At 40.3% G+C, this 72,089-nt stretch overlaps 1 protein-coding gene across 2 annotated transcripts; it reads left to right on the top strand.

The window, feature by feature from the left end:
- The first annotated feature begins 33,622 nt into the window (after positions 1-33,622).
- LOC134806156 (uncharacterized) lies at positions 33,623-65,229 on the top strand. 2 transcript variants are annotated; one of them, XM_063779442.1, is made up of 10 exons: positions 33,623-33,779; positions 34,192-35,557; positions 35,816-36,008; positions 39,849-40,007; positions 46,707-46,784; positions 48,241-48,337; positions 57,142-57,240; positions 58,586-58,734; positions 58,822-58,995; positions 64,409-65,229. In XM_063779442.1, exons 1-10 carry the CDS (start codon positions 33,777-33,779, stop codon positions 64,560-64,562), a joined length of 2,472 nt encoding a protein of 823 aa, XP_063635512.1. In that variant the 5' UTR covers positions 33,623-33,776; the 3' UTR covers positions 64,563-65,229. The 2 variants fall into 2 exon arrangements, with proteins under 2 accessions (XP_063635512.1, XP_063635513.1); XM_063779443.1 differs by lacking the exon at positions 46,707-46,784.
- The last annotated feature ends 6,860 nt before the right edge of the window (positions 65,230-72,089 follow it).

Here is a 72,089-nt window from a genome sequence, read left to right as displayed (position 1 = left end):
AGCTCTCTAGGGGTAAGACAGACAAGGCCACGTGCATAGTCTGATTCCGCTCCGCCCGCAACTCTGCTGATTTTTCAAATCAAACGTAATCCACCTTATTATATCAGATTACCATTCATTTAATATACATACGTTTCGATTAAACTGCTTAGAGACAGTTTTTTCTGCTGACCAATTTTCATATCTTGCTGATCAAATAATAATTTTGCAGCTCAAGTATTTATTAAGCTAATAAATTAGAACAGAAGCAGACTGAATATCGGTTATAATGTTGACCGTTTGTGAATTATTTGCTGAACGTGAGTAGTATCTCGATTTTTATTTATTGCCAACAAAATATTTGTAAGCTGTCCAAACGATTTAAATGCAATTTTTTTTGGCGATGTATTTTAAAAAGGGCTGATCATTTAATTACTTCCGTTTTAAAATTACAAAAAAATGTTTGCCTTTCTCAAAATTAGCTCTTTTATTTGATATGTATATGTAACACGATATAGTTTGAAAAAAGTGGTCTATGGGTCACGAATTTACATATGTGTACCAAAGGACTATGCGTCAAATTGGCCCCAAAACCAACAGAGTTGAGAGTTAGGTCATTAGATAGGTATTTCTCTGTACTTCATTTCGTTCTATGGGCACCAAGCGGAATTCCATTGCAGAACTGAGATATTGGTATTTTAGTCAAAATGTCGTCACCCTTATTACCAAGGCAATAGAGTCCACAGCCGGGCGAGCGCGGCAAATCATTCAGTGTGCTCGCCCGGCGGTGCGCGAACATCTACCCTGCAGCAATTAATTTACTTACTGGGACTCTATTGCCTAGGTCTAGGTAATAAGGGACATAAGGGTGACGACATTTTGGCTAAAATACCAATTTCTCAGTTCTGCAATGGAATTCCGCTTGGTGCCCATAGAAAAAAATGAAGTACATAGAAATACCTATCTAATGACCTTACTCTCATTTCTGTTGGCGTTGGGTCCAGGCTCCATACAAAGTTGCCCATGGTCCTTTCAACTTAATTGGTCCAGTACTTTTGAAGAAAATGGGCTGTGACAGACGGACAGACAGACAAACAGACGCACGAGTGATCCTATAAGGGTTCCGTTCCGTCCTTTCGAGGTACGGAACCCTAAAAACTAAAAAAAAGTGACATGTGAATTGATTGTAATGAATTTTCTTCCTTTAATATCGTTTCAAATATTGATCCTAGAGAAAAGTGTTCAATATGTTTTTCGTAGAAAATTTTATGTCGATTATTTATTTACAAGAATATTAAGAACCTATTTTGCTATGGCCCATCGTTTACGAGTCATTTACGAAAAACTAAAAATGGGACCTGCGGGCTCAGCACGGTTCCATTTTTATCGACTATCACTATGCGCGTCCCTTTCGCACTTACATACTTATTAGAACGTGACAGGCATGGTGACAAGGGATAAAAACGCGACCGTGCTAAGCCGCCTGGAAATTGATTACATATAATTAACTTACCCCCTTTAATACCTCATTAAATATTGATCGCAGCGAAAAAGTGTACAGAACCTTTTTTGTGGACAATTTTATGTTCAATATTTATGTATCATATTTTTTTGCAACGGGCCACCGTTTACGAGTTATTTAAGAAAAACTAAAAAAAGTGACCTGTAAACTGATTGTAATTAACTTTCTTCCTTTAATATCGTTTTAAATATTGATTCTAGAGAAAAGCGTTCAAGATGTTTTTGGAGAAAATTTTATGTAGATTATTTATTCATAAAAACCTATTTTGCTATGGGACACCGTTTACGAGTTATTTACAAAAAACTAAAAAGACTTTAAAATTGATTATAATGAACTTACCCTATGCTTTGTCTTTTTAAATATTGATCCTAGCTAAAAGTGTTCCACATGTTTCTTGTAGGAAATTTTATGTTTATGATTTATGTATACGATTTTTTTTGCTATGAGTCATACTTTTCAAATTATTAACGAAAAAATAAAAACAAGGAACCTTAGAATTTATTATAATTAACTTTCCCTCTTTATTATCTTTTTAAATATTGATCCCTGCGAAAAGTGTACTGAATCTTTTTTGTAGATTATTAACGTTTAACATTTTTTTTTATATTGGCCACCGTTTACGAGTTATTTACGAAAAACTAAAACAAGGGACCTTAGAAGTGATTATAATTAACATTCCCGCATTAATATATTTTTGAATATTGATCCTGGCGAAAAATTTTACGGAAGCTTTCTCGTGTAAGAACAAGAACTATGTATAAGAACATTTTTTACTATGCGCCACCGTTTAAGAGTTATTTACGAAAAACTAAAAAAAAAGGGACCTTTAATATCAAATATCTCACTTCCGGTCAAGAATTCGATCAAGCAACCAGCAAATTCGGATTTAGCGGGATCTAATTAGGTTAAACAACCCGGTTGCCAAAAAGTAATATGATTTGCCAGTCGAAATCGATTTTTACAAAAATATGACCCGTCTAAGTACCTTCCATAGTTAAAATGGAATCAAATGAATAATGACCATTTAACATTTGACGTTTTAGACGCCTACTGTGAAACATGCGACCAAAGAGAATATAATATGCTGCAGACAGGGAGGTCGCTTCGTGGCATATCTAACTAATCTGACCAGCCGAAAGGGCTACCCACTCTACCCAGTCCCCCGGCCCTGGTGAGGAGTATGTTCATGTATTGTCTACTGTAACTGCTAACACTCGTGGGTAATGGGTATCTCGTTGTGATATTGCCGCCCGCCGCCGCCGTGCGCCGAGGGCGGGTATTTTACTACACGTAAATAAATACTTTGACATATTTTAATGTATTTTATTGTTTCATTTCTATACATTCCATTAAAATAACCCTTTGATATAAACCGCTTGGCACTCGGCGAATCCCGCATGGCTGGACGCACCCTTTATACCTTATCGTAAGTGATTGTAAGTATTATAAGCGCAACCAGTTTACCACCACCCCTGACGTCACCACCAGTCAGTACCTATCTACCTAGCTATAGGGTAGGTGAGCACGCGGTGCGCACAGCCATCGTCCGGCATTGACATCGTGGCGCTTGCGGCGGACGGACGTCTCCAGAATTACTCGTAATCGAGGGTCGCGTGAGCCATATATTTTTGATTGTGATTTTTAAGTAAGGAATAAGCAATCGTTATTGTTGTAGATGTTAAGTAGCCATCGAGTACTTGTGTCTAGTGATTACTATAAAAATAACTATTAAGAATGTTAAATTAAATGGTTTTCTTTAAAAAGTTATTTTTATTCATTCAAATATCATCTAGATCCTTATATCAGTATTGGGATAAAGAACTAGTTTGCCCACATGAGTGTGTTTATGTGCTAAAATTTTAAACTAAGAAAACCGTTACACACTAGTGTCTTGTGTTTTATATACCAGCGATTGCTTTTTCCTTTATTGTTGCTTACTGTGTTTTATTCTTTCTTGTGAATTCATTCTGTGAGTGAATTTTATTATGACGGGTAGTGCATCACGATCGCGTAGCCGAGAACGACCAGGCACTCGAGGTAGGTCGCGCGTTCGCAAACGGCGTCATGTCCGAAATAGGCGGGTTTCGCGTAGTAGATCCGGTGCGTATAGCAGCGAAGACTCGCGACGTAGCTCGAGTGATGGACGGCGCCGGCGTGATCCGCGGAATGGCTCGCGCGTTCTGGACCGGAGTAATTCGCGGAGCACCGATGAACGCCCTCCACGAAGTAGGGTTAGGCGACGCTCGCGTAGTAGTAGGAATAGGCGTCGGTCGCGTAGTAGAACCCAACTTAGGTCAAATAGTAGGGCTAGGCGTAGCCATTCGCATAACGTCTCACGTATCCCACGGCGCGACCGTTCGCGAAGTAGTTTACGTGGCGAGTCGCGACGGGTTTTGCGTAATATCTCGCGCGCTAAGGAGATGCCAGCGCGTACGGAACGTGTACCTACACCTAAAACGCCTCCATTATCAGATTTTCCCGGCATGCCACCTAGACGGCGCTCTTTGGATTCTCGTGAACCGGGTTCTGAGGCGTCTACTCTTGCACAAGCTTTAATGCAGGCTATCCAATCTGTGCAGCCAATCAGGTCACAGCATTATTACGTATCAAATTTTGACCCTGCTTTACATAACATTGAAGCATGGTGCGAAGAAGTGGATCGCGCTAGAACTGCCAACAATTGGAACGATCACGAATGTTTATCGCGCGTAGCTTCATGTTTAAAGGGTGACGCTAAAGTTTGGCTAAGCGAATGGGTGACGAACGATAGGACGTGGTCCAATTTTAAACGGGAGTTTAAATCATTATGCCCTAATAAGTTAGATTACGCTAACATTCTTTTTGATTCAATGAACGCTACGTCAGATAAATACTCTAGCTTCGCGGAGTATGCGCGGCGTACGTTACTCCGTTTAAAAATTGTCGAAGGTTTGAGTGATGAGCTGAGGACCTTAATTGTCATTCGCGGCTTAGACAATCCCCAAGTGCGCGCTGCGGCAGCTAACGCGAACCTTGTTCCTGAAAACATAGTTTCTTTTTTGTCGATTTATACAAAACCAAAGCGTGACAATGTAGGTTACAATAAAAATCGTCCTCAAACTAAAAATAACGCTAGTATGGGTAAAAAATGTTTTAATTGTAACCAAAGGGGTCACCTTAGTCGAGACTGTAAGAGACAAAAACCTCCTACTGGTACAACTGACGCGCAGCCCGGGACGGGTTCAGGCTCCGGCTCAGGCCCTAGCAATTCTTGTACATTCTGCAAGAAACAAGGACACACCGAGGACAAATGCTTTGCGAAGTCACGGTCAGAACAACGCAATCAGCGTAATATAAATCTTTGTTCTCAGCGGTCAGGTACCTCTGAAAACAAAGATATAACTACTGCAGTAATATGCGGAGTACCCGTTGACGTACTCATTGATAGCGGTGCCATTGATGCGTCCTTGATTTCTTCAGATCTTCTTAAATACATACCTTGCCAGCCTAAGCTAAGACATAGTGTGTTGAAAGGCGGGTTAAGTGAAAAAGAAGTTATTAGCACGTCTTATGTAACACTAACGGTTGAATTCAGTAATATATCTCTTGAGGTCGATTTATTAGTTGTGCCGTCGCGATATATGAACGTACCCGTTATAATAGGCACCGACGTACTGAATCGGGACGGAGTAACCTACGTACGACGCAAACACGAGCAGTATCTTACGCACACGGATGCTCCTCGTATTAGCGTCAATAACGTTGAGTTAGCTGATCAGAGTGATCAGCCTAAAGTAAACACGCCTCTTCTGGGCGAGGACTTGGCCAGCCTTATGACCGTTATTAGCAAATTTTCACAATTTTTGATATCTGGTACTGCAACCACTACCGTTCGTACGGGCGAGATGGAAATAAAGCTTACCAAGTCCACACCGGTGGTATATCGACCGTACAAGCTCTCATATCAAGAAAAACTCAAGGTTCGTGAAATTACCAATGACTTGTTAGCCAAAGGGGTCATTAGGCATTCTAAATCAGAATACGCAAGCCCAATAATACTTGTAAAGAAGCGTGATGGCTCAGATAGGCTTTGCGTGGACTATCGGGCGCTTAATCGCATTACAGTAAAAGATCGTTATCCTCTTCCGCTTATAGACGACCACATTGATAGATTAGGCGGCTACACCTTCTTCTCGAGTCTTGACATGGCAACTGGTTTCCACCAGATCCCTCTCAAGGAGGAATGTATCTATCTTACTGGCTTTGTTACACCGGAAGATCATTTTGAATATGTTAAGATGCCGTATGGTTTGGCCAATTCACCTATCGTTTACCAACGTATAATTAACGATACCTTGCGTGATCATATTAATGAAGGGAACGTCCTAGTTTACGTTGACGACGTACTACTTTTGAGTAATACCGTAAGCGAGGGAATCCAGTTATTAGATAAGGTTCTAGAGACTCTTACGACGGCCGGCTTTTCGATCAACCTACGTAAATGTTCGTTCCTTGTAACTGAGGTTGAATACTTGGGTAAGGTTATATCTCAGGGTCAGGTTAAACCGAGCCCAAGAAAAGTTGAAGCCTTAGCTAACACCACGCCACCAGAAAGCGTTAAACAGGTACGGCAGTTACTAGGTTTAGCGGGGTACTTCAGACGCTACATTAAAGATTATGCATCTAAAACCGCCCCTATTGCTCACCTCACCCGTAAAAATGTCAAATTTAATTGGACCACTGAGTGCGAAGTTATCCGTCAAGATCTTATCAAACAGTTAACTAGCGAGCCAGTTCTGGCAATTTTTAATCGGGAACTTCCCACCCAAGTTCATACAGATGCGAGTAGCATAGGATATGGGGCCGTACTTTTACAAATTCACCCAGACTCAACAAAGCACGTCGTAGCTTACTTCAGTAGATGTACCCAGGGTGCTGAAAGCAAATATCATTCCTACGAGCTGGAAACTCTGGCCGTTGTTAAAGCTCTGCAAAACTTTAGACATTACCTTGTAGGCTTGAAATTTGTCGTTGTTACCGATTGTAACGCCTTAAAGTCCACCGAACGTAAAAAAGATTTACTGCCTCGCGTTGCCCGTTGGTGGGTCTACCTTCAAGACTTTGATTTCTCAATTGAATACCGAAAGGGGGTTATGATGTCCCACGCAGACTATCTTAGTCGAAATCCCATTGTCCGTGTGAATCACATTGAAAAACCCCGAAACTGGGCTCAAATAGCTCAGTCAGCTGACAACGAAACTCGGGATCTTATACAAAAACTTCACGATGGCAGACTTGATGCTAATCGTTATTCTGTCCAAAATGATATCCTGTATATATCCCTGTAGGGGGGCAACCTCGATTGCTGTGCTATATTCCTAAAGGTCATCGGCTCAGTCTTTTAAGGATTTTTCATGACGAGCACGAGCATATTGGTGCAGATAAAACCTTAGATCTCATTTTGAGACACTTCTGGTTCCCAGGCCTCAAGCAATTTGTCAGTAAATATGTGGCACATTGTCTTGTATGCATTTCCCAAAAAAGAGTTCCCCGCGCTCCATTACAGAGCATCACTTCTTGGGAGAAACCTGACACACCATTTCACACCGTCCACGCTGATGCTTTAGGTCCCTTACCTGTATCAGAAGGATACAAATTCATCCTTCTTATTGTAGACTCCTTTACTAAGTTCACCCTTCTGTACCCCATTTACAAACAAGACGCAGCCGAACTCAAACGTGTCGTTACTGAAGCGATTTCGATCTTTGGCGTACCTAAGCTCATGATTACGGATAAAGGACGCATGTTTGAATCTAGCGATTTTGTAACGTGGATAAAAGAACTCGGGTGCGATCTCCATTATATTACGCCCGAAATGCATCACGCGAATGGCCAGGCCGAGCGCTACATGCGCACCGTCCTTAATATGTTGCGTATACAAACAAATTACCGAAACGCATCCTGGTCAGACACGCTGTGGAAAATACAATTGGTGCTAAATATAACGAAGCAAAAAACGACCCAAACTTCGCCGTTGAATCTTCTCATAGGGACCGAAGCAACAACACCTGCCATTCGCGCTTTAGTGCGAGATGTGGCTATTGAAGGTTCCTCTCCGAACCGAGAGGCTCTGCGCGAGATCACAAGGAGCCGGGCCCAACACTTGTTGAAAAGGAATCAGACCCAGCAAGACGAGCGACTCAACCAACGACGACATCCGCCGCGTCAATATAAACTTCATGACTTAGTGTTCGTTATAAAGTTTTCTCAGTCGACAGGAAAGCTCGATTCCGGTATGCGCGGCCCTTACCAGGTGGTAGAAATACTACCAAGTGGACGCTACGCGCTTCGGTTGCTTAGCGGTGGCTACGGCAAGACAACGCAGGCTGCGGCTCAACACATGGTGCCGTGGCGAGGCGAATGGTGTCCAGATACGTGTGCTGCATTTTTTGAAAGTAAGTGATGTCTTGTCTTTGTGACATATCTCTCTCTGGGCACGTCACGTGGTTCCATGGTGACTGTTCGAGCTTAGGTCCGATTGACGGACTGCACGCACGTACGATAACGGTCTGCGTGTGGTGCTGTTTAGTGTTCACACGTATGAATACGGTCTGCGTGTTGAACGATCTACACATGATTACGGTCTGTGTGCTCTGTGGTTTACACGTATGATAGTGGTCTACGTGTAGACTGGGCTTGCACGTATGAATACGGTCTGCGTGTCAAGCAACGTGACGTACGATTATGGTCTGCGTCAAGTATGTTTCAGGTGAAGGCTGAGCTTTCGTTCGCCAGAGACCAGAGACTATGGCAGTTTCTACTGGCAACGAATGGCGACGAATTAATCGACATCTAGGTTCGATTTATTAAAAGAGACGTCTCTGTTTACCTTGAGAATGAAGAATGTGTGCAGGCTCTGCTTTGATTGATGAGTGAATTAATTGAATGATGAATGAGCGCGAGTTTTGAAAGTCTGTGTGAAGAAGCATACGATTGTTGAGCGTGTTTCTAACTTAGTATTGTTTACAGGTGAAAACTTAGGAGATGGTGAAACATCGTCCCCTACTGCAACTGCTGGTCCATCTGTGTCGCAAGACTCGCAAGTGGACTCGCACCCCGAACTGCCTACGGTGGACACCGCTGGTCAGAGCGACGCTACGCGAGCACGTGTCGAGGGCGACACGCTGTCAGGAGAGGCCGTATAAGCGCAACCAGTTTACCACCACCCCTGACGTCACCACCAGTCAGTACCTATCTACCTAGCTATAGGGTAGGTGAGCACGCGGTGCGCACAGCCATCGTCCGGCATTGACATCGTGGCGCTTGCGGCGGACGGACGTCTCCAGAATTACTCGTAATCGAGGGTCGCGTGAGCCATATATTTTTGATTGTGATTTTTAAGTAAGGAATAAGCAATCGTTATTGTTGTAGATGTTAAGTAGCCATCGAGTACTTGTGTCTAGTGATTACTATAAAAATAACTATTAAGAATGTTAAATTAAATGGTTTTCTTTAAAAAGTTATTTTTATTCATTCAAATATCATCTAGATCCTTATAGTATTATAATTATAATAGGGTGTCATTTAATCGATCTGCAGAATTTTCCTATTTTGATGAACAAAAATGTATATTTGGTCAGCCGTAATTGATACTTGGTCAGCAAGTTATGGTAAGCAAGTATTTCTAAACCAGTTCGAAATTATTGTCATACTGAGCTGCTTAAAATTGATTTACTTAGAAAATTAATTATTTGAGCGGCAGTAAGCGATCCACATACCATTAATGGCGTGCTTTTCCCGTAGGAGCTAACCGAATCAGTTTTTTAAATCCTTCGGATATACAGGGTGAAATTTAAATCACTGGCCATATTCATTCCCGGCACTAGGTTACACTTAAGGAATCTATTTAGCGAAAAAAAAGAGTTCATTTTTTTTTAATTTTCATTTTTCAATTTTTAAATATTTTCCACGAGTCGTGGTCACCCTATTACCACAAATGTAAACAAACCTAATAGTAGGTTTTAACAACAACATCAGCAAAGCCCTTATCTGACCTTCACTAAACCTTATAATCGTTGCAATAGGGTCCACCCAGTTAGTGTTGGCGATGGTAGGCAGGTTTATCAATTTCGAGGGTAGTCTAAACTAAACCATTCCGCGCTAGCGGTAAACATAACGGTAAGCATAAATGATTAGTCACTCGTCACTCGCCAACCTTAAAATAATAATCGCGCGCGTACTAAGGTTAAAAAAAATGTTTTCGAACCGGGAATATTACGAAGTGGTACGGTGTTATTTATTAAGTGGTGAGTGTTTACGTGGTGCACAAAGATTATACGAAATGGAATCCGTTCCACGCCTTCGCAGACAAGGATTGAATCCAAGAGTACCATCTCGTGGGACTTTCGTTAATTGCGTCGATTTTTAATCAAATGTACGTAAGATGATTCAATTTTTTAAATACGCCTGAATGCAAAGATTCCTGACCTAGTTTTTACTCATTGTTTTTAAGCCACGGACGTTTTGTTAATAATCATTAGTCAGAAATAACATTTTAGATTAAAAATGGGTTGCCTTTGCATTTTGACGGTTCTAAACCCGTTAAAGTATGAAAGGAAAAATTTGCAACTTATGTAGGTAATCTCGCTGCAATAGGGTTCATAATTGGTGACGCGATTGCAAACAGCGGGAGGGGCGGGGTGTCAATGACCTTAACTGATAAGAGAGAAGCGGGTGTAGCGGGTAGTTGACGGTTCACCATAACGTACGAGGTTTTTAGGACAACTTGATGATGAGTTATTTCGAAAAAAATGTACTGAGCGGTATTAAAAGAAAAAACACGTGTTTAATATTTTTTCGAGTTCTTTCGGTTGTTTCAATTTGGCCAGTGAATTAAATTTCACCCTGTATAAGAAACAATGTTTTAAAATTGTGAAAAAAATATATCTCATACTTATAAGGATCTGGCAGATATGTGATCGATCTCAAAAACATAATTAGATAAACTTTGCTCGATAGAAAAAAAATCCAAAGTTACGCCTTTTTTCAACAATAAATCAATCTCAGGGCTACAATACAAACTTTTTTGACTTGTTTTTTTACATAAATGTATAGGTAATAAGATAATCTAGATGATTTCGATCACTTTGTCTCGGTAACATCATTAAAATAATTTCTATGTTTCAATACCTACTAAATCCGCAAGCGCCATCACTCGCGAATGCACTTAAGCCCTCTTCAGTCGCGCGGCAGCGCTTGTAGAGGACGGACCTGTGTCAGCGTGTTCCGCGCGGTCACGTGATATACCATTTACAAACAATGGGAAACAAAGCATTGAAACGTAAGAAAACGTCACTGAGTGCTATAAAAAAACGCACTTTCTGATAAGAGAAGCATCTAATACTTTACGAGGTGCTTGAAAGTGCCAAGTTTTCCTACATCAACAGTTAAAATATTTCAGTATTTTCACTAGGTCAGCAACCAATTTCGATGTAGGTCAATTTTAATATTATATTCCTAGAAAATATAATTGTGAGTATGTAAGTATGATATTTTTACAGTAAGTGTTTCATCTTTACTGATATACCTACGTCTGATCTGCAAAATGATTATATTCCTTCGTTCTCTTTGACTCCTTTGAAAATCAGAAATTATTTATTTGCATTGATACAGTATGGGGATGTTACAATATATAGTGTTACAGGTAATCATAAATTTAAATAAATATAAAAGGTCAATTTAAAATAATTGAAAAAAAAAACCGGCCAAGTGCGAGTCGGACTCGCGTTTCTAGGGTTCCGTACATAAGTCCGACTCACGCTTGACTGCACATTTCTATTAGGTTCTCCTGGCATCTATAGCATAGATAAAGAGAATAGATAGTATAGAGGGGTGCTGTCATAGTAAATTTTGTAGTTACAGTAAATTTACTGTCATCTATCGACACACGACTAAAACTAAAAATGAAAACGTATAAAATTATCAAAAAAATGTATATAAGTATATGGATAAATGATTTTATTATTTTTATATCATTTTGACCCATGTTCATTCACTGATATCTATGTGTTAAAATTGTTAAATATGAAACGGTGTCGTCACGCCATCTAGCCGAGCATAGGCCAAAGGTGTGTGCGCCATCTATCCAAGAATGACTTTTTCTTGATTTCCGAGGCAAGTTTCTTCCTTAGACTTTATTCATCTTATACGAAGTTACATATGTCTTTGTCTATAGGTAAAGAACTATTTTGTGTATTTTTTTCAAAATTTTGGACCCAGTAGTTTCGGAGATAAAGGGGGGGGGGGGGGATAGTAATTTTTTGGCTATTTTCTTAAACAACTTCGAACCTATGTATTTTAAAATTATAAAAAAAAACATGTCCATCTTTGGGTCACTAATTTACATATATGTACCAATTTTCAACTTAATTGGTCCAGTAGTTTCGGAGAAAATAGGCTGTGACAGACGGACAGACAGACAGACGCACGAGTCATCCTATAAATAAGGGTTCCGTTTTTTCCTTTTGAGGTACGGAACCCTAATAACATAATACGCATATCGCAATACAATTAATAACTAAATAGCACTAATTTGAATATTTGACCACAGTTGACATGAATTGAATATAATTGAGAGTTCAAGGTAGGCACAGGCAGTTCATCTTGCGCTTGGTTGTATTTTATACTATATTGTTGTATTTCATCACCATTTCATCATCATGGCAATAGTCTGCTGATTAAAAAATTAAAATAATAATTTGGGCTAAAATAAATTATTTAATATGGAAGAAATTTTTTTTTATCTTTTACAATTATTCGTTCATGAACAAAAATGTTATTGATTTTTAGAGTGATTGTTAAATAACTGATTGTAAAATGTAAAAAACTGTGATTGTAAAAAAATAGACTTCTCCACTTTTTGTTTTCTTTTGTAGGTTTCTGTACCCGTGGGTGCCAAACGGAACCATATTACTAAGTCTATAGAGTTAGACCAAGATAAGTCTGCAAATTGCAATTGCGTTAAAATTTTCTTAAAATATGCACCGTTATTGGCCAAGTAGTTAAATAGGAAAAAGAAAAAATACGGTTTATTTTCTGTAGCCCTAACCTATGGGTCATACCCTTCGCAAATGCGGGTTAAGTTTCATAATTCATAATTCATAATATTTTATTTGCAAAAAAAGGAGTTACAATAGTTGGTACATTATATTTATAAGAAAGTCCGTCCTCTTAGCCGTCCATGCACAGCATGCAAACCTTACAAGCTAGCCTAAATCTATATTATTTTATTAAATAACAATTTTATATACAAATTATAGCTAAAACAACATAATCAATTAATTCATTATTTACAATACCTTCCGACCAGAACCAATAAGTAAAATAAAATAAAGAATAAAATCGAAATATAATGTCAAAATATAAATAATAATTAATTAATTAATGACCAGAAACAATAAGTTTAAATGTTGTCTAAAAGAAACGTCCCTATATTATAATACTGTTTTTTCCGCAACAAGTCTGCTACACTTTTTCGAAAGCTGTTAAAAGGTAGTCGTTGAATTTCCGGCGGCAACTTGTTAAACAATTTTATACACATTATATAGCACTGCTTTGAGAAAAATGCAGTCCTTGGAATGTAATCATGTGCCAGCCTTTCAGGATTTCTAGTGTTTCGAGGGTATACTTCTTTAGCCGTTTTCAAAAGATCCATATGTTTTTTAACAAAGACGCAAACCTCTAAAATATATAGACAAGGCAGGGGCAATATATTTAGTTTTACAAAAATGGGTTTACACGATTCATCTGGGGCCACACCACATATTGCCCTTATACATTTCTTTTGGGCTATGAAGGCCCTTTCAAAGTTTGTACAGTTACCCCACAGAATTAGTCCGTATCTTAGTTGAGAGCTAACATAACCATGGTAAGCAGCCAAGGTCGCTTCCAGAGTAGCAGTGCGTCTTAACCTACTTAGTACATACACAAATCTATTGACTTTGCTACAAACACTTTCAATTTGAGAATCCCAATTTAAGGAAGCATCAAGTTTTAAACCTAAAAATGTCACATCATTCACTTCATTAATTATTTCTTGATCATAATTCAAATATAACTCATTACTAATTTCTTTCTTTATGTAAAATTGTACAGCATTAGTTTTACTTATGTTAATTTCTAAATTTTGTTGTTTTAACCAATTAATTAATAATTCCAGAATTCTATTTATTTTATTATTATATTCATCATTAATTTCATTTTTTTCCGCGGTAATGATTAGTGAGATGTCATCTGCGAATAGAACTGATTTGCATGGAACCACTTCAGGCAATTCATTTATATAGATGTTGAATAGCAGGGGGCCTAGCACACTTCCTTGAGGAACGCCATATTCGTTGTGTATAAATTCTGATCGATGTACAGTTTCCTCGTTTTGTTTATTGAGACTAGTTATTTCAACACATTGGGTTCTGTTTTCTAGATATGTCTTTAACCAATCTAGAGCAGGTCCTCTAATTCCATACAGTTCTAATTTTTGCAGTAGGAGTGAATGACTAACGAAATCAAAGGTTTTAGTCATATCTATAAAGACTGCCGTTGTGCGGTTCGACTCATCTAAGCTTTTAGAAATATAATGGACCAAATTAAACCCTGCTAATGTCGTCGATTTGTTCTTTTGGAATCCGTTTTGTTCAAGTTTAATCACGTTAAACTTGTTAAAGTATTCCGTCAACCGAGTATGCATACACTTTTCAAATATTTTAGAAAAGATGGGCACTAGTGTTATAGGTCGATAGTTTTCCATATGCATTCTGTTATTTTTTTTATAAAGTGGTTTTATTATAGATGATTTCAAGACTTCTGGCCCCAATTTCACCACGGTGACAGGCGCGACAATTGTAAAATCACTGTTGCTGACGTCACAGGCATCCATGGGCTACGGTTACCACTTACCATCGGGCGGGCCGTATTCCTGTTTGCCACCATCATTGTATTATTTAAAAAAACTTTATTATATCGGAATAAAACAGATATTTCTTTTGCGTAGTTTCTGACAATTGTCAAGATTTAGAAGAATTGTAGGTAATTCTTGACAGGTAATGAGTAATATGTCGGAATTTCGTGACAATTGTAGTGTTTCTTGTGACAATTGTCATAAACTTAGCAAGAGAAATATCTGTTTTTTTCCGATATAATAAAGTTTTTTTAAATAAAACAATGATGGTGGCAAACAGGAATACGGCCCGCCCGATGGTAAGTGGTAATCGTAGCCCATGGATGCCTGTGACGTCAGCAACAGTGATTTTACAATTCGTCGCACCTGTCACCGTGGTGAAATTGGGGCCTGGGAACTGTCCGCATTCTAACGACCAGTTAGTTAGAAAAGTCAGAACAGGAATAAGGTGCCATCTGCATTTTTTTATTACAGTTGTGCTGATTTCATCATATCCGACGGCCTTTGTGTCGTTTAATGACGAAATTATTTTATTCATTTCGCTTTCAGAAACCGGATTTAGGAAAATACTATTTTGATATGTATTTATCTGTAAGCAGCTGCGATTTATATTGGGAGCGCGTCTAGTATGTGTGATATCAATGTAGTGTCTATTAAACTTTAATGCAATTTCAGCTGGGTTGGATATAACTTTGTCATTGACAATTATTTTATCAATATATTGGGGTAATCTGAAGTCTTCCGTTTCTCTTTTTATTATTTGCCATGATGCATTTTATTATTTGTCATGTAGATAGAGTCCGTGCGGAAAGAGAAGAGTCGTGGAATGTAAGGGAGCCCATATATTCAACGACTCTTCTCTTTCTGGACAGACGCTATATTGGATTTTACATATTTTTGTGCGATCAAGATCATAAAAAACCATTTAGTAAACTTTACAACATTAGATTATTTGTGAAGGGTGCGGAATACGGGGTGCGATTACAGGGAGTTCAAAATAGGGGGGGGTACAAACATTTTTTTTTAAATATTTAGTGTTATTCAGTCAGTTACAACTTAATTTAAAAAAATGAATATAATGTACTTAATAAAATGTGGGTACACAACCCTCGGTGCGCGAGTTTGACTAGCACTTAATTGAATTCTTGAAAACATTGTTTCGTTAAAATTGTGTGATAATTAAAGTAGATATAATGTCGATAGGTATATTGTAAACAATAATTTATTAAGTTAGGCAACAAAAGTATTGGAAATTGTGATAATGAGACCCACCAAAAACATTGTCATGTAAAATGTTGCCAAGACGAAACCATAAGGCTTGCACTGACAAAAAGTTATCAGATCTCTTGTAGAGCCAAGCTTCTAACTCTACAAGCCCTAAATTCACAGACTCTACACCTTAGTCAAAATATGTGGCTTGACCGTTTCGTCACATGGGCGTAAGGTGAAAAATGTTTTCACTATTCATTATTTTTTATTATAAAAATATAGTTCTTGTAGTAACGAAACGGAACGAAACTTTTTGTCAGTGCAAGCCTTATGGTTTCGTCTTGGCAACATTTTACATGAAAATGTTTTTGGTGGGATTTCACATCTTTTTGTAAGTTGCTTATGACAATCTTTCATCTCCTAATTTAAAGGGTTGCGGGTGATATACTATTCCTGAAATACGTACCTAGGGGCATCTTTTATACAATCTGCTTTTTACTGATTCCCCATGCAAACTTCAACCCCTTTTTTCCCCTAACGCCTTTTCCACCCCTTTTCATCCTTACGGGGTGATTTTAGGGTTGAAAACTTTTATATCCTTCCCCATTACAAAAACTATCTATGTACATACCAAATTTCAACTAAATCGGTTCAGCGGTTATTGATTTCTCATACAAAATTCCACCCCCCTTTTCACCCCCTTAGGGGCTAAAAATTTCAAGTTTTTGAATTTTTTTGTTGTTTGTGAACTAATACTATCTTACATAACAAATTTCAGCTTCCTAGGACTTCAGGAAGTACCCTAGGGGTTTTTTAGACATGAATAAAATCTAAAGTATAAGAGCTATGCAATTAAATTTTTTTATGCTTAATAAGTTTACTATTGACATCATATCCCGAGAGTTTTGTTTATCTGGTATAATCCAAACCCAAGTTATGGGGTTCAAAAAAACGACGAAGCGCTTCGAGAAAAGGTAGGTAGTGCCCTTGCGCTTCGCTTTGCTCGTCTTGGCGGGGGCACTACCGTGCCCCCAGATCAATTCCTTTTTTTAATTTACTTTGAATCTGTTCTTTTTTGTTTTTAGAGCTTATAAATAAGTACTAGTGATCGGTAACAACGTTTTAATTTCATGGCAGCGTTATTGAGTTAAAGGAATCTGTTAAGTAAAATTCAGCTAAAATTATTAATTAAGGTTAATAACCTGTTAGAGTACTTGCTAACTCTAACATTTACTTGATGAATATCTTGATAGTAATTTGGAACACGAAAGACGATTTCTTGAGATAAACTTGATTTATTATAACTTGATAGGTGTGACACTTATAGAACAGACACTTATAGAATAGCGAACGTGAATATGTTTTGAATGAATAGGTACTTATTGACTAATTACGAAACTTTTATATAAAACTAAATGCTGATGGGGCAAATGAACAATATGATGCATGTGCAATTTACTTGTACATATTCCGGGGGGCGGTTGAGATGAGAGAAAGATGCTGTGTGAAAACTTGATCATACATTAAATCTAATTAAAAGTAACTACTTTAAACGAAGGGGATGTCGCTTTATCTGCGCGCGAAAGATTTGTCGTCTCGCTGTGATCTTCGTCGCTGTGTTGGCGAGTCTCGCTGACTACGGCGGAGCGCGGAGACGCCCGGGGCGGGGTCGGCGTGACGGCGGGTGGCTCCTCGACGCTGGCTCGGGACGGCGTTGACGGCACTCTCCATTGAACTCGTCGTATTATGATAATCAATGCCGTAGTTCCGATTAATCCGAGGATCACGTATATCATAGCGTAGTGATGAATATCGTGATATGATATGCTCTCGGAGTTAACTTCGGTGTTCTTCAACTGCTTGATCTTTTCTCCGAGATTGTTAGCTTCTCTTTGTAGATCTTCAGATTCGTTCTTGCGCTGTAGGTGAGGTATGGTGATGTTGATGACGTGATTTATCGGTGCCATAACTGGGTTGTATAAATCTGGTTTCATTTTGATTTCGGACCAGTGTGGTTTATGCGGGAATACCGAGAAATTATCGGTCTTAATAATGCAGCCATGACCTACATTTATAAGCCCGGCATTCGTCAGCTGGTGCGCGGTTACTTGATCCGCGCACAGTGTTCGAACTTGACACTGCTCACAACAAAAGTAGATATAGGTATTTAGTGCATTGCTATCCAGTCATTTACGCATGTTGTTGTGACAATCTTACATCCCGATTTGTCTGATTCACAAAAACTGTTGTCGCCTTTCAGTTGATAGACTGGTTTCTTGATGTAGCAAAAATAATAGTCTGATGATATTGTACATGCTCTAATATCATTTTCTGAGATAGGAATATACATATCTTTTTTCATGTTTATGGAGACATAATCTGATACAGGTATTACAGCGGTTGTCCTGTTTCCAGCTTTTTTGGGTATCGGAATGACCTTTAGAAGTTCATAAACATCTCTGCTGACGAGAGGCAGCCTTATTTCGAAAATAAGGACGTCTTCCATCATCCTTGTCTTTACTTTCAGTAAGTTGTATATCTTGCGGAGATCGGTGTGTAAGTTGTCGATTGGCAGGGAAACATCTCTTGGTAGGGTGCTTGCTATGGTGCTTAACTCATTAATAAGTTGTTCTGGAGTCAGCATGTGTGAGTTAAAACGTCCTTGATAAATATCGGTGATGGTGTCTAATAACATGTCTTGCATTCCTTTTAGGTTGTGGAGCATATTACTTGCTATAGTGGCTCCTAAGTTGAAGTCGTTTATAATGTTGTTAGTTTCTGCTTTTTGTTGCAACTTCTTGAAAGCTTCATCCAAATAGTTCATATGTTGATGTATCATTTTATGTTGCTGATTCATAGTGTCTTCGGTACGTTTCAATAAATTATATTCCGCTTCAACTATGGATGTTTGATTTTTCCAAAGGGAGGCCATATGTTTTGCGTTGTCTCGTATAAGTGTAAAATCTCTTTTGTATTGTTCGGCGAACCTTTCGTCCAATACGCCGAATAGACTATTAGCGACGTAACCGACACCGTCGACAAGGCCGCGTCGGGTTCGTAGTACTCGTAGTGAGGTTTGTCGCGTGCTCGAATGCTGACTGAGTAATATCTGATTATAGTACTCGAGTTCGGAGAATCCATGACGTAGTTGTAACGATATTATGTCACAATGGACTTGTGTCTTGATAGTTTCGCAGGTATCTTTTAAGAATCGGGTGTATTTTTGTAATGCGTTCGTTGCGTCCCAATAAGGCTCCATGTTATAATATACGACTAGCTTCCATTCATCTCGAATTAGCATCATGTCTGCTAATTTATCGAAGTATAGCCCTTGTGTTTCGCGGAATGGTATTATGTTGACATCGCACTGACCGGTTGAGAGGCATGATAAAAATAATAACAGTGCTGCGAACATTGATGACAGTGAAAACCTGGCCTTGTTTGCCTTTGGTTTTTGAGGACTCCTTGTTGAGTTTTGCTTATCGAGTTCTTGATGCATCTTAGGTAGTTCTTCTTCGGGGTGTTCCAATAAAATAGAGAGCTTGAGGACTGGACGCTTTAATGTGCCGTTTTTCGTTTTAAGGGTCACAACCCTTACATCCGTCTTGTCCCGGATGTAGCTCTATAACTCTGCCCATTGCCCATTTTCCCGGCGGCAGGTTATCATCATGAATGAGCACGACGTCATTAAGGCTGATGTTGGCTAGAGGCTTTTTCCATTTACTTCTAGAGTTTAATAGTGCTAGGTACTCAGAACGCCATCTTTTCCATAAGTCTTGAAATATTTTCTGAGTGAGTTGCCATCTTGTACGCAAGTCTCTTTCTGTCTCTATCAATGTTAGAGTTGGTCCGCTGCTTAGAAAGTGAGAAGGAGTCAAATAGTTGATGTCATCAGGATCTTCTGATATAGCGCACAGTGGTCTCGAGTTCATACAGCCTTCGATCTGTGCTAATAAACTGCTGAATTCTTCATAAGTAAGTTTTTGATCTCCGATGACCCGTTTTAGATGGTATTTGAACGCTTTGACGCAGCTTTCCCACAAGCCTCCGGCTGTTGGCCATGCCGGTGCATTGAAGTGCCAGGAGATTCCCATGTCGGATATCGCACCTAGACACTCTGGATTCACGATGTTCTGGATTTCGAGGTATTCTTCCTGGAGTGTCTTGCTTGCTTTAAGGAAGTTTCTTCCATTATCGCTGTAAATATGTAAGGGAGTACCTCTTCGAGCCGCCATTCTGCGCAACGCCGCTAAGAAAGCTGATGCTGTCATGTCCGATACCAGTTCGAGATGCACGGCTTTAGTGGCCATGCAGACAAACACGCAAACGTATCCTTTAGTAGTCTTGATACCACGGCCCTTGTTGGCCTTGAGGAATACGTGGCCTGTGAAGTCTACGCCAGTGTGTTCAAAAGGACGAGATGGATTGCTTCTTGATGCAGGTAAGTCGCCCATGATTTGATTTTTCATATTTTCTTTTTGTTTTTTGCAGGTCACGCAGCGCCGAATAAATTGCTTAGTGACGCTGTTGCCTCCGACGATCCAATATTTGTTTCTTATGAAATTTAGGGTTAGTCGCGTACCGCCATGAAGAGCCATTTTATGTGCGTTATCAATGATAAGGCTAGTCAAGCTATGCTTGTGTGGTAAAATGATTGGGTGTTTCATGTCATACGCAATGTACGCGTTTCTCAATCTCCCCTTGACTCGTAGGATGCCCTCTTCATCTACGAATGGGCACAAATCTAATATGTTGCTTTTAGTCGAAATAGGTCGACCCTTCTTCAAATCTTGATATTCTTCTTGAAATTCTGTTTTTTGGACCCGCTTGATAATTAAGGCCTTCGATTCTCTTATTTCCGATAAATGAAGATAATTGTCAGTTTTTCTGTCTTGTTTCTTCGTGATGAATCTTCGGACCCAGGCTAGCACGTGCACTAATTTTGATAACGAACTATATTTGCCGATTAACTGGTCGATGATGTTGTCTTCTGGTTCAGGATTTACGGCGACGTTAGCTTGTATATTTTTTTGGTCTTCGTTCGTAGTGTAATGAATGGTTTTATCTTCACTTTCCGCTTGAAACGTCGGTAGCCAGGTGGGGCCTTGCCACCATAAAGTATGTTGTTTCAATTGTGACGCGGTAAGTCCTCTGCTTGCGCAATCTGATGGATTCTCTGCCGATTTAACGTAGCGCCAGCACTCGGGAGGGATGACTTCTGTGATTTGTCGCACCCTGTTGGCGACGAATGTATTCCAGCGGATAGGATCACCTTGCAGCCACCCTAAGACGGCTGTCGAATCCACCCAACCATAGATCTTGATATTATGGTTGTTTAAACATTGTTTTACCTTGATCGTCAGTTTTGCAAGAAGATGGGCTCCACACAATTCTGCTCTTGGTAGCGAGATAGTTTTACTATTCGGCACCAATCTTGATTTTCCGGCTAGTAATACGATTTTCGGTTGGCCTTCTATATTTATTTTGCAATAGATAACGCACGCGTAAGCTCGCGGCGTCGCGTCGCTGAATGCATGTAACTCGATATCGCTGACAACGCCGGTGCCGATCCATCGTTGTATTTTAAATGTGTCTATATTATTGTTTATATCTTGTTTCATAATTGACCATTCCTTATGCGTATCAGCTGGTATCTTGTCATCCCATTTCAGAGGGGTTTTCCACAAAAGTTGAAAAAGCAGCTTCAAGTTAGTGGATATGGGGGTGAGCCAACCCAAGGGGTCGAACAATTTGGAGATTTCGGACAATAGTTGACGTTTGGTAGTGTGTTGCGGGACGTCCGAAACTATTTCCATTTTTGATTCAAAATGAAATATATCTTGAGAAGGGTCCCATTGGAGTCCCAATGTTTTTCTTGATTCCATTTCTTTAAAGTTGTAGTTATTTTCATCAGAAGTATCTTGATTGTCAGTTCTGGCCAGTTCTTGTTGATTTGACATCCATTTTCTTAAATAAAAGCCTCCGGACTGTAGTAGCTTTTGCAATTCTTGCTGTAATTGCTTGGCTGCTGAAACGGAGTGGGAACCGTGGAGAAGGTCATCCATGTAGAAACATTCTTCGAGTGCTTGAGCTGCTTCAGGGTAGTTTGACCTTTCGTCATGGGCTAACTGCTTTAAGGTCATCATTGCGAGGAATGGTGCAGCTTTTTGACCGTAGGAAACTGTTGTTAGTTGGTATTCTTGTAACCTTTCCTGTGGCGAATCTCTCCAGATAATCTTCTGCAGACTTTGATCTTCTTGATGTACCCATATCTGCCGAAACATTTTCTCGACGTCGGCGATGTAAGCTACACAGTGCTGTCTCCACTTCAAGATTAGCGATAAAAGGTCCTTTTGGAGGTTAGGCTCTTTGTGCATGATATCATTGAGGCTGACTCCTGTAGATGTCTTCGCTGATCCATTGAATACGACACGAAGAGCTGAAGTGCTTGATTCTCTTAAAACGCAATGATGTGGTAAGAAGGACTCACTCGTCTCACGTGCCTCACGTGCGTTATTCCATTGTTTAGTCGGCGATATTGTCATATGACCCATAGATAGGTATTCGTGTATAAATGACTTGTACTGTTGCGCAATATGTTTATTGTTGTTGAATTTATATTCCAATTGCCGGAATTGCGCCACAGCTTTACTTTTTGAGTGGCCTAGTTTTTGTAGACCATCTTTTTTCAGAGGAATCCGTACTTGATATCTTCCGTCTGCCAACCTTGTCGTTGTTTCCTTGTAGTATTTGACACACTCATCTTCTTCGTCGGTGTCGAGTGTTTGTGTTGGTATATCTTCGATTTCCCAGAATTTCTGGATGTCTTCGATGTTATTTAACACCAAATTGCATTGGAATCTTTGCGGTACTCTCCCGCAAACAATCCATCCTAAGTGAGTCTCTTGTACGACAAGGGATGAATTTTCATGCTTGTACATTCCATGCTTTAAAATAGTTGCGTAAATTTCAGCACCCAATAATATATCGATTGTGTTGTTGATATTATAATTGGAGTCCGCCAGAGGTAACGTATCCAAAATATCCCATCTTGGCTTGGGAAAGGTGAAATTGGGTAATTTTCTTGTTACATCCTTCATAATAAAGGCCTCAGTGTTGAAGGAATATTTTTCATCTGATGATAAACAGGTCACATACAGCATGCCTTTACATGTGCTATCCGTAAGGCCCACTCCTGTGATCACACCCTTTCCTTGCTGTCGTGGCAACCCTAGTTGTTGAGCGGTGTTTTCAGAAATCAAACACATCTGGGCCCCCGGATCTATTAAGGCGCGCATCGTACGGGGTACTCCATCATTTCCCAGGATCTTGATCATAGCTGTGGCTAAAAGGATATTTGGGTCTTCATAGTCATCTTCACGTTGTTGTGCCACGTGAGTCCCAAATCCTTGTTGTCGACTTTGATTTCCGACCGTATTTAGCGACGCTGCATTTTGATTGTGAAATGTCTCGTGCAAAAGTGTATTATGATACCCGTTGCATTCTTGACACCGTTTAGTAGAGTGGCACGGTTTGCCGTTATGATTGTATAAACAATTACTACATAGATTAAGTTTTGTAATTGTTTTTCGTTTAAGTCCTGGAGCCATGTTTTTAAACTCAGTACAAAAATATATTCCATGATCTTGCTGGCAAACTGGGCACTTGCGGCGGTTCAGGCGGAGTATGTCACTTTCTTAGGACGTCACATTCTGAGGACGTCACATTCTGAGTTCGTCACTTTCTGAGTACGTCACTTTCTGAGAACGCCACTTTCTGAGGACGTCACTTTCTGAGTTCGTCACTTTCTGAGTACGTCACTTTCTGAGAACGCCACTTTCTGAGTACGTCACTTTCTGAGTACGTCACTTTCTGAGAACGCCACTTTCTGAGTACGTCACTTTCTGAGGACGTCACTTTCTGAGAACGCCACTTTCTGAGGACGTCACTTTCTGAGTACGTCGCGTTTTTTTAGCATAGGTACGATTTAACAGTATAATATACCTGCACGAAAAATGTATACTGCCAGCAACCAGATTAGCTGTTCGACATACGGTCGCTTTTATATCTTACATACCAATACCAATCTCTGTTTGCCTTACGCCTGACTGGTAGAGAATTCCAGTTGGCAAAACGTCCTATGTTTCGTGCAATAAAGTGAAAATGGAGAAATAAATAATATAAAAACAATCTAATTATGTTTAAATCATTATTTAATTCAGAATACTTAGAAACTACAAGCACCAAAACATTTAGCCACAGATTGGAGTTAGGCCGGCAACAGCTTCGATTCAATACACATAAATGTTTCGCACAGTAGGAACCATGATTTTATCATCCGCCGCTGTGATTAGCTGGTGAAGGTATCACGGCAAGCTCGCTGACACCAGTAGAAGGTCATTCCCACATATTTACATTTAAACGGACTGCCGCTCCTTTCGTGACAACATATTCTTCAACATACTGCGTCTTCTGTCATGTCTCCATAAACTCACGTCTTTTTTTTCAGATGATGGTGTAAATTTTGGATATCTGCGTATAAAAATCAGCTCTTGCAGTTTTGGTTCAGACAATACCTATTTCTTCTCGTGTCACCTGTGGAGAATAGGCGTCAAAGGATTTTTCTTCATATCGGCAAGCATATAGGCTTCATATAGGCGGCAGACGACGCAGTTGCTAAAAAAAATCAGCATCCTCACTTGGCTGCGAGTTGAAAAAAAAAGTGACAATAGTCATAATTTGACAGAGTCACCGGTCAAAGGAATCGAGGTGGAAAGTTCCCAAATTAGTAATCTGATAGCCCACGTAGTGAAGAATCTAAAAAAAAAAACAACGGGTTGCACTCCGGGAGTGCCGGCAGAAGTGAAAACTCAATGACATTGTAACAGTTTTTCGATCAGGCCACGTGTCCGTCTTACGTCTTACGAATCTTACGGTCACGTGACCTGTCGCGAGTTTAACATTTTTTCCCCATCACAAAAAGTGGACAACGCCGCTAAAGAAGTTTTCACTTAAAAATTTTGGACATCGAGGTTTGTACCACCCTGTATAGAGTAGTTAATACCACCATAACTAGTAGGTAAATATTTAATTTCATATTAAAATATGTGACTTTTAAGTACTGTGTAATTATTTACAAATTAAATTGAAAATTTTTGTTTTAATTTATTTTTTTATGTTAAAGTAAATTTTAATTAAAACTAGAGATAAAATAAAAAACACAAACTATAAAAAATATACTTACCTACAAAAAATATGTGACTGTTATTATTACCACTCTGTATAATTTCAGCCAGAAGTTGTAAATGATGTGACGTTCTGCTTTCAAATTCTGATTCTATTTTATTTAGATTATGACAAAAAGTCAAATCGCAATATAGTCATCAACCAAATATTAAGCATAACGTCATTAAATTAGGGCTTGTTTTACATTGAGACAATAGGTATCCCTAACTTTTGGCGAGTGAGTAAGAAAGCAGAACAGCAGTATCACCTTCGCGTGTTACCGCCGATACCCGATGTATCTTTCTAAAATCCGAAGGTCATTCTGAGAGTTAACGGACTGTAAATAATATATTGAGCTAGCTTCGACCCGCGACTTCATCTGCTTGGAAATATGATGATGATGATGATGATATCGTACCTATGCTAAAAAACGTGACGTACTCAGAAAGTGACGTCCTCAGAAAGTGGCGCTCTCAGAAAGTGACGTCCTCAGAAAGTGACGTACTCAGAAAGTGGCGCTCTCAGAAAGTGACGTCCTCAGAAAGTGACGTACTCAGAAAGTGGCGTTCTCAGAAAGTGACGTACTCAGAAAGTGACGAACTCAGAAAGTGACGTACTCAGAAAGTGACGAACTCAGAAAGTGACGTCCTCAGAAAGTGGCGTTCTCATAAAGTGACGTACTCAGAAAGTGACGAACTCAGAATGTGACGTCCTCAGAATGTGACGTCCTAAGAAAGTGACATACTCCGCCTGAACCCTTGCGGCGGTATTCGAGGCCTGCCTTACTGGCGGGAGTCTTGTTGCTTGTAAAATACTGATTGAAACGGCTTGATTTGTATTGATTACTTGATGTAGATGGTGAATTCAAACTTGTTCGATTTACAGCGGCTTCTTGCTTGCGCCGTGACGACTCCATAGCTGTAAATTTGCCCTCCAAAAATGACAAAAATTCCTTTAATGATGGTAACTCCCTGGGCTGTTTTAGAGCCGTCATATATTCGTTGTGAGTTTCGGTGTCCAATTTCTGTTGTAATAAATGGACTAAAATTGGATCCCAGGTGTCAATGTTGACTCCTAAGTTTTTTATACCGTTTAAACTTTCTATTGTGACGTCATGGAGTCGTTTAACGTGGCTTGACGTAGCTTGTTGCATCACTGGAAGGCTTATGACGTTGTTTATGTGAGTCGTAAATATTAGTTTCTTGTTGTTATATCGATGGTTTAGTATTTCCCAACATGTAGTATAATTTTCTGAACTGATGGGTAAGTGCTGTATGAGTCTTTCTGGTTCGCCCTTGATTTTGCTCTTCAGAAATTGCATCTTTTGAGCGTTAGATAAACATGGGTTACTGTGGATAGCTTCGGTGAATAAATCTTTAAACGAAACCCATTGTTGATAGTGACCGTGAAATACGGGGATGTCTAGGCGTGGGGTAGACTTTTCTCTGTGTGATGTTGACCACAACTTGCTGTTAATTTGCTTCTTCATTGCTGCATGCTCGTTTTCGTATTTGGTAAAGGTATTTTCGTAGTCTTCATCCGTTCCCCCGAGTTCACTATCTATTTCCCAGTGCAGCGAATCGATGGCAGCCCAGCGAGAGTCCAGAGATTTTATGATATCTTCAAGCTCCCATTTCTCTGCGACGCTGTCTAGCTTGATATTAGCCAGCGTTCGAGCTAACGCCTTGAAATTGCTACTTTGCTTGCGTAACATTTCATCTAGCTTGCTGTTATTCCCTTGCGAGGTAAATGTGGGTTCTGGCTGAATTGTCTCGCTTCCGGGTGCTTGCAATGTCGGGTTGGTTGCTCCAGATTGCTGTCTTGGGGTCGGTTTAATGTTGAGAGGGTTGGGCTTGGCTATTTCCGTGGGCGTGGACGTTGAAGGGATTGACTTTTGAATTAATTCTCTTGTTTGTATGTAGTTATCATATGTATCATCATAAAGCTTGTTGCAGAAGTAGATGTGATTAGGATTGTCAAACTCACGTAGCTTTTCGTCATTGCTGTTGAACTCCTCCCAGTGTAAGTCGAGAGAATATAGCTTCCTCTTAATGTAATCTTCCGTCTTACGATCATGGCTATCTTTTTTAAAGTTGATTTTCACTTGCTTGATTGCAGTTTGCAGTTGAACCTGATTTTGATACAGATCCTCCATATTACAATTTCTTGATAATTAGTAATATGAATAAAAAAAGAACTTGATAATGAATGGTGGTAGACTTGCTTGATCACCTTTCTTGATAAGTCGTGTTCACTTTTCTTGCTTTCTTGATTGTTCGCGTATGTTTAACTGCCTTGTTGCTTAGTTGACCTTGTTGTCTTACTTGATACCTTGATGACTGCTTGCTCACTTGCTGGTTCAATATTCTTCGCGCTCCGCTAGTTCTGCCTTCTCAACCCAGTCGGTGGAACCCGCTTGTGGGAAGCCAACTGAGTCGAACTGACCTCAAACGAAAGGAGCACAGAAGATGGATTTCGAAGGACCATTAATGTTAGAGTACTTGCTAACTCTAACATTTACTTGATGAATATCTTGATAGTAATTTGGAACACGAAAGACGATTTCTTGAGATAAACTTGATTTATTATAACTTGATAGGTGTGACACTTATAGAACAGACACTTATAGAATAGCGAACGTGAATATGTTTTGAATGAATAGGTACTTATTGACTAATTACGAAACTTTTATATAAAACTAAATGCTGATGGGGCAAATGAACAATATGATGCATGTGCAATTTACTTGTACACCCAAGTTATGGGGTTCAAAAAAACGACGAAGCGCTTCGAGAAAAGGTAGGTAGTGCCCTTGCGCTTCGCTTTGCTCGTCTTGGCGGGGGCACTACCGTGCCCCCAGATCAATTCCTTTTTTTAATTTACTTTGAATCTGTTCTTTTTTGTTTTTAGAGCTTATAAATAAGTACTAGTGATCGGTAACAACTTTTTAATTTCATGGCAGCGTTATTGAGTTAAAGGAATCTGTTAAGTAAAATTCAGCTAAAATTATTAATTAAGGTTAATAACCTTTATAGAAACCTTAACTGACCGTCTCCTTTAAAATAAAGAATAATTCTACATGAAATGTTTAGAAATACGTAATGCAAAAAATACATACCTACATATACAATAAAAACTCTAAAAACATGACCCTTGCACGGTCTAGTTAAAATACTGCCATCATAAGATCATTATACTGTGACCCGTCTGCTATGGCTGCCGCGCGCGGCGCGCGCTCACGAGCTCGGCGAGCGGGTCACGGGAAGCGCGGGCAGGGCTTCACGGTTTGCCGCGCACCTCACCCCCTCAGATTGGTTGGTGAGTCGAATCATATCGCCTTAAGCAATCAGTGGGTAAGTGAATTATTTCATTTTTGATTACAATTTAACTGATCCGCAAAAATTGGTTACTGAAAAATCTGTTAATCTGTTAAGGTATGTCTTACCAACCTAACCTACGCTTTGCGGATCAGTTGATTTTCTAAACAAAATTAAATGTTGCTTTCTTTAAAGGCCGCAGTTATAATATAACCTAACCTAACCCACTTTTCTAGTAGCAGTTAGTTTCTGTAAAGGTCGCAGGTTGTAACCTAACCTAACCCACTTTTCTAGTAGCAGTTGGAGTTGGTTTCTGTGAAGGTCGCAGTTCTAACCTAACGCAACCCACTTTTCTGTTGTTGGTGGTCTGCAGTTGGTGTCAAACAATAAGTAATCATAGAATGAAATGTACGCTCACGATTGGCTGCTTGTATCACGTGGACTGATTTCGCTCCGCCTGCAACTGTGCCGATATTTCAAATCAAACGTATCCCACCATATTACATCAGATAACCATTACTTTAATATGCATACCTCTCAACTAAACTGCATAAAGACATGTTTTTTAACCGCCTTCAAAAAAAAGGAGGTTCTCAGTTTGACCCGTATGTATGTATGTATGTATGTATGTTTGTTCGCGATTATCTCGCGTTTGGCTGAACCGATTTTGATGCGGTTTTCAGAAAAGTGTTTGTCACATTCTGGACAAGGTTTTAGTATACATAGATCTGAGCTGATGCTGAACCCTGGCTGTACCTAGTGGAACTCAGGTTTGGTGCAACATAGGCTCATGCTGTTTTGGTCACCCGTCATATCTTGATGAGCACTCGGGAGAGCAGTACCCAAGATAGAGCTGATGCTGAACCCTGGCTGTACCTAGTGGAACTCAGGATGTACCTAGTGGAACTCAGGTTTGGTGCAACATAGGCACACGCTATTTTGGTTATCCGTCATATCTTGATGAGCACTCGGTAGAGCAGTACCCAAGATAGAGCTGATGCTGAACCCTGGCTGTACCTAGTGGAACTCAGGTTTGGTGCAATGCAACAATAGACCCACGCTATTTTGGTCATCTGTCACATCTTGATGAGCACTTGGGAGAGCAGTACCCAAGATAGAGCTCATGCTGAACCCTGGCTGTACCTAGTGGAACTCAGATTTGGTGCAACATAGACCCACGCTATTTTGGTCTTCTGTCACATCTTGATGAGCACTTGGGAGAGCAGTACCCAAGATAATAGAGCTGAAGCTGAACCCTGGCTGTACCTAGTGGAACTCAGGTTTAGTGCAACCTAGGCACACGCTGTTTGGGTCATCTGTCACATCTTGTTGAGCACTTGGGAGATCAGTACCCAAGATAGCGCTGATGCTGAACCCTGGTTGTACCTAGTGGAACTCAGGTTTGGTGCAACCTAGGCCAACGCTATTTTGGTCGTCCGTCACACCTTGATGAGCACTTGGGAGAGCAGTACCCAAGATAGAGCTGATGCTGAACCCTGGCTGTACCTAGTGGAACTCAGGTTTGATGCAACATAGGCACACTTTGTTTTGGTTAACCGACTTGTCGTCGTGTGCCTATGTTGCAGAGTTCCACTAGGTGGGTCAATCAACTTTTTTCTAACCGGCTTTAAAAAAAGGAGGTTCTCAGTTTGATCCGTATGTTTGTATGTATGTCTGTTTGTTCGTGATTATCTCGCGTTTGGCGGAACCGATTTTGATGCGGTTTTCAGAAAAGTATTGCATTCTGGAGAAGGTTTTAGTGTACAGTACATGGATGGTTTGAAAAACCAATTGGACCCGGTAGGTAGCGATGCTATCGGTATACCTACCAACAAATTTAAGTTGCTGAAACCGATTTAGATAAAATAGTGGGAGTGGGAGGAGTGGGAGTCGGAGCGGACTGGGACTGAAGTGGGAGTGGGAGCAATACACATACAAACAGTTTAGCACCGAACCGTCATATTATGTTTTATCGCGATTATCATCGAGTTAGACCATCACCAACATTAGTAGGTAGTTACTAGCCCAAAACTAAATGGGTAAGATAACAAACTAGTATTTTAGCCCAAAACCTAAAATGAATGAAGTACCTATCACTAAAAAGTAAAAAATAAAAAATAATAAAATAAAAAAGAATAAATAAATAAAAATAAACAAAAAGATAACCAAAATAAAATAACTTAATATAATTTCTTTTTTCAAAAAAGGGAACCGCCTTCATAAAACCAACTCACTGAAAAGCACAAAATAATTTTTATATGGCAGTTATGGCACCCCTATAATACGTGTCCAGTCCCTATCCCGTCATAAAGCAAATGTCTGCCAAAAAGTAATTAATACCACCACGCTCTGAGTTGCCGGCGTTGTGCAGGCAGGCACCCGCGTCACCATGCCCTCAACGATATATGAATATGAATAATATGAATATAGTTCAGAGGGCTCTCAGGTCGGCGGGCATTCCGTCGGTACTCGAGCCTCCAGGCCTTAGCCGCACGGATGGCAAAAGGCCTGATGGGCTAACGCTCGTACGGTGGGAGAGAGGGCGGTGCTTGATGTGGCACGCTACGTGTGTCAGCACCTTCGCCGCCTCGCATATCAGTCGCACGGTGCGCGCGGCTGGAGCGGCGGCCGAGTCTCAGGCTGCAGTGAAGCGGCAAAAGTATGCCCCCCTGGGAGCAGGGTACATTTTTGTCCCTTTCGCGGTAGAAACGGCGGGCTGCTGGGGGGCGGACGCGAAAAACATGGTGCGCGACATAGGCCGTCGGCTTAGGCAGAAGGGGGAGGACCCCCGCTCCGAGTCGTTTCTGGTGCAAAGGCTATCCATAGCCATCCAGCGCGGCAATGCCGCGAGTATTATGGGCACTTTTGCACCTTCCGGCGTCTAGGAGCGGCAGCAATATTTAGTTAGTAACTTGTGTGTGTTTAGTTTGTAAGTATGACTATAACTGTATGTATGTTATAAACGATGGAACTTAAACATTGCACTTTAATTCAATATTAATACCTAATAATAAGACAATTAATAATCATCCGGGTAATTACTGAATTTTTGAAGGCGGTGCCAAACTAACAAAAACATTCGTTGCTGCCAAAATGAAAAAAAAATACGAGTATGTAGTACCTACAAGAACTAAATTAATGAGTAAACTAAGTATGTATTTATAATGCAAGTAAGTGCAGCGTTCTTGTTGTCTAAAATAATGGTTCACTAAAATTTTGGTTTGGCACCGACTTCAAACACTAAGTAATTACCCGGATGGTTATTAATTTTCTTTCCCATCACGGAACAATGGTGTTCCGGACCTTTGGGAGGCGTGCGCGGAGCCGAAGCCAACACGTAGAGGCCCTTTTGACACTTTAATGAAATGTAAGGGGTACACCGAGCGGAGGCTGCCCTTGCCCGTGTCATGGGACGCACGCAGAGGCAGCACCCGCCAGGGTGTAAGGACTATTGAGAGTTGATGGAATCTAAAATGAACTAGGTTATTGGGTGAAAGCGATGGACTAAGAACTGAGCTATGGGGTAAAAAACCGGACGCCTGCCTAATAAAACGGTATGCAATTTTATTTCCGGCAGACGGTGACTCGCCCTCACAAGATGGGCCCCCACAAAAAGCGACATCTAGGATGGCTCAAGGGCAACACCGGTGTGAGCGGCTCAGGGGTGTCGAGAGGTGTGCGCCGCTTTCTACCCAGTGGCTGTTAACAGCCACTGTGCCAACTCGCGTCTTATGCATATTTCACTTCCACCCCTGGAGCTTATAGCTCTAACGACTCCACTCTGGCCGGCCGGCTAAGGCAAGCCAGAGGCAGAGAATCCTGTCCCACCCACCCTCCTTGCGGGTAACAGAACTCTCCAGGAGCACTCGGGTACGTGAGGTCGCTAATCCCCAACAGCTCGCCACAAGCTGCCCTGCGTTGACTGATTGCACTGGTAAAACCAGCGGGCGATGGGGTCGTCACATCCCTACGCCCCATTATTATTATTATTTGTATGTCTTTCCCATCACGGAACAATGGTGTTCCGGACCTTTGGGAGGCGTGCGCGGAGCCGAAGCCAACACGTAGAGGCCCTTTTGACACTTTAATGAAATGTAAGGGGTACACCGAGCGGAGGCTGCCCTTGCCCGTGTCATGGGACGCACGCAGAGGCAGCACCCGCCAGGGTGTAAGGACTATTGAGAGTTGATGGAATCTAAAATGAACTAGGTTATTGGGTGAAAGCGATGGACTAAGAACTGAGCTATGGGGTAAAAAACCGGACGCCTGCCTTAATTTTCTTATTATTAGGTATTAATTATTTTTTGGCAGAAATTTGCTTTACGACGGGATAGGGACTGGACACGTATAGGGGTGCCATATAAAAATTATTTTGTGCTTTTCAGTGGGTTGGTTTTTTGAAGGCGGTTCCCTTTTTTTTAAAAGAAATTATATTAAGTTATTTTATTTTGGTTATCTTTTTGTTTATTTTTTTTCTGCCAACCAATTTTTAAATCTTGCTGACCAAATAATAATTTTGCAGCTCACCTATTTATTAAGCTGATAAATTATAACAAAAGCAGACGACATTGGTGTATAATGTTGATCGTTTGTGAATTATTTGCTGAACATGAGTTGTAGCTTGGTTGTAGCTCGATTTTTATTTAATGGCATTTTTTTTCAGGTCAGTTTTAAACTTCCCTATAAAAATGAGGAGGAAAACTCACATTTGCTGTCACTGTCAAATCACATACATTTTTTCAAATAAATTGTAAACATTCTTCGATTTTCTACAAAATACTCCAATATTGTGCGACAAATTGTGGAAATATAGGATCTGCCTTTTTTCCTAAGGACCCGATATGCATAAATCGGTGAGAAAAAGCTTTAGGTATCAAAAACGAAGGCAAATAACAAAGACCGATTTTATAGGCTGCATTTTAGGGAGGTAAATATTTTTTTCGGAAAGAGTAAATACACAGGTAAGCTAAGTTTTAATGAATAGTACCTACATCATTTAGGGCATGGCTTGGTCACACATCTGTACTCCAGATGCAGCACGACTGATAAGAATATTTTTTTTTTGATAAATCGCAAGTATTAAGTATTAGTAAAAAATTCGCAACCATACACTTGTCACAAATCGTAAACAATGACGGTGACAGGTTGCTGGGGCGACATCTGTCCTAACAGTTCAGTGTGCCTCCTCCTCCTCAAAAGATATATATTATGATATAGTTGGTCAAACCAATTTGTCAGTCAGTAAAGAACCAGGAAAACTATACTCATCATTTTCTTTTGGGTTCTAGTACTAGTGTAAGACAAAGATAGTATGATTATCTCTGTCTATGATTGAAATGAGACAGTCCTTTGACAAACTATATATTATTATATCATAATATCATCTATGAAGCTCGCATCGCAAAAGAAAAAAAAACGCCTTGACGTTCTCTCGTTTCAAAGTCGTCATGTTGCGTCAAAATTGCACTTGTACATATAATTAAACGGCTGCGAGCATGTTAGCTCGCGCCTGCCACTCGCGCCAGTAACAAAATGTGTTGCGCGAGCCGTACCAAGGTCTCTAACTACATTCACCTCTAGTAGTTGGATCATGGTAAGTTGACCCCTTAGAGGCCTCGGACTTAATTCGTACATTCTTTCATATAAAGCGCTCGGCCAAACCCGTGCCTTAATTTGCCGCTCGTCGCGTCACTTGCGTACAATACGCGGCCTTAGTTTTGTAGCACAATCCACACTGAAATGTAAAGAACCTGTATTAACTAACCCTTTCATCACCACTGAAATTTTCTAAATTCACCCCCCTCCCCCTTTCTATACTCTGGCCCGGCATCTTGCGTCTTATTATCTATTATGGATATTTTTCGTTCAGGTTTGTAAGGGTTTGTATAATAGACTACAGACATATGAGGCATTTGCGATAATTAATTGCTACGGTGTAGCAATCGTACTAAACCGTATTAAGAAAACTTTTGTTTGTTGAGAGAATATCCTTCCTTCCATTTCAGGAGGAAGAATGCTTGGGTGGTGAATTGATTTGCGTCGTAAACAAAACAGATTCCGAGAAAAGCATCGCGACGACGAATGGGGACTCTCAAGAGTGTACGGAGGGATCGCAGTCGTCGGTTAAGGAGTCGCAGTCCTCGGATAAGGAGTCGCGGTCCTCGGACAAGGAATCGCGGTCCTCAGACAAAGAGTCCCGGTCCTCGGACAAAGAGTCACTGTCCTCGGATAAGCAGTCGCGGCGCACATACGTGCTAGCGGCCGACAGCGAGAGTGAGCCAGCCTCCCTCTCCCCTTCTCCCTCACCCACCCGCGCCCGTCCCGCCCTCCTCTACGATGCAATCTCTCTCAGGAGCACATCCAATGTTAGCCAGAACAAGAAATTCACCATTGACGCCGCGGAGCCCATTCAAGAGGAAGGGTTCGCAGACGCGAGCGACGTGCTACCCAACTGCCAAGCTGTCGACGATGGCCCGGACACCGCGCAACTTCTTATAGAATACTCATTGCACGCCCAGGAGACCTGTACTCAGACGAGCAAAACTATACTCGAACTGGCTCAGACAAATTACGTCAAATGTTATACAGACAGTAATGCCATTGAAACACAAACCTCCCGCGTATCCATTGTCGAGAACAAAACTATAGAATACAGGATAGAAGTAACGGGGTCGCACACGCGATTCACGAGAAATGAAATTCCCTCGCGAATGAGCGGCTTCGCCGACGTCCGGCACCCGCTCGTCGGGCTCTGCCCCTCGCGGAGCGGCTCCGACGATTCCGGCACACTGAGGATAATCGACGACGAATCAGAAACTAAATCCACAGAGGAAATTGAACAATCCGACCTTAGTGACAATAATACTTCTAAATACGATACGTACTTCACTGATTCACTCGAAGACGACCACACCCGGCACGATGACGACAGCGACGCGAGCGTCCCGAAATCCGTGGATCGAGACGTCGAGGAGCTGTACATAAATCTAGAGAAAAGTTTCGATTTGCGTTCGTTTGACAGGCCTCAGTTTGATACTCATCGGTACGTCGCTCTATCCACTTTGTCTGAAGAAACGATGAAGGAGAGCTCGGTGTCACGGCGAAACATTACAAGAACCCAACCGAAAGAAAGCCCACACAGAAATATTGTCACGACGTCTGAGCTGAGGACGATCCAGCCGTCCGCAGAGGGTGAGAGTAAAGAGCAATGGAGACTGCCGCCTATCGGCCGGTGTGAGCGCGGCGGCAGCCCGCGGCGGCGCCCCTGCGGCCCTGGCGCCCGCGCGCCGCCCGCGTGCGCTTCGCGTGATCGCGCCGACATCGCCAGCGACCTGGCAGCTGGGGAACACGCCAATCTTGCTACCAGGATTGGTAAGAAATCAATTTTGTCCCTATTCTACAGTATTTGGGATATATGGAAGGATAAAGATCAAATATAAGAGATAAAAATAGGTACGGTGTAAATCAAAGTTAGTTACAGAAAGCACTATACCTACTTAGTGGCAATAGGAATGTGTTCATTCAATCATATCATAAAGGTAGGCAACTCTATCACGAATAGCTATCGTTCAACGCCGGTGCAGTAAGAACGAACTATTTGCCAGAGAGATGAATGCAACATTGTTGTAGGGTTCGTGGCTCCCGTCAACCCGCACCGCTTGCCGTCGCTTGTGAAGCGCGCGCCGGCGCCGGCCAGCCGCGGGGACGGCGCACCCGCCCGCTCGCTGCGCGCCTCCTCCCCCGACACCATCAGCATCGGCGGCAAGATCCAGCAGCTCAAGATGCCACCAGCTGACAATAAGCGCCTGCTCCACCAGTTCTCGTAAGACTCGGTTTAGGTTGAGTTTTTGAATAACATTAATATTGCGTTTGTTATAGAGCTTTTTTTATGGCTACAAATATAATGACCACCAAAAAATACTTTGGTACCCTAAATAAAAAAATCATGCTTACCAAAAAACTTAATGAACACCAAAAAAATAAGGCCTAAAAATACAAAAGTACCACCGTTTTAATTACGACTGCACTTTAAATTGTATTCAAATACAAAATAAATTGAATGATCACCAAAAATCATTAATGATCACCAAATCTTGAAGACCAAATTAGTGCGATATTTTCACCTAAATAAACCACTATGATTACCAAAAAATTTATACATATTACCAAATAAAGTAAACTGATGCCAAAATTACTAGCCCCTCCCGCTCAACCCCCCGTACCCCGCACCGCATACCTACCTAACCTAACCTACTTTTCTAGTAGCATTTCGTTATGCTACTAGAAAAGTAGGTTAAACTGCTATCAGCTGCTGCGAAATGCTGCTAAAAAAGTGGGTTGGGTTAGGTTTTAATTGCGACCCTTACAGAAACGAAATGCTACTAGAAAAGTGGGTTAGGTTAGGTTTGAACTGCGACCCTTACAGAAATGAAACGCTACTAGAAAAGTGGGTTAGGTTAGGTTTGAACTGCGATCCATACTAAAAATAAATGCTACTAGAAAAGTGGGTTAGGTTAGATTTGAACTGCGACCCTTACAGAAAAGAAATGCTACTAGAAAAGTGGGTTAGGTTAGGTTTGAACTGCGACCCTTACAGAAAAGAAATACTCCTAGAAAAGTAGGTTAGGTTAGGTTTGAACTGCGACTACTAGAAAAGTGGGTTAGGTTAGGTTTGAACTGCGACCCATACAGAAAAAAACCGGGCAAGTGCGAGTCGGACTCGCGCACGAAGGGTTCCGTACCATAATGCAAAAAAAAATAAATAAAAAAAAGCAAAAAAAAAAACGGTCACCCATCCAAATACTGACCACTCCCGACGTTGCTCTTTGGTCAAAAATCACGTTTGTTGTATGGGAGCCCCATTTAAATCTTTATTTTATTCTGTTTTTAGTATTTGTTGTTATAGCGGCAACAGAAATACATCATCTGTGAAAATTTCAACTGTCTAGCTATCACGGTTCGTGGGATACATCCTGGTGACAGACGGACGGACGGATGGACGGACGGACGGACGGACGGACGGACGGACAGCGAAGTCTTAGTAATAGGGTCCCGTTTTTACCCTTTGGGTACGGAACCCTAAAAAATGCTACTAGAAAAGTGGGTTAGGTTAGGTTTGAACTGCGACCCTTACAGAAAAGAAATGCTACTAGAAAAGTGGGTCAGGTTAGGTTTGAACTGCGACCCATACAGAAAAGAAATGCTACTAGAAAAGTGGGTTAGGTTAGGTTTGAACTGCGACCATTACAGAAAAGAAATGCTACTAGAAAAGTGGGTTAGGCTAGGTTTGAACTGCGATCCATACTAAAAATAAATGCTACTAGAAAAGTGGGTTAGGTTAGGTTTGAACTGCGACCCTTACAGAAAAGAAATGCTACTAGAAAAGTGGGTTAGGTTAGGTTTGAACTGCGACCCTTACAGAAAAGAAATGCTACTAGAAAAGTGGGTTAGGTTAGGTTTGAACTGCGACCCTTACAGAAAAGAAATGCTACTAGAAAAGTGGGTTAGGTTAGGTTTGAACTGCGACCCATACAGAAAAGAAATGCTACTAGAAAAGTGGGTTAGGTTAGGTTTGAACTGCGACCCTTACAGAAAAGTAATGCTACTAGAAAAGTGGGTTAGGTTAGGTTTGAACTGCGATCCATACTAAAAATAAATCATTATCATCATCATCATCATATCAGCCTTTTATCGCCCACTGCTGAGCATAGGCCTCTCTTCGAGTACGCCACTTATCCCGGTCCCGAGCCAATCTCATCCAGAAGTGACCCGCAGTTTTCCGGATGTCATCCACCCAACGAGCCAACGGACGCCAGGCACTCCTTTCGTCTATAAGCGGCCACCATTCCGTTAAAATTTTGGCCCACCTGCCATCACTCTGCCTGGCAACATGTCCCGCCCAGCTCCACTTCAGTTTGGTAATGACGTATCCGACGTCTTGCACCTTGGTGCGACGTCGGATCTCAACATTCCTCACTCGATCTTGAAGTGATGCCGAGCAAAAAAAAATGCTACTAGAAAAGTGGGTTGGGTTAGGTTTGAACTGCGACCCTTACAGAAAAGAAATGCTACTAGAAAAGTGGGTTAGGTTAGGTTTGAACTTCGACCCTTACAGAAAAGAAATGCTACTAGAAAAGTGGGTTAGGTTAGGTTTGAACTGCGACCCTTACAGAAAAGAAATGCTACTAGAAAAGTGGGTTAGGTTAGGTTTGAACTGCGACCCTTACAGAAAAGAAACGCTACTAGAAAAGCGGGTTAGGTTAGGTTTAAACTGCGACCATTACAGAAAAGAAATGCTACTAGAAAAGTGGGTTGGGTTAGGTTTGAACTGCGACCCTTACAGAAAAGAAATGCTACTATAAAAGTGGGTCAGGTTAGGTTTGAACTGCGACCCATACAGAAAAGAAATGCTACTAGAAAAGTGGGTTAGGTTAGGTTTGAACTGCGACCCTTACAGAAAAGAAATGCTACTAGAAAAGTGGGTTAGGTTAGGTTTGAACTGCGATCCATACTAAAAATAAATGCTACTAGAAAAGTGGGTTAGGTTAGGTTTGAACTGCGACCCTTACAGAAAAGAAATGCTACTAGAAAAGTGGGTTAGGTTAGGTTTGAACTGCGACCCTTACAGAAAAGAAATGCTACTAGATAAGTGGGTTAGGTTAGGTTTGAACTGCGACCCTTACAGAAAAGAAATGCTACTAGAAAAGTAGGTTAGGTTAGGTTTGAACTGCGACTACTAGAAAAGTGGGTTAGGTTAGGTTTGAACTGCGACCCTTACAGAAAAGAAATGCTACTAGAAAAGTGGGTTAGGTTAGGTTTGAACTGCGACCCTTACAGAAAAGAAATGCTACTAGAAAAGTGGGTTAGGTTAGGTTTGAACTGCGACCCTTACAGAAAAGAAATGCTACTAGAAAAGTAGGTTAGGTTAGGTTTGAACTGCGAATACTAGAAAAGTGGGTTAGGTTAGGTTTGAACTGCGACCCTTGCAGAAAAGAAATGCTACTAGAAAAGTGGGTTAGGTTAAGTAAGAACTGCGACTGTTACATGAATAAAATGCTACTAGAAAAAGGTGACGAAGTGGATTAATTAATTTTATAGGATAACGATATATTTTTAATTAAAATGTGATTACAGTTTTGGTGGTCATTTACTATTTTTGGTTTTACAATGATTATTTTGGAGTCATTTGCTTTAATAGGATAGCAAGATTTAAAAATTTGGTTGTAATTTTACATTAAAATGGAGTTCTAATTTCGGTGGTCATTTACTATTTTTGGGTTTACAATGATTATTTTGGTGTCATTTTCTTTAATAGGATAGCAAGATGTACAAATTTGGTTATCATTTCACATTAAAATGGGGTTTGAAATTTGGTAATCATTTACTATTTTTGGGTTAATAATGATTAGTTTGGTGTTATTTCCTTTAATAGGATAGTAAAATGTAATAAAATTGGTAATCATTCCACATTAAAATGGTGTTATAATTTTGGTGATCATTTATTATTTTAGGGTGGTAAAATAGATTTTTTTGGTATTAAATTTTACTAAATCTGGTGATCAGTTAAATAGCAGTTTTTTTTTATTGGGCAAATTTTACGATTGCTTGTTCGTGTAGGTATATTGATTTATGATGGTGGCTGATGGTATGTACCGTTGCGCAGGAGCACCTGGAGCCCGGACTGCCGCAGCTCGTCGCCGGACAGCGCTCACTCGCGCTTGGCCGGCGCGGGCGCGGCGGGCGCCGACGACGTGGCGGCGGCGGCGCGCGGCTGCGACGCGCTGTGCGCCGACGTCATTGCTCGCCTACGGCAAGCCTGCAGGTCAGTCGACCGGGCCAGAACTTGATGAAGGAAATTGACTTAAGACTCATTCCTAAAATATATATGTTGGTGTTAAACGTGAGAAAACGATGGAACGCCGTGGTTTGTAAATGCTGGTAAGACTATAGAAGAGGTTACCGCAATTAAAGTAGAGCGGCATGCGAAAAGCGCTTCGTCTGTAATAATAACTGCGTACACACATACATACTGCAGATAAATACAACAATATTTTATAAACCTTTATTTAATTTTCTTCTTAAGACTAGGTCATTTATAATATGAATATAAAAGTAAAATACAAAAACACATAAAAAAAAACAATTAAAAAATACATATAAACACATTGTAAAAAGCGTAACCTGGGGTGCCGCCGGCAGCGGGGCAAGGCCCAAGTTGCCAGTGGTCAGGGCCGCAGAGTGAGGTACCGACGTATGTACTATCCCAACAAAAACATAAATGTGAAATGAGAGCTAAGTTCTATATTAAAAAAACCAGCCAAGTGCGAGTCAGACTCGCACACGAAGGGTTCCGTACCATTATCTATAAAAACGGTCAGCCATCCAAGTACTGACCCCGCCCGACGTTGCTTAACTTCGGTCAAAAATCACGTTAATTTATTGTATGGATGCCCCGCTTAAATCTTTATTTTATTCTGTTTTTATTATTTGTTGTCATAGCGGCAACAGAAATACATCATCTGTGAAAATTTCAACTGTCTAGCTATCACGGTTCGTGAGATACAGCCTGGTGACAGACGGACGGACGGACGGACGGACAGCGGAGTCTTAGTAATAGGGTCCCTTTGGGTACGGAACTCTAAAAAGAATATGTGTCGTTGTTGAGTTGACTCGCCGACAAAAGAATTGAGATCTACTTATGTGCAATGGGTGCCAAGTTCTGCGCTGTGTAGGAAATCCTCAAATTATAAAGGATTATCTAACTAAACAACCATTACTAAACTAACATTAAAATAAACCTACCTCTTAGAAATAAAGGATTTGACTGGGCTAGTTACCAACAAAACTTTAGAAAATTTAGAAATTTTAGAAAAGTAATAGACAATAATAGCCTATACGTAAAAACTAGCCAAGACAAATCCTTTATTATTTCAGGATGATCTAGAAACTTGATATTTGGCATGAAGGTATTTTCAAAAAAACTTTTACAAAAAAAAGAAAACCGACTTCAAAAAGGATAAAATAAAATATTATCAGTTTTTAAGTATATACGTTACCAACTGATATGTTTGAAGTCGGTGCCAAGCCAAATTTGAAACATACCATGATTTTAGGGCGATTCGATAACAATGTGGCTATATGTATGTACGTTGGATTGCCTTACACGACAGCAATGATCATACTTTCTGTTGATACCTAAGAACCCACTGTCACTTTAATCCACCTTGGCGCAGTCCGTACCATGTTTGTCGGTACTAGTATAAAACCTATGCGATTGCCGACATGTTTTTTAAAGAGCAATTTTTACTAATTTTCGAACTGTCCATAGTACTCAGGTGTGGGATCGGGACTGAGTTATTTTCCGCCTTTTATCCAGAGAACTTGATTTCAAAATATAAAACATTTCAACAACCATCTACAGGGCTTTAACTTTTTACTTGCATGGCAAATTTCACCACTTTACATGGCAGTTGTTTAGCTGAAAAGGTGACAAAGAGACAGACAGAATAACGTTCACCATTATAATACCTATTAGTACAGTCACCTGCAATAATATGTTACTCTTCGAAGGCCGCAAAAATATGTGACACGCTCTTATTGGCTCTACAAATAAAATCGTGTCAGATATTTTTGCGGCCTTCGTTGTGTAACATATTATTGCAGGTGACTGTACAGTTGTAATGTGATTTATAGACATAAAGCTGATTATTTTTGACCGGCATTGTTACTATTTGTCTTGGCACCGGCTTCAAACATATCAGTTGGTAACGCATATACTTAAAAACGGATAATATTTTATTTTATCCTTTTTGAAGTCGGTTTTTTTTTTATAAAAGTTTTTATTTTTCCATTTTTAATTATAAGGCATTGTTCACAGCTTATGAGTGACGCGTGACGCATGAATGAAAAGAATAATGATGCGTATCACTAAATTCGTAATCATTCCTATCACTAATACAGTGTACAAATACAAAATCCAACCTCCAACCCAATCTCTCAACCCCCAGATCACTCAACCTCACAGCACATCAACCCCTGATCACGGAACCCCTCGACCCTGAAGCCTGAACCACCAACCCTTCAACCGCCATTCCCCGACTCCTCAGTAGCCTTACCGTAAGTCTAACACTGACATATTTGCTAGCGTGTGTGTAACTTACTTTCTATGCGTCCCGCTCGTACTGGCATCCTATTAGTTCGAGCGATATATATAGAAAGTAAGTTACGAAAGACGTTAGCGAATATGTAGTGTCTAACTCGTGGTAAGGCCACAGTTGCACTTCATCAAATGGGTTATTTTCGGGAGGAAATGATTGAGTTACTATAAAAAACAACGATGTCGCCATACTCGTACCTTTAAAAATTGAGGAGTTCCCTCATTTCCTTATGAATTCCGTCATCAGATTAGAACCAACAATATTATGGGAACACCTTGGAGGTTAACTTCGTCCAAACAAAAAAGAATTACTCAAATTGGACCACGGGTTACAGAGTAATCTACATTTATAAAATCATCATCATTATCATCAACAATCATCATCATCAGGTCCACATTAAATTAGTGGTTTTCAAGAGGAAATGCTTGATTTGCTTAAGACAATACCTAAATCACCATACATGTGCCTTTAAAAATTGAGGAGTTCCCTCAATTCTTCACGGATTCCATCATCAGAACAGCACCAGATTAATATGGGACGCTCTTGGAGGCAGTTCCCGTCAAACAAAAAAAGAATTAAATCGGACCACGGGTCTCGGAATAATCGAATGTCGTACATTTTAAGAAATCGTCATGATCATCATCAAAACAATCATCATCATCAGGTCCATTTCATCAAATTGGTGGTTTTCGAGAGAAAATGCTGCGAGTGGCTTAAGAAAACACCCAAATCACCCTACATGTGCATTTAAAAATTGAGGAGTTCCCTCAATTCCTCATGGATCCCATCATCAGAACAGCACCAGATTAATGTGGGACCACCTTGGAAATACCTTCTTTCGAACAAAAAAGAATTACTCAAATCGGCCCACGGGTCTTGGAGTAATCGATGAACATACATAAAAATAAATAAAAAAAAACATAGCCACAACCGAATACAGAACCTCCTCCTTCTATGAAATTGAAGTCGGTTAAAAAGCTATCAGATCTCAAGTAGAGCCAAGCTTCTAACTCTACAAGCCCTAACTTCACAAACTTAACACTTTAGTCAAAATATGTCGCTTGGCCGTTTCCTTACTACAAGAACTATCGTTTAATAAAAAATAATTAACAGTGAACAAAATTTTCACCTTACGCCCATGTGACGGTAGCGAAACGGCTCGAGAAACTTGCACTGGCACGATCCCGTGCATGGCCATTTCAGGCTGACCATGGGCGATTGGCCTATTCTCACGAACTCGCTGAAAAGCCGCTGTTATCAATCGAGCATTGTGTGGATGTCGTCAATTTGGGAAGTGTTTCCGATAGCTTTATCCTTGAGCTGCAGTTCCACGTGTATCAATAACTCTCGAGTATCGTAACCCATTTTAAAGAAAATCTAATACCAGTTTTGCTAATTTTTTGGTTTGTTTTGACAACCCGATGTGTTGACGACTTTTGAAATTGTCGGGATCCTTTTAATTTACCGAAACTTTTTTGACCAAATTTCGTTTCCCAACCATACCAACTGCACGTTTGTCAACTCAATATTTTCCATATAAACAAATAACAAATAACAAATTGAAAAAAAACACTACAAGACTACCTATATTTTTACCTAGATAGGTTCGTTAGTTGCCTTGTGTTCCTCAGAGCAGAAAATAGAAGCCCCGCGAAGCGGAGCTTCGTCGTCCGGCTGCCGGGTCTCATTTGCTTTAAAAAAAGGGATTGTTATCGGAGCCCCCCGCATTGAAAAAAACACTACAGGACTACCTATATTTTTATCTAGATAAGTTCGTTAGTTACCTTGTGTTCCTCAGAGCAGAAAATAGAAGCTCCGCGAAGCGAAGCTTCGTCGACCGGCTGCCGGTCGGTCTCATTTGCTTTAAAAAAGGGATTGTTATCGGAGCCCCCCGCATTGAAATGAAACACTACAAGACTACCTACCTATATTTTTACCTAGATAGGTTCGTTAGTAACCTTGTGTTCCTCACAGCAGAAAATATAAGCCTCGCGAAGCGGGGCTTCGTCAACCGGTTGCCGGGTCTCACTTGTTTTTAAAAAAGGGATATGCTACAATTACAATTGTTTTTTAACAATTAGGTAAGTCATACTTTTGAATATCAATATGTTGCGTTAGTCTAAACCACACGAAAGCTATCAAGATGGTGCTCGAGGGGCAAAGCCCCCCGCATTGAAAAAAAAACACTACAATTACTTATGAGTATGAGTTTTGTTTTTTAGGGTTCCGTAGCCAAATGGCAAAAAACGGAACCCTTATGGAATCGTCATGTCGGTCTGTCTGTCTGTCTGTCCGTCCGTATGTCACAGCCACTTTTTTCCGAAACTATAAGAACTATACTGTTGAAACTTGGTATGTAGATGTATTCTTAATCCAGTAACTTTGTCGAATTTAGTAACCTGGCTCTTTTGCGTCAAATCCAGTAGTTCTGATTTTTTGCAGACTTGTTTATGATGTTGGCCCAATGAATAATCTAAGTTTGTGACTTCGAGCGCCGAACGCAACTTTGTCAACGTAGGTACATACGTACGGTACGATCTTGTGGCTACCGGGCCAAATCAGCTTTGATTGACCTTAGAAACAATTGTGCCAACCGGCATCGCCTGAGACAAAAGTGTAATACTCACTGCACTTACTTAGCCTACGAATACAAGTTCGAAAAAATTATACATTTTGAAAGGCTTTATCTCGGAAAATATTAGATGTACAGAGACAATTCTAGTATTTTATTGTAGCAAATTTATTCTACTTTAAAAACGCCCTAGGATGTTACTATCAAAAACTAGTACTTTAGGGTTATAATCGCCCAAATCTAAAAAAAAATTGCGGTTTATTCGATTTTTGACAAAGTTGCGTTCGGCGCTCGAGGTCACAAACTTGGATTATTCATTGGGCCAACATCATAAACAAGTCTGCAAAAAATCAGAACTACCGGATTTGACGGAAACGCAAAATGTATAATTTTACTGTATTATCTGTGTATCTACGGAACCCTACATGGGCGAGTCCGACTCGCACTAAGTGCCAAGTCTTGGCCGCTTTATTTGTATTCTTTGGTAAGTACTCATTTGGAGTAATTAAAATTTGTTCAAATAAAAAGTGGCAACTTTTTTTGGATAACTGTTACATTTGTCATGTTTTGATATGATTTTGTATTCTTTGGCAACTAATAATTTCGAGTAATTAAAATTTGGTAAAATAAATGTTGCCAAATTAAGGAAATCTCAAAATATTTTTTTGCATATCGTTCTCTTGGAAAATATTTATATGCGACTTATTTAGTTGGGAAATGATTAGTTGGCTTTTATATTTTTGGGACACACTGTTTGGGATATGAAAAATCTGGCAAAAAAAATCGGTAATCCATTAGTAACGCGAAATCGTCATGTCAAAGTTGACAAAAAACTCTTTAATTAATGTATTGAAACCTCCATACATGAACGCAACGATAAGGATGACAATAATTTTATTATGTTGTCTCAGTTTTTTTACCCCCGTACCACGACATGCCTTGTACCACGTGCTTTAGCGATATGAGTAACGACAATTACGCAGTACACCCACTACATTGCGTGTGCTTATTTCGGAAATTTAATTGAGCAGTTAATTCACATAATTATGATTTGCTAATACACGCAAACAACTGCTAATGGATTATATTATTATCAGTTTTAATAAATGCCCGCATGCCGGTTAGGGGTTGTGCACAAATCACGCGAGGTGTTTTCGACTACTTTATGACCCCCCCTCCCCCTTGGTGATATTTGGTGAGGTTTTTGGCTAGCCGTCCCCCCCCCCCCCTCACACAACCTCACGTGTATTTTTTTGAATTTTTTTCTTTCGACCTAATTTTAAGATAAATTGTGTTTTATATAGTAAATCTTGTTTATTTTTCTATTTTCGTTAAATAGACTCGCTATTTTGAAGTGCAGAGTGAAGTTTTATGTTTAACGAAACCGAGAAAAAGTATCTACTCATGTGGTAGGTTTTTTTTCTTAGTTTCGTTCACTGTAGAAAAATACACGTGAGCTTTCCTTATACCCCCCTCCCCCATACGTGATCTATCGTGATTTTTTCGTGACCCCCCTCCCCCTATCGAACCTCGCGTGATTTGTGCACAAGCCCTAACACACTGTACCTATAATATGAACAGCTTGCGCGATCGGCGACGAATGTTGGACCTCTTTTTTCTGCACATGGTCGTAAATGGACAAATCAAATGCAGCAACCTACTCGAGAGAATCTGTATAACCGCACGGCATGAACATGAACCCCCCAAATATCGCCAAATTAACCATCGTCATACTCCATTTAAAATCAAATTATAAGTTTGTTATCAAGTTAACGTTTACTCACTACTTTAGCAGTTGCGCATGCGCGCGGATGACGTTCGAGCAGCAAGTGAACCGGTACGAGGGCAGCGACAGCTGCGGAGCTAAGTGGTACTCAACACACAATTCTTTTTCAACATCTTTTCACCAAATCATCCTTTGATAATCTTTGATTTATTTTTTTATTAATCAGTTCACAATTTTCACAAATAAGCTTACTTACAGTCTATAAGTATAGTTCGTGTTTTTAGCATTAGAAAAAAGGTAAACAATCTTGATGTGTATTTTAATTGAAAAACATGTTTTAAAAATAAGTTACGGCAAAAAATCGTTTTTCTCTCAAGATCGCTTACTTTCTTTCTAATGCTAAAAAAAAACGAACTATAGACCAAGGCGCTTAAAGGTAAAGTTATTAATGTTATTATTCATATTGCGTATAGTTTGTAGGTTTCTAATAGACCCCTACGGCTAAATCCTTTGTCTATTGTTAAGTAAAACCGCACGTGCTACTTACCTGCAAAAAAGGGTCTTAATTATTCTATCACAACACAAGCCTTCTTGAGCTTACCGTGGGGCTTAGTCAATTTGTGTAAGAAATGTCCTATAATATTGATATTGATATTTATATTTATATCTGGCACCTGAGCGCGGGCTAGTCCAACGCTCAAAAAACCAGTGTAGGTGTGCTCTCCGATAACGCGCCTTTGTTACGCATCTCGATGACATATTTTAGACTGGTTCTGTAGCGTTCGACTCGCCGGCACTCAGCTAGTACTACGGTTACGGTTTCTGAGTGCCGGCGGGTGAGTGAGTTGAACGGACCACACACATCCTAACAAAATACTTATCCATTAGTTAATTTTAAATCTTATTGCAATTTCCATAGGAATTGTAATTCAATTACCTGGGTAAAGTGATCGAACGATTTTTTATGCAGGTGGTTGTGGCACGTGGCACGAGCGGTTTTACTTAACAATAGACAAAGGATTAGCCGTCGGGGTCTATTAGAAAGCTACAAACTATAATATACATACTTACATATTATGTTTATGTCACACTTACACCAAGTATTTAGAATCACATCACATGTCAACGTTATACAGATAAAGAAACAAATTCATTTAAATTAGGCTATGTCAATAATTAATATTAATAGTTGTAATAAATTAAATAACATTAAAAAATTCGTACATGGCTCTAATAATTTGGCAAGGCGCATGATAAAAAATGTCAACATCATGTTGATATAATATGTTATTATAATAGGTACTTACTATAGTCAGTCCGAAATGGCTCAAATTGTATAAAAAACCGGACAAGTGCGAGTCAGACTCGCCCACCAAGGGTTCCGTACTTTTTAGTATTTGTTGTTATAGCGGCAATAGAAATACATCATCTGTGAAAATTTCAACTGCCTAGCTATCACGGTTCATGAGATACAGCCTGGTGACAGACGGGAGGACGGACGGACGGACGGACGGACAGCGGAGTCTTAGTAATAGGGTCCCGTTTTTACCCTTTGGGTACGGAACCCTAAAAATAGTATTAAATAGAAAAGTGTCCGCAGGGCGGTGGTGGTGGAGGTGCTGGAGGATATCCCGCGGCTGTTCCGCGGCTTCTGGCCCGCCGTGCCCGAGCACCGCCTCGCAGACCTGCTGCGACTGGTATGCTATGTTTATAATCAACATTTTACTTATAAGTATTAGCTACACATCACCATTCATAAACACAGCACGCCATCGAATCCTATCATGTGGCATTCATTTTAAAGCCGTTTGATAGAAACGCACTTCTCTTTTCCTCAACCCCTTTTCATCCAATGTGTGTGAGTTTGCAAACACTTGTGTTAAGTGGGCGGTTCACCGTACGATCATTCATATTAGGTACCATCGCCCACACTCTTAACTGACAGTTGGTAGGTAAACCTTATTATTACAAAAGGCATAAGGGTAAATTTATAAAGAGGGTGTTTTTTCGACATTTATATGGCATTTTTTTTTTGGAAAACCAGATTTAAGGGTCCACCGATGGACAGTTAAGAGTGTTGCTGTTTGAAGGTATATTCATTGCAACCGCAAATGCGTAATATGGCTGCTAAGTGCGTTAACAAAGTGAAGTGCCTGATTAAATAATCAGCCAAGTCCAAAGAAAAAGGAACGGCGACGCAGCAACCGTGTGTAATATTACACGAACCATTTCGAGCTACTTTTGACCCCTTCACAACTTGAAACCTATCTAACCTACACACATGAAAATTGGCACATTTATTCAAGTCCCTTAGCGTATCCAGAATACAAATTTTCATAAACGTAGCTCAAACAGTTATTGATAAATTTGCGTTTAAATAAGTTTTTGGCAAAAATTAAATTTTTGGTACAATAAGCTTTTATCGCTGACTGTACTTTTCTTACGACAGACAACTAATACTCATCGAGACAATTCTAAAAACCCCTAACACAATTAGGTTGCGTTGTTTCATCCCAGAGTTCCTATGGCCACCTCCTGTCTCCGTCATTAGATCAGGTCGACAGTACCATATTACTGTATTGTCATCAGAACTACATACAGCTGCCAATTTTCATGACGCTACGATCCTTGGAAGATGGTTAAATTAGTTACCTTAGATTCCAAGACATCGACCTAATAAAAGCTTGTTAAGGCCACCTCCGGTCTCCATCATCAGATCAGCTCGATGGTACCATAATATTGCATTGTCATCCGATTTATACATGCATGCAAAATTTCAGCTCAATCAAATTTAACTTGCAAGATTTGATTACATAGTTATGTACATACAGGTCGACCTAATAAAAGCTTGTTAAAAACGGCATTTTTGTGACTGACTGACTTATAGATCAAAAGTATCAAAACCTAACCAACTTCCAGATGACCTAGAAGCTTGAAATTTGGCATCAAGGTAGAGTATTAGGTGTATATGTATAGAGGGAAAAATCTGAAAATTAAACAACGACTAAAAATTATTGATAATACTATGGAAAAAAAACATATACCTACCTATTGATAATTATTAGATTAATTTAGACCTACAAAATGAAAAACCTAACCCACTTCCAGATGATCTAGAAACTTGATATTTGGCATAAAGGCTATTAGACGTATACAAAGGAAAAAATCGGAAAACTGTTTTTTTTTTAACTATTGACCGCGTATTAGCGATGGTTTCCTTTTCAGCTTGGGCAAAACTGCTTTCATGATGAATACTAGTAATTTCTGTACAAAAAGTCTCAAGTAGTAGGTCTGTTTGTATCACATCTCAGTTTCTGTACATTGTGTACAGTCAGCAGCAAAAGTTGCTAAGCGGGCGAGGTGTTCAAAAATACCTTGACACGCTCTTATTCTCTTAAGGCGATATGATTCGACTCATCAACGAATCTGAGGGGTTGAGGTGCGCGGCAAACCGTGAAGCCCCGCCCGCGCGTCCCGCGACCCGCTCGCCGAGATCGTGAGCGCGGACGGTAAACATAGCAGACGGGTCACAGTATAATGATCTTATGATGGCAGTATTTTAACTAGACCGGGAAATGGTCACGTTTTAGAGTTTTTATTGTATATGTACGTATGTATTTTTTGCATTACGTATTTCTGATCATTTCATGTAGAATTATTATTTTTATATAGACATGTGTACTTATTATTGATCAGTAAAGAACGTTTCAATTTCATGGCAGCGTGTTCGAGTTAAAGTACCTAAAGGAAAGTAACAATTTTAAAGGAGACGGTCAATTAAGGGTTCTATTTATAAAGGTTATTAACCTTAATCAATAATTTTACTTTACAGATTCCTTTAACTCAATAACGCTGCCGTGAAATTAAAACGTTGTTACTGATCAGTAGTACTTATTTATAAGCTCTTAAAACAAAAAAAAAACAGGTTCAAAGTAAATTTCTGATAACTTTTTGTCAGTGCAAGCCTTATGGTTTCTTCTTGGCAACATTTTACATGAAAATGTTTTTGGTGGGTCTCATTATCACAATTTCCAATACTTTTGTTGCCTAACTTAATAAATTATTGTTTACAATACCTATCGACTTTATACCTACTTTAATGATCACACAATTTTAACGAAACAATGTTTTCAAGAAAATAATTCAATTAAGTGCGAGTCAAACTCGCGCACCGATGGTACCTACATTTTATTAAGTACATTATATATATATTTTTTAATTAAGTTGTAACTGACTCATCATCATCATCTCAGCCATAAGACGTCCACTGCTGAACATAGGCCTTCCCCTTGGACCTCCATTCCGGTCGGAAGCGACCCGCATCCAGCGTCTTCCGACGGCCTTAACAAGGTCGTCAGTCCATCTTGTGGGTGGACGTCCTACGCTGCGCTTGCTAGTCCGTGGTCTCCACTCGCGCACTTTTCGACACCATCGGCCATCTTCTCTGCGCGCAATGTGGCCTGCCCATATATATATATATATATAACATTTTCAAGAAGTCGGGTCGCTTGTGGTGAAAAAAAAATGTATGGAGAACAGAGTGGCCGACTTTCTTAAAAATAGTTTATCTAATACTGATTCTAAAATGGTATCACACATGCTATTTACATTTCTACAAATAAAGATATGGCCTAGATGGTGTTTAAAGTGAAGTATGGTGCTAACTAGTAAAAAAGACAAAAGTGCGATTATCTCGAAAACCACGAAACTTTTACTAGACCTATAAGTGCATTTTCTGGACCAGCCTAACCTGCCCTGTCGATGGTTAGAAGGTTGTCCATTAATTACTGGACATCCTGTATAGAGATGTAACTAACCCAAATCGATAGTCACAGCAAGCGATTACGATTGGATGGCACGTAGACTGAGGTATCGAATTGTGACGTATAATGAATTTTTATTTGCGATTTAAATCAAGCTAGAATTATATGGTTTTCGCGCAAGGCATTTAATACACCGACCGAGTAGGTCGCACCCATCGTCAAAATCTAAACTAACTGGGGATCTATTTTCAAGTTTATTTATGTTATTTCTGTGTCAAATTTGTTGTCTGTTAGGTGACGATAAATATATCCATATTTACAGTTGATTATCCACCTTTTCCTTATTTTTATTAAAAGAAAAATGAAAAATTCATATCGATTTACTTAGACGACTACCGATTCATAAAGGTGGTGTCCGGCTAGCCCTAAATTAAAAGAAAGACGTAGAACGTAAACGTTCGTAGTGCAATTGTTTTCCTTTGTGATTTCGATGTGCGAGACATTTTACGTTGTATTGCTGTTGTGAGTGACAGATGTCAAATAACGCAAATAAATATGCACACAGTATATGTCGGTGACTTTAGTTCGTCTACGGATCTCCTCATTTCTGATTTGATCACGCAGAGAAACTCCGAGCATAGCCCCCTCCATAGCTCGTTGAGCGACTTTGAATTCTCAGATGAGGCCGATAGTGAAAGACCACGTAACTGACTGAATAACACAAAATATTAAAAAAAATTGTCTTATACCCGCCTTATTTTGAACACCCCGTATTCCGCACCCTTCACAAATAATCTGATTTAGTAAAGTTTACTAAATGTTTTTTTTTTATGATCTTGATCGCGTAATAATGTGTAAAACCCAAAATAGCGTCTTAAAACGTATTAGATTTTTTATAATGTGATCTTATTAAGCATTTATATGAGAAGAGCGACAAAATATTACGATAGTTATTTATAAATTTTTTTTCGTTTTCAATAAAGAAGGAAGTTTGAGAAAATTTTGTTAATTAACAATTGCCTAAATAACTTTAAGATAAATTTCTACAAGTAGTACATTTGTTGACATGTTTTAAATACACCATAATTTTTTTTTAATTTTCAATGAATATTTAATACCTTTAAAATTATATTGAATGTTACGTAATCGCTTTTTCACGCCGAAAATGAGGCGTGGAGGACTGTGTTCAGCGTTGAATAAAAAGTATAAATAATGGAGATACAGTCCTGCAAGTATATAATGTTGTATTGGAAATATCCTCCTCTTTAATAATATGAACTAGATTTTGCCCTGTGCGCGGGGCCCGAGGGCCCCGCGGTACGCGTGTTGTTTGCTGTTGGTGCTGTTGTTGACGTGTTGTTGTTGCTGTTGTTTGTGCTGTTGTAACTATTAACCTAACCCACTTTTCTGGTAGCAGTCCGTTTCTGTAGGGTTCGCAGTTCTAACCTAACCTAACCCACTTTTCTGGTAGCAGTCCGTTCCTGTGAGGGTCGCAGTTCTAACCTAACCTAACCCACTTTTCTGGTAGCAGTCCGTTTCTGTGAGGGTCGCATTTCTAACCTAACCTAACCCACTTTTCTGGTAGCAGTCTGTTCCTGTGAGGGTCGCAGTTCTAACCTAACCTAACCCACATTGTTGGTAGCAGTCCATTCCTGCTGTTGTTATTGTTGTGTAGTAGTTTGTTTTCCAAAGGGAGAAATAAATAAAGTTATACTTTTGATAGAAAGAAAAGATCCGCATGCGAGAACTTCATTCCCGCAGCTCGGCCTTCGGCCTCGCGTGCTTGGGAAATCGTACCTTTTCCTATTGGGTCGTGTTTCAGCTCCAACTTCCTCCTCACGTGTGACGCTTCGGGCCTTCGGCCCAACGCGGAGCTCGGCCTTCGGCCTTCGCGAGCCTTGACGCTTCGCCGTCGGGCCTTCGGCCCGCCGGCTCCGCTTATCAAGAAAGTTGACTTTGTAGGACGTTTGGAGGAACTGCATTCACGCAGCTCGGCCTTCGGCCTCGCGTTTTGTGAGTCGGGGTGGAGGCTCCGGGCCTTCGACCATCCACTGGGGTCGGCCTTTGGCCTCCCTGCCTGAAGCTCGCCCTTCGGGCTCGCTTAACACACTTTTTGTATAGGATTTTGCTTTGTTCGTCATTCCCGCAGCTCGGCCTTCGGCCTTGCCCAAAATTACTGGGGGTGGAGCATGCTTGGACATTCGAGATAAAGCTCCGGGCCTGACGGCCCTCCGCGGGGTCGGCCTTCGGCCTCCCAGCCTGAAGCTCGCCCTTCGGGCTCGCCTAACCTACTTGGAAATTTGAATTTGGCCCGTGTCCGCCGCCATTTTGGATTTTTCCAAAATTTTTTTTTCACATGGTAATTTTGGGCCCCCAAGCTCGCCGCATGTCAAATCTCAGCGCGCTCGGACCAACTTGAAAAAAATTTAAAAAAAAGTCGGCCTGTTTGAAAATTTTTAAATGCAGTTTGTTTTGTCTTGGGGCCCTCTATGACATTTGGTCGAGCACCCCCCACCCATCTCGCACCGTTTAAAAGTTGCCATACAAAATTAAAATGACCATTATTTCCGCCATCTTAGATTTTTTCCAAAAAATTTTTTTTTCATAGGAATCTAGAGGCCTCTATCTTTCGCCATGCCAAATCTCAGCGCGCTCGGACCAACTTGAAAAAAATAAAAAATAGAGTCGGCCATTTTGAAAATTTTTAAATGCAGTTTGTTTTGTCTTGGGGCCCTCTATGACATTTGGTCGAGCACCCCCCACCCATCTCGCACCGTAATATGAATACTTTTTGAGATATTGGGGAAATTAAAGATCTCTACTTTTTCCCCCTTTTTTTGCTTATAACTTTTGATATTTTGTGTGTGCTACTACACGCTTCGAATGCATTTTTCTAGGCATTATGACGAATCTAATGAGGTATCACACGTATTTTTAGGAGTATTATCTCTATTTTTCACCGTGTTCAGTTTCTCGAACAAGACTAATACAACCAAGCGCAAGATGAACTGCCTGTAGGCACCTTGAACTCTCAATTATATTTAATTCATGTCGACCGTGGTCAAATATTAAAATTAGTGATATGTATTTAAGTAGTTCTTAAATAATTGTATTGCGATATGCCTATTAGGGTAATTTTTTTCAATTATTTCAATTTGACGTTTTATATTTATTTAAATTTATGATTATGATGATGAATTTGCACGCTTGACGGGCGTGGCGCGTTGCATGCGATCCAAAGCCGGGCGCCTTCGGCACCCTCATACTAAAAGCGTAACACTATACATATATTGTAACATCCCCATACTGTATCAATCCAAATAAATAATTTCTGATTTTCAAAGGAGTCAAAGAGCACGAAGGAATATAATCATTTTGCAGATCGGACGTAGGTATATCAGTAAAGGTGAAATACTGTAAATATATCATACTTACATACTCACAATTATATTATCTAGGAATATAATATTATTTAAGAACCTACATTGAAATTGGTTGCTGACCTAGTGAAAATACTGAAATATTTTAACTGTTGATGTAGGAAAGCTAGGCGCTTTCAAGCACCTCGTAAAGTATTAGATGCTTCTGTTATCAGAAAGTGTGTTTTTATAGCACTTAGTGACTTTTTCTTACGTTTCATATGCTTTGTTTCCCATTGTTTGTAAATGGTAAAATCACGTGACCGCGCGGAACATACTGACGCAGGTCCGTCCTCTACAAGCGCTGCCGCGCGACTGAAGAGGGCGTAAGTGCGTTCGCGAGTGATGGCGGTTGCGGATTTAGTAGGTATTGAAACATAGAAATTATTTTAATGATGTTACCGAGACAAAGTGATCCAAATCATCTAGATTATCTTATTACCTATACATTTATGTAAAAAACAAGTCAAAAAAGTTTGTATTGTAGCTCTGAGATTGATTTATTGTTAAAAAAAGGCGTAACTTTGGAATTTTTTTCTATCGAGCAAAGTTTATCTAATCATGTTTTTGAGATCCAAAACATATCTGCCAGATCCTTAAGTATAAGATATATTTTTTTCACAATTTTAAAACATTGTTTCTTATATTTCCGATGGATTCAAAAAACTGGTTCGCTTAGCTCGTACGGGAAAAGCACGCCTTATCAAGATCATTTTGAACACCACGCCCGCTTAGCAACTTCTGCTGCTGACTGTACAACATATGTAATATGTTTATTATGACTGTTTGTGTTCTAAAAAAAAAAAAAGTAATGATATCCCAACAAAAACATAAATATGAAATGAGAGCCAAGTTTCAATAGGTAGTGTAGCGAAACGCTACTGGCCGTTTGTAAAAAAATAAAATGCATATTTGCGATTATTTTAATTCAAATTTTGATGGAATGTTCGAGAAAGAAAACTTTGAATTTGTTTTTTGGCAGATGGTTTGTGGATTTCGTGTCAAAAAGTCGTTGGTGATCCGGGCTGTTTCTTAAACTAGATTTGCAGCGTTCAACGTTTAACCAGTTTGATAATTAATACGAAGTGTCGAAAGTGTGCGTTAATCGACGAGAGGAAAGGCTCCTCGTAGACAACTGGCCACCTAAGCCGTGCGTGAGTCGGCGTCCGGAGAGGAGTGGCTCCTAGTAAACTGCTGGCCACCAAAGCCGTGCGTAGGTCGGCGCTAAGCACTGGTGGAGTGAAGAAACCTCATCGTTATCGTCCGGTCTGCTGCCATACGCGCTCGCCAGGAAGCGAGTGGCTTACCTCGTCGGCCTGCTTGAAGACACCATCTTGTGCGCCATCTGTGCTGTACAAGTAAATTTCCTACCGGCTGCCGGCACCCTTGCGTGTGCCTCCCATCTTGTGCGCCATCTGTGCTGTACAAGTAAATTTCCTACCGGCTGCCGGCACCCTTGCGTGTGCCTCCCATCTTGTGCGCCATCTGTGCTGTACAAGTCAATTTCCTACCGGCTGCCGGCACCCTTGCGTGTGCCTCCCATCTTGTGCGCCATCTGTGCTGTACAAGTAAATTTCCTACCGGCTGCCGGCACCCTTGCGTTTGCCTCCACATTTGTCCCATTTACCTTTTTCCCCCTGTACTTCAAGACCGAAATACTTAAAAATTTTAGCGTTAGTTTTCCAATTCTAATTTTTATAACCACCTAATTATTTGTTTTGTATTTTTGTGCCATATTTTTTGTTCCGCCATTTGTTAATATCTGTGATCCGCATACCTCTTCTTCTTCTTCTTCTTCTTCTTACAAATCCTCAAAATTCAAAAAGCCTCGTTTGAAGGGCGGTATAAACAAGCGGCTCAAAATTTAGGTATCATTCGCCAACTTGTCAACCATCATCGTCCATAATATTCGCCACATTAATATTTATTTTTCCTTTCCAGCTAAATTCTTAGCCGTATTCCTTTTTTTACCTTTCATGTTTACCACCTATGCGGAACGCAGACAATTAGTTTAAAACGATCAGAATAGTGTTTTTAGTGAAATTTGTGAATAATATTTTTTTATACAGGGTGTTACCGGAAATTGATTTTTTAAATAAAAAGTTTTCAAATTATACGTGTTCAGTGAATTATATATTGATTTACTGCAGTGGGTACTTAGGTACCTACTTATTAAGAATATTGTGTCGTTCTTGACTCGCCGATAAAAGATTTGCGATCTACTCGTATATGGGTGCCAAGTTCTGTGCTGTGTAGGAAATCCTGAAATTATAAAGGATTTGTCTTGGCTAGTTTTTACGTAGGTTAATATGAACGCAGGTGACGGCGCAGGTGGAGTCTCCGCGCACGCGCCTGGCGCGCACCGCGTGCGCCGCGCTGGCCGCGCTGCTCAGCCACACCGGCTACACCAAGAGACCGGTGAGTTACTGTACCATCGCAAGTAGAGCCCATAAACTAGTAGTCAGTCGTAATTCTGTCTAAAATTCTTCTAGAACGCGATTTTCGCTCAAGTCTTCGAGCAACACGGAAGGGAGGCGGCATTCGCACTATTTCCCCTCTGCCTAGGTACAAGATCAACTGATCTAGCGCGGGTAATAAAACTAGTTGCGCTCGGATTTTACACTAGACCGAATCCAGACGCGCGCGTGAACACAGCAGCAGAAAAAACCGGGCAAGTGCGAGTCGGACTCGCGCACGAAGGGTTCCGTACCATAATGAAAAAAAAACGGGAAAAAAATGCAAAAAAAAAAACGGTCACCCATCCAAGTACTGACCACGCCCGACGTTGCTTAACTTTGGTCAAAAATCACGTTTGTTGTATGGGAGCCCCATTTAAATCTTTATTTTATTCTGTTTTTAGTATTTTGTTGTTATAGCGGCAACAGAAATACATCATCTGTGAAAATTTCAACTGTCTAGCTATCACGGTTCGTGAGATACAGCCTGGTGACAGACAGACGTACGGACGGATGGACGGACGGACGGACGGACGGACAGCGAAGTCTTAGTAATAGGGTCCCGTTTTACCTTTTGGGTAGGGGACATCAAATTTACAAAAAGAAGATGTTACATTTCACATGTAATATTTTTTTTACATATCATACGTTTAATTACATTTAAACACAATTATTATAATTTAGTCTCATGTAATTGTTGGATTTATCGATTTTGCTCGCCCAGTACAAATTGCGGATCGGTCGAGCGACAAATCCGACTTCTCATCTTTCAGAATACAATAAAAATTCTTCGACGAAAATGTGTTAGTGTGCGTGTTGTGACACTTGTGACTCGTCCGTACACAAAAAGAGATCGAGGTTTGCAAGATTTGTCTTTGACGTGTGCCATTTTCTATGTATTTGTGTCGTCATTACAGATTGGATTTTGTATGTAAGTGTATGAGAAGTGCGACTGTGTGCACCTTTCCCCCCGCAAAAAATGGCAGAAAGATTCGTACGGTAAGATAACGCTTGGGCCCCTCCCTTCCGACGTGTCGGAAGCCGGTGTTGCTCGAAGGCTCAAGTAATCTCGGATAACACTACACCTTATAAAACAAAGTCCCCCGCCGCGTCTGTCTGTTTGTGTGTATGTATATTCGCGATAAATTCAAAAACATAGAGCGATTCTTGAGGAAGTGATTATTAAAAAATAAAACACCAGAATCGGTTGAAAATTGCGATCTGTAGAGGAGAACATCCCGACATACGCCTAACGCTTTTCGGTCAATAAAAAGCGATAGTTACATCAGTTCGAATGTTGTGCGCAGGACTTCGACGAGGCGTTGGCGGCGCTGCTGGGCAAGACGGGCAGCATGGCGTCGGCGCTGCGCCGCGCCGCCAACCTCGCGCTGGACCAGATAGTCGCCGCCGCCGCCACCGCGCCCGCGGTCACCTCGCTCTGCCTCTACGGTGCCGAGTGAGTGTTAATCATCAACGTGTTTCAGTACCTACCTGTTTGGAGGAAGTGTGGAGGCTACTAGTTGTTGTATTTGGTTGTCGTCAGTCACAAGAGCGGGCTGGTGCGGTGCGCGGCGGCGCGGCTGCTGGTGGTAGCGGCGGCGCTGGCGGCGGGCGGGCGCGGCCTGCTGCGCGCGCGGCCGCGCTCCGCCGCCGACGCGCGCCGGCTGGTGCTGCGCTCGCTGGCGGCGCTGCTCGACGATCGCAACCAGGACACCAGGTCGGTCGGTGCGCTTCTTTGCTAATAAACGAGAAAAATAATGCACTATAATCTGGGCCTTAAACTGTGTATCATTTCAGTTAGCTCTGAGTAGGCATTAAGAGTCCGCATCAAGCTCGGTTCTCCATACAGACGGTTAAGTATATAGGTAAAAAAATAAAAAAGTTCGCGAATTTAAACTGTTGTGAGACATACTAACATTGAATAATTTTACGGTTTAGACTCACTTGTTTTTAGTCACTCGCGCGACATGTTTCGGAGAGCCTAGGTCTCCTTTCTCAAGAATTGAAATTAGGGCGCCGCCCAATCGGGATAGCGGCTGGGCTGTACCGCCAGCATGGAAGCCTGTGATTCATCAACAGAATACCAGTTAGTGTTGTGACAGTGTAGTGGACATAGTGAGTTCGTGCTGTGGATCGCTACAAGTGTTAGGTGACCCAAGCCCAAACACACCATTATGCCCGCCTACAATGACAGCGGAAGACCTCCCCCAACCTGTTTACTCGGCGCGCGCGCAGCGTGCGACGCGGCGAGCTGCAGTACGCGATACACGGCCGTCGTGAACGCTGCTCGCACTGTCAGTGCTTGAGAAAGGAGACCTAGGCTCTCCGAAACATGTCGCGCGAGTGACTAAAAACAAGTGAGTCTACACTGTAAAATTATTCAATAAAAAAGTTATTAATACAAAACTTGTTATTGCTCTACATATATGTTGAAGCGGTTAGTTTTAAGCGGTGGTGGCCGAGTGGATATTACGTCCGACTTTTCATCCGGTTCAAATCCTGGCTCGTACCAATGAGTTTTTCGGGACTTACTTAATGTAGGTAAGTAATATCACTTGATATTTACCACTAGCTTTTCGGTGAAGGAAAACATCGTGAGGAAACCTGCATACATCTGCGAAGAAATTCAAAAGGTGTATTTGAAGACCCCAATCGGCATTGGGCTAGCGTGGGGACTATAGCCCAAGCCCTCTCGAGCATAAGGGGAGGCCTATGCCTAGCAGTAGGACGTATATAGGCTGAATTATTGTTTGTACTCCATTTCGGGTTTCACGGGCCTATAAATCCCGGTCTTTTGATAGGCTTGCGTGGGGATATAGATCCAACACGTAGAGGCCCCTTGGAGAGCTTTAATGTCATGTAGAATTATTGTTATTATTATATTTTGTTTTTTTTTTATAAGCTGGAACTATACCTACATATAAAGCAAAGACATATGTAACTTCGTATAAGACGAATAAAGTCTAAGGAAAAAACGTGCCTCGGAATTCAAGTAAAAGTCATTCTCGAATAGATGTCGCACACACCTTTGGCCTATGGTCGGCTAGATGGCGTGACGACACCGTTTCATATTTAACAATTTTAACACATAGATATCAGTGAATGAACATGGATCAAAATGATATAAAAATAATAAAATAATTTATCCATATATATACATTTTTTGATAACTTTATACGTTTTCATTTTGAGTTTTAGTCGTGTGTCGATAGATGGCAGTAAATTTACAGTGACTACAAAATTTACAATGACAGGACCCCTCTATACTATCTATTCTTTTTGATATAAAGTAAATAATGTAAATTATTTACAGGCGTAGATAAAAATAAAATAAAATAATAATAAATCTTTATTTCCAAAAATACAAATTACAGAGTGAGGCAGAGGTCTCCGCACTAGGCTTCGCCTGTATCGCGGGGTACCAGGAATACATTAAACAACAGAATTAATATTTGTATCTCCTTAGATATCACGGGCCTATAAATCCCGGTCTTTTGATAGGCTTGCGTGGGGATATAGATCCAACACGTAGAGGCCCTTTGGAGAGCTTTAATGTCATGTAGAACGCCTGCTGGAACCCGTTCACAGGCGCAACAATAGACACCCATGAACCGGTCTCAGCAGGCATTGGGACTATTGTAGAAAAAGTGAACAGTAGACCGGTCTATGGATTGATGTTTGGGTGGACAATGAGATTGGGCTATTGTAAAAGAGGTCCGGACACCTGCCATAACAATGTTAACACCGTCATCGAGGCAGGCGGTGACTCGCCGCTGACTAGATGGGCCCCTGAAACTGCCGTCGTAAAGACGACCAGGCGGCTTAGCACGGTCGCGTTTTTATCCCTTGTCACCATGCCTGTCACTTTCTAACAAGTACGTAAGTGCGAAAGGGACGCGCATAGTGATAGACGATAAAAATGGAACCGTGCTGCGCCCACAGGAGCAACATCGGTGTGAGCGGCTCAGGGGTGTCGAGAGGTGTGCGCCGCTTTCTACCCATGCAGTGGCTGTTACCAGCCACTGTGCCAACTTAAACAACAGAATTATTGTTACAAACATAAAGTCCAGCTTATGGCAAAATAAACTTATTATAACTAACAATCATATCAACACAATAAGGTTGATAAAGGTATAGTACTTATATATAACATTAATAAGCTAAAGTACATTATCTAACATAGCTTCTGTCTCGGCATAACTAAGAGAACTTAGGAATTTAAATAGTAGTTTTTTTGCTTCTATAGTGGTGCTAGATCTAAGGTTACACGACTGTTTAAGAATGGAATTGTAAGTTGTGACTCTAATGCGATCTCCAAAACGTTTTCCAAAGGCGGAACGTACTTCGGGAATTGGTAGATTGAAAATGCGTTTTTAGGGTTCCGTACCCAAAGGGTAAAACGGGACCCTATTACTAAGACTTCGCTGTCCGTCCGTCCGTCCATCCGTCTGTCACCAGGCTGTATCTCACGAACCGTGATAGCTAGACAGTTGAAATTTTCACAGATGATGTATTTCTGTTGCCGCTATAACAACAAATACTAAAAACAGAATAAAATAAAGAGTTAAATGGGGCTCCCATACAACAAACGTGATTTTTGACCAAAGTTAAGCAACGTCGGGAGTGGTCAGTATTTGGATGGGTGACCGTTTTTTTTTTGCTTTTTTTTTGTTTTTTTTTTTTGCATTATGGTACGGAACCCTTCGTGCGCGAGTCCGACTCGCACTTGCCCGGTTTTTATTTAACTAAGATATTATATGAGGGCAATGTTTTAGAGGTTTTGTGTGTGTATAAACAGATTTTGTGTAAGAATAGCTGTCGGACGGTTAAAACTTGAGCTTGGGCGTAAAGATCAGAGGTTGGAAACCGATAGGATTTTTTGAGCATCACCTTTATTAGTACAGAGCGTTGGGCCCTTTCGATTTCCAACATACAAGTCTTTGCTGCACTGCCCCAAACTGAAATACAGTAACTGATCACAGACTGACAAAGCGCAATGTAAATCATTTTTAATAGTGATTCATCTGCAGAATTACGGAGTTTTTTGAATATATATATTGACTTTCTAATTCTTCCGGAGAGATTATGAATATGGTGTTTAAAGTTCAGCTTATCGTCAACTAATAGACCAAGATATTTTATAACATTAGTTTTCTCAATAGAATTACAGTTGCAGGCACGGGCGTAGGGTTTGGGGGTTCAAACCCCCCCCCGAAAAGTTCAGAATATTAACATTCATAGAATTAAAATAAGAACAGGCGTGCGGCATATTTCATTGATTACTAACTATATTACCTATAGTATACGGTGGTTTGGATTTTGGATTTCTCCGCGTTCGTCGATTATCGGATCGCATCAATTACTTTCTAAGATATGATAAAGGTGACATTCGGGTGGCGACTGAAGCAGCATTATTCTGTTGCAATGTTACTGCTGCAGCACTGTCAATTTTCGTGATAAAATGATGTGTCTGATTTCCATACTAAAAGTAAAAATGTAAAACTGTCTATCAAATTGCATTTTGTATATCGATAAATGTTCGCGCTCGCTTCGCTCGCGTTTTCAATTACTTTCTAAGATATGACAAAGGTGACATTCGGGTGGCGACTGCAGCAGCATTACTCTGTTGCTACGTTACTGCTGCAGCACTGTCAATTTTCGTGATAAAATGATGTGACTGATTTACATACTAAAAGTAAAAATGTACAACTGTCTATCAAATTGCGTTTTTTATATCGAAAAATTTTCGCGCTCGCTTCGCTCGCGTTTTCAATGACTTTCTAAGATATGACAAAGGTGACTTTCGGATGGCGACTGCAGCAGCATTACTCTGTTGCTACGTTACTGCTGCAGCACTGTCAATTTTCGTGATAAAATTATGTGACTGATTTCCATACTAAAAAGTAAAAATGTACAACTGTCTATCAAATTGCGTTTTTATATCGAAAAATTTTCGCGCTCGCTCCGCTCGCGTTTTCAATTACATTCTAAGATATGGCGACTACAGCAGCATTAGGTACTCTGTTGCAAAGTTACTGCTACGGCACTGTAAATTTTCGTGATATGCTGTCAATATGACTGATTTCCATTCTCAGCTGTAATGCGGCAATGAACGTCACTCAATTTACCAAAAAATTCAATGTAATCTTGATGACCCTAGGGAGAGGGGTCACCATGGTCTAGAAATGCTTAGGGCATCAAAATATCTTAATCGTTCTTAGTCGTTTGCGGAGTCAAACGATTTGGGACTCGCATTTTATACACATTTCCATGCCTTCCCGAAAAAATCGAATCATTCGCGAAAGTCTCGCAACGCATTGAGGTAACAAACGGCACGCGCTCTTCCTAAGGAGTCTGAAGAAGACCACGTGAGTGGCGCTCTAGCCAGGCAGGCCGCTTCGCTTTCGCTCGCGTGCGTATACCTTACTGTATCGTCCGATATACACCTACTCTGTCGTTAAAATCACGTGTAAAATTATAATAAGGGCGAAAAAAACTATTGATTTTGGAGTGTAGTTTTATTTAGTGGTACCTAAAATATTTTATCTGGTCTACTGTCCTCTAGCATATCCATCTGTCAACTTTACTTCAAGTTCCGCCTCCAAGGGAGAGGGAGAGAAATTAAGATTAGAAATTAGCCGCTTACTGACACAGACAGAATTCCACGCGGGCGGAACCGCGGGCACAGCTAGTCTCTAATATTTTTCTTGTGTAAGGGTTATTTTATGTACTTTTAGTCGTTTTATTTTCTTGAATCCCAATCCCCTCCCCCCCCGATACTAAAACCTGGCTACGCCCGTGGTTGCAGGGGTTTAAGGGGAAGTCAGTACAAGAGGAAAGATGGTTGTGACGAGGCGGTTTTGTGAAAACATGTCATTGTATGTGCAAAGTTTCATTACAATCCAACCCATACCATTAGTTTTAAAATGAGAACTCCGTTGGACTCCCGTCTTATCATGGCTCGGCGTATTTGGGTGTATTTTTCTAGGGCAAAGTGTGTCCAGACCAGACTAACCCAGCATTTTATTTCGTTAGGCCATTTTGTTGGTGCATGTAATCGTAGCATAACTTTTTAGTCCTGACTCTGACCATGACAAATGATGATGTTTGGATGTTTATGCATGTGGCAGAAAGTACGCAGAGCGGCTGTACACGCTGCTGCGGCCGCTGCCGAACTTCGAGGCGTTCTTCCTGGCGGACGTGGACGCGCGCGCCGCCTGCCGGCTCATGAAGAAGCTGGACCCGCTGCTGGCCACCGCGCCGCTGCCGCCGCCGCGCCGGTGACCGATGGACCCACGCAATACAACACAACTATGTCATTATTGTTACTCAATATCGGCCTTCGGTGCATGTTGTGGTAGTTCAGTGTTTTCGTCGATAAAGTTGATAACGGTGATAAATTTAGTTGTGTTTTGAGCAATAGGACAATAATAAAACAATTATACTGATATCGCAATAGGTTTTGTTATGGATTTATTGTTGGTATAGTCAGCCAAGAAAGTAGTTTACCACTTTTCGACTCTATCATCTGATTGATAGAGTCGAAAAGTGGTAAACCACTTTCTTGGCTGACCGTACCTAAACTTTATACTATTCGTTGGCTATCTACAGTACCTATCTACTTGCATTCATTTTCATCTCGACGATGAATTAGCGGATGTTTGTGAAATGTGAACATCTTAATAGTACAGCGCTAATGTACACTGAATGTCTAATGTAAGGATTTATTGATGTTCCAGTGCATTCAGGGCTAGCGGTCTTAAGGGGACACGGAGATACGTACCTAACACATTGTTGAATAAATATTGTTACTTAAGTAGGTACCTAACTATATAACAATAACGCCACAGGTTTTTTGTAAGTCGTGTCGTGTAGATTTCATGTTTATGTAAGTTTGAGTGTATATTTCATGTTGGTGTAAAATCATGAATAAAGGATTTAAATGGATGGATAGTTGTATTATTGTAAACTTGTACGTACGGTGTACCTACTCGCGCAGTGCACGGACCCGATAAGTCAGATTTGGTCAGATCTAACTAGTTAGCTAGTTAGGTGGCGCATATATACTTGTAGCGAATGAACATAAAAGGCAAGGTGACATATAGGTACTGCATACTATATATCACGTACATATTTACTGTAAATGACGGTAGTAGTAGGTGCCCTGCGGGTTTGCGTCAACGGGTGGCGTGAGCGACCCGCTGTGCTCTGCATTGTCGTAGGTATTGTTTATAATAATTAGTCCGTAATATTTAATCATTATTGTCATCATAACCCGTCACCCGTAACGTAACGACGCTACTGTCGCCATTAAGCATAACAATTCATGTTATTTTCCATAAGATACCAGATAAATATTATCATCGTTATTTCTAGATATTTCTTAAACGCGTGGATGTAGTTATGTTTGCGTCAATGTTGTAGTGGAAGACCAGCTAGTTGTAACTCTGTAGGTACTTATATATACACTCAACACTTCTATTAGCTTTTGCTCGTAACATTGTCAGGCTATTTATGAAGATTATTTATGTTCTGCCGGCTCCACGTGCTTGCCAAACCACGGCGAACACCAACCACCAAACAGTAAACACGAACGTGTGGATAGATGGTTGTCTGTTTTGTTTGTGTTTGCTTGATCGGCATCGGTGTAAACGAGGATTTCGTCGTATCGAGGTTCGAGTTAGCGAGGTTCCACAAACATTTTGATAGATTTTAACGTAAGAACATAAATACATATATTTTGTAGATTAGAACTGTTCTATCGTTTATTTATTCAGTTCGCGCTATAATAGCGTTGCTGAATGGACCAATAGCTAGGTAATGTAATAAATATTTTTGGATTATGTTTGATTGTTTATATATAAATATCTCGTGACTCTAGTCGTACGAGTAAGTTATGCCACCATACAACCATATGGTGTCATCGGTGTCGGTTGAGTGCCCTCTCTACATTAAATAAGGTACGGTTTAATAACGAAACAGTCAATTTTAATCTACTTAATAGATAGTTTTCCTTATATCACTTGTATGTGTGGTTTATTTATTTATCATTAGTCGTAATCTCCTCTCTGGAAATTGCGAGATAAAGTCATTTGCACGTTGAATAGATACAAGACAGATAAAATCCCCAATGTCAGAGAGGTGTAGGTATTCATTTGTGTCGAAAGATGGCAGTAAATGCACTGACTATATAATTTACTTTCACAATATTCCTCTAGTCTAAATCCTCATTTGTATAATATTAATAAAGTCTAGGAAAAAAACGTGCCTTCGATAATCAAGAAAAATGTTCGCACGAAATGATGGCGCCATAGCTTTGGCCTTTGGCCTATACTCGGGTAGATGGCGAGACCATTTGATATTTAACAATTTTGACACATATCAGTGAAAGAACAAGGATCAAAGTCAAATGGCGTTCTAAAAGTTTTAAGATAGATAGATAGATAGATAGATAAATCATTTATTGCCACAACAAAGGTTATAAATTACAATTGGTTTTACACTCTTAAGAGTCTTAAGCTACACTTAACCTAGACAATATAATTATGTAATATAAATAAGCTCAATTACTTACATCTACGTGAGTTATGTGACAATAGGACAGTCTCAGCTAATGTGCTGGAAGCCCCGCCATTACGGCGTGGCGTGGGGTGGTTTTAATGCTGTGTCGATAGATGGCACTGTACAAGTACTGGGACTACAAAATTTACTTTGACAATACGCATAAGAAGAAGTAAAGTTGACGAATTGAAGCATAGCGGTCGGTAAAAAAAAACCGGTCAAGTGCGAGTTCGTTTAACTCGCGCACCGAGGGTTCCGTACAAACTTTCAAATTGCTCATGTAAGTACCTAACTATAATGACGAAAGACTTTTCACCAGAAGTATACTAAGCGTAATTGTGTACAACGCCATCTATCGGCAAATTGGTTAACTATATAACTAGCGCGACCTGTATTGCAGCGGACTCCCGCGACCTTTTGTTCTAAATTTGTTCTAAAGTTCTAATACTTGTAATAGTAATAACTATTTGTTTTATTTGAAAGAAGCTGTTTTTAGTGTAATCTCATAGATATCTCAATTATAATAAACACCCGCAAAGGGGCCTAAATTGCAAAATAAATTAGAAGAGGAATTTTAATACTAAAAAATAAGTTTTCAAAGTGTGATTATATTTTTCCTGTAATTTATGATAATCATTATGAAAAAAAAAACATAATTTTTCGTTGGTAAACTTCGGAGATAAGGGGGGGAGGGCAATGGTATTTTTTTCTTCATAAGTCTATTTTTTTGACTATGAATAAAAAAAATTGTTTTGTAATTTTCAATTTCAGCTCTTTCCACTCGACCTAGTAACGAGACTTAAAAATTATTCCCCCTCTTTATATTGGGCATTTTCCATAATTAATAAAAATAAAATAAAAAACCGGCCAAGTGCGAGTCGGACTCGCGTTCCAAGGGATACATTACACAATGTTTAACAATGTATTTGTTAATGTGAAACGTGAGTGAAATGTCTTTAAACAAACCGTAAGGGTCGGATCAAAACTAAGTAATTAAGTTCGACTCACGCTTGACTGCACATTTCTAATCGGTTTTTCTGTGATTTATATGTAAAGTAAAGACCTATTTTGTGTATTTTTTTTTTTCAAAATGTTATACCCAGTAGTTTCGGAGATAAAGCGGGGGAATGGTCATTTTTTACCTATTCTCTTAAATTACTTCTAAACTATTTATTTTAAAATTATAAAAAATATATATTTGAGATTCTTACAATGATCTCATTCATTTGATATGTAACACGATATAATTTGCAAAACTTTGTTTTTTAATTGTCTCATTTACCCCCCAAAAGTGCCCCCCATGTTTAAAATTCGTTTATGTACGTTACATGTCCGTCTTTGGGTCATAGACTTACATATGTGTACCAAATTTCAACTTAATTGGTCCAGTAGTTTCGGAGAAAATAGGCTGTGACAGACGGACAGCCAGACACACGAGTGATCCTATAAGCCTATAAAGGTTCCGTTTTTTCCTTTTGAGGTACTGAACCCTAAAAAAATTACACTTCCAATATAAACATATTAGGTTAGCGTTGTTCATTACTATTCCAAATTTCAAATTGATAGCTTAAGTAGTTCATAATTCATAATTAATTTTTTTAGTTAGTTCTCGAGATATTTAGCAATGCGATAGACAGACGGACGGACGGACGGACAGAGACGCACCATAAGGTTTCCTTTTGTACCTTTTTGGTACGGAACCCTAAAAAACGTTTTACCATTCTGAGATTGCTTGGCTGAACATGAGAGTTAATTTTCCCGAAAACTGCTACGAGATGTCAAGTAGAGTTTTCCTTTAGGGATAGTTCTCTCAGTTCACAGGTGTGCTACGGCTACTACGAGTGCTACGCCGTAGCCTGTAGCATCGTTTTCCCGCCATTTTGCTAAATAGCTCTATTCGTTGATACATGACGCAGCATATGCGTCGTAGGGGCTACCCCATAGATTATATTGTATGTCTAATAAGGGTAGTCGCGAGTCGTTGTGTCCAATAAGATGCACATGCACTACATGACACGGATACACTGCAGATATTCAAAATTATATAATCGAATAATACCCATTATTTCCATTAATGAAATATTGCCAAAAATAAAAGTATACCGGCGTGATAAGGCATCTGACCCGCGATACCCTCGCGATAAGCGCCATTGTTTCACTCGTGTAGGTACCTACTGAACCCGCATATAGCGCGCGTTACAAGGGGACCGCAATATGTTTACGCACATATATTACAGTCGGTTTCAAGAAAGAGATGTCCTTATATTTGTTTTTGTCAACGTGTGTTCGGCTCGACATAATATTTCGGCTATTCCTTACTGACCCGATTTAAAATGAATGCCACGGGATTTACCTGTTATTTACCTGTTATATTTATTTTTATTTATTCTTTATCATGTGAACCGATTTCAACAATTTTTGTTTTAAACTGAAATAAATGTCATATACTAAGAAAAAGTGACTAAGGCTCCAGTGCCCCAATAAATAAATATATTCTGAAAATAATTGCATCATCATCATCATATCAGCCAAAGGACGTCCACTGCTGGACATAGGCCTCCCCCAAAGAGTGCCACAATGACCGGTCTTGCGCCACCCGCATCCAGCAATAGTGTCAAATTCTTGTTTTTTTTTTTTAATTTATTGCCTGGATGCCGGTGGCCTTAGCCAAATCACATTATAATATAACAGAACAAAACTGAAAACCTTTGACAGTCGCCAACCCCATAGTATGTGCGCGAGCGAGATACACTGCGAGCATCAGCTTCAAACCAAGCTGCGATGTATCTGTTCGAATATACCTCTAACTTGGTCGGATAATGGAAGCCGGTTACCGGTGCGGTGAGTAGGGGTTGAGGGGGCAGAAAGGACGTGGATGTTTTCAGTTACTACTTTGATTTTCTGGTTCAGGTTGCTCTAAGAGTAATTTTATTATACTTTTAGACATATTTCTTTTTCTTGTGGCAATACTGCGTAGCTAAATTATAACATTAAAAAAAACTATAATCACTAGAAGTGAGAGGTGTAAGATATGGGGCCTGGACCTGGACCAGGGTGGTGGCGACCTGGTGACCCATCATGCGGAAGAGGAGCGATAAGGATGAGCCGAGAGTGATACGGAAAGCGGATCAAGGTAAGCTAATCCGAAAGTTTTGCCCCATACCTTTTCCCATCTCACCCCATTGCTATCCCCTATAACCCCAGCTACGAAATTCGCACTATTTTGTGTTTATCTTCAAAATGATGTAATTAAATGACAGATAATAAGAGTTAAATGGCCTGGTTGGAAAGTTATCTATTGGACAGAAGGCCACCAGTTAGTTAAAGTGGATTGCTACAGGAGCGGGCTGGACAAAGTGGATTGTGGGGTGCCGCAGGGAAGCGTGCTTGGTCCTACATTATTCGTATATAATCTACATCAAGAACATTTACAACGTTTCCCTTTCCCAAGCTGCAATAATCTGCTATGCCGCTGACACAGTGATCCTGTTAAAGGTGATGCCTGGGAGAGTGTTTGTGCTGCAGCAGACAAGGGTATGAGTAACGTATGTATGTCGCCTGCATGCTGGCTCCGAGATACTCGTAACCTAGCTTCTAACCCTAAATAGCAAAAGGACTAGATCTGCCGCTTCCAGCCCCTCTAACCTCTCTGCTTAGCCATAAGGTTGACTGGTAGAGAATGCCTTATGGCATTAAGTCCGCCTTTTATATTATAAGGTTTTTCTTTTGTCCAATAAAGATTAAATAAATAAATAATTCTAAACACAATCAAAATTCATAATTGCATAATGTCAGTAAGTTATCATGTTCTTGTGAAGTAATATAATATGTCGCACTGTGCATGTGGCTACAAGGTTATTGTTTAGTTGGTTATTATCACTTGATTACAATCAGATTGAGACGTTATACTTCTATAAATTGTTAAACACACGACTTTAATAGATATAAAACTAACTACAGTGGAACCTGGATAATTGCAATCTCAAGGGACCGGCCATTTTTTGTCAATTAACCAGGTTTTTCATTTAAGCAGGTCGTGTCAATTAACGAGGTTCAAAAAATCGTTGTGTCAATTATAGAGGTTTTCATTAAGAGCGCTATTACATTTCGGCGTTGAGCGAGTTTAGGTATTTTACGCGCTGCGGCAGGCCGTGCGAGCTCAGTACGCCGATCCCTTCTACCACGCTCGCACTACAATGATGGATTAAACATTCTTGATCCTTCGCGAAGCATATTGAAATCAACCATAACAACACTAACTGTACTTAACTTTTAAAGTTCTAAAACTGTTATTTGGTAAGTACGAAAATACTAAATGCAGTGCAAATGTACATAGGGGCTGTTCATAAATTACGTCATCTATTTTTGACGATTTTTGACCCCCCCCCACCCCTCAAATCATCCAAAAATCAAGCTTCGGATGAATCTGTTTCCTCCTACGTCATGTTACCATCATCCGATGTCCAGACCCCCCCCCCCCCCCACTCCTCCCATTTGAAACGACGTAATTTATGAATAGCCCCATACTTGTATGATATGTACTTATGAAGGTATATTACTCGAAAGAAATTATAGGTACCTACTCGCTTATTTACATGTTTCGTCATTGCATTTGGTACCTATAGGTTGTAAAGTTTGTATCAACGAGGGTTTAAAAACGAACTGGTACTGAGGATCTGATGATGATTAAGGTGGTCACGGATACCAATCAACCATGTAGTAACATGATTAGGCTCGTTTGATTCGTCTCAACAAGATCTTTGACACTGAAGATACACAGGGTCTGATGATGGAGCTGGAAGGTGGCCACGGGTACCAGTCTATCATGTAACTAAACAACTTCGTGTTTGGGCTCGTTTGATTCGTCTCAACAAGATCTTTGACACAAGACAGTACTCAGGCTCTGATGATGGAGCTGGAAGGTACCATTACCAATCAACCATGCAACTAAACCACATCGTGTTTAGGATCGTTTGATTCGTCTCAACAAGATCTTTGACACTAAGTGATACTCAGAGTCTGATGATGGAGCTGGAAGGTGGTCACCGGTACCAATCAACCATGCAACTAAACCACTTCATGTTTAGGCTCGTTTTATTCGTTTCAACAAGATCTTTGACACAAGATAGTACTCAGGGTCTGATGTTGGAGCCGGAAGGTGGTCACCGGTACCAATCAACCATGCAACTAAACCATTTCGTGTTTAGGCACGTTTTATTCATCTTAACAAGATCTTTGACACAAGGTAGT

This window comes from Cydia splendana, chromosome 2 (assembly GCF_910591565.1).
Source record: "Cydia splendana chromosome 2, ilCydSple1.2, whole genome shotgun sequence".
Classification (NCBI taxonomy): Eukaryota; Metazoa; Arthropoda; class Insecta; order Lepidoptera; family Tortricidae; genus Cydia; species Cydia splendana.
The sequence above is the reverse complement of the archived record's forward strand: the minus strand, read 5'-3'. Positions and strand labels throughout refer to the sequence as shown.

Excerpts from the sequence above, each read along its gene's own strand:
- LOC134806156 (XM_063779442.1), top strand. Across the intron at positions 36,009-39,848 it reads CGCCTGCTCCACCAGTTCTC|GAGCACCTGGAGCCCGGACT; the intron begins GTAAGACTCGGT and ends ACCGTTGCGCAG. Across the intron at positions 58,996-64,408 it reads GATCGCAACCAGGACACCAG|AAAGTACGCAGAGCGGCTGT; the intron begins GTCGGTCGGTGC and ends TGCATGTGGCAG.